Below are 54,133 nucleotides of genomic sequence, written 5' to 3'. Positions count from 1 at the left end.
AGTAGAAAAATGAATACATAGATAACAAATTTGTTGGGCGTATTAAAATAGGAGAGTAGGAATAAAGTCGTAAAAAAATATAATCAGATTTTTAATTATATCCTAATAAGTGAAGTCCTATGAAGATTGTTAAGGAAGAGTTCCTCAACTTCACGATTTCGCAAGAACTATAGTTTGGGGGAAGGTGCGGACTAGAAGGAGAGAGAAGCTAGAGTATTGAGAGGACGTAAGCTTTATTTCTTGAGATAATAAGAACAATCCCCTATTTCTAACCCTCTAACGTCTCTATAATTAGGATGGAAATCCTATTACTACTAGGAATTGGATAACTAACTAATTAACATAAATAAAAGACTCTACTAAATAAGGAATAAAAGACTCTAATAAGGAACGTCCCTTAACGAGAGACAAAGTCTAGCCTTCGTATCGGGCCGGCCTTCGTGCCACACGTCGCGAGGATCTAGCTCGTTGGACCGGTTCAGCGTGCTGCCTTGTCGCCGGCAACCTAGTGTCGGCGTTGAGCTCATCTTCTTGAGGCAATTGTCGTTCCTTAAGCCGTGCCGACGGAGGTCCCGTATCAACTCCCCCCTCCTTAGAATGCTCCTTGTCCCCAAGGAGAGCGGGAAATTTTCGCTGCACCACAACTAATGGTTCCCACGTCGGATTCTCACCCGAATCATCGGCCCAAGCTAGCTGTACTTCCTCCACTGCTGCCCCATTTCGCAAAACCGTACGTCGACCAAGGACGCCGGTTGGGCGAGCCACAGGTTTCCCCCGTGCAAACAATGCCGGAAGCTCCCTGTGCGCCCACGCAATGTCTTCCACAAATGGTTTCAAAAGACTCACATGGAACACATTATGGACACGACTCCCCTCGGGCAGCTGCAAACGATACGCCACTTGACCAATTCTTTCCAACACCTCGAAAGGGCCATAGAAGCGGCGTGATAACTTTGAGGACAAAGGTCTTGCTACGGAATATTGCCTATACTGCTGGAGTTTAAGTAACACCTTGTCACCTACATTGAATTCCACGTCCCGGCGATGCTTATTTGCTGCTTTCCGCATTCGTTGTTGCGCTCGCTCCAAGTTTTGGCGGAGCCACATAATCGTTTCTCCACGTTGATGAATCAAAGAAGCCACATCTGGTGGCGTTGTTGTCGAAGGTGGCGACGCGATCAAGGGGGGCGGTTCCCTGCCGTAAAGGGCCTCGAATGGCGAAATCCCTAACCCCTCATGGTGAAAACAGTTCAAAGCTAACTCTGCCCAAGGCAAAAAATTTGACCATTTAGCAGGTCTATCCGCGGTAAAGGCGCGCAGGTACTGCTCCAGGCCGCGATTCCTGACCTCCGTCTGTCCGTCTGTTTGGGGGTGATAGGCCGTCGAGAAATGAAGTGTCGTCCCGCTAAGCCGGAGCATATCCTCCCACACCTCGTTTAAGAACACTGGATCACGATCCGACACCAAAGTCTTGGGGAATCCATGGTGTTTGACTACCGTCTCGATAAACAAGTTTGCAATCTTCAAGGCGTTGTAACGGACTGGTAACAACGCAAAATGGGCATATTTTGATAAGCGATCTACGACCACCATGACACCCGTGTAACCTCGCGACGGCGGCAGGCAGGTGATAAAGTCCATCGAAACATCTTCCCACACCTGTGAAGGAATAGGTAGAGGTTGTAATAGGCCCGCCGGCTTTTGAGTAGAGTATTTGGTCGTTTGGCACTCAAAACAGGAATCAACGAAGTTTTTGACATCCTTCCGCATCCCTTTCCAATAGAACGAGGCCGCCAACCTCTTAAACGTTCTATCTACTCCTGGGTGGCCTGCTGCAGGCGACGAATGATGCTCATGTAGGAGTACCGCTTTAGCCATGGAATCTTTGCTCACATAAACATGACGGTTAAAGTACAATAAACCGTCAACTAGGGACACCGCCGGATCTGCCTTTCCGTGTTGTAAGGATGACTGTAACTCAATCAAATCGGGGGTGGACATCACCTCATTCCGCAGAACCTCCCAAACATCAGGAATCGGGTGTGCGGAAGCCATCAGTGCCCGCCCAATCTCCACTTCCGAGATCGAGGACTCGTCTGGTACCAGCACCGTCGACTTTGGGTCCCCATCTGCCGCGCTCGCGGACTCTCTGTCTGGACCCTCCACATCTCGCCTGGATAAGGCGTCTGCCACTTTGTTTGAAGCCCCGGTCTTGTACTCAATGCGGAATTTGTAGCCCATCAGTTGCCGGGCATAAAATTGCTGGTCAGGAGTTTGAATTATCTGTTGCAACAACTCCTTAAGACTCTTCTGGTCACTGCGAATGACAAACTCCCGTCCCAGCAAGTACTGACGCCACTTCTGCACTGCTTCGACAATGGCATACAGCTCCTTGTGGTAAGTCGACGAGACCCGGCGCTTCGGCCCTAACTTTTTACTAAAGAACGCCAGCGGATGCCCGTCCTGGAGTAAAACAGCCCCGATTCCGAAATCCGACGCGTCCGTTTCTAGGTAAAAGGTGCGGTCAAAATTCGGAAGGCGAAGGACCGGGGCGGATGACATCGCCTGTTTTAATGCTTGGAAACTGTCCGTCGCTGCTGCAGTCCATACAAAACTGTCCTTTTTCAGTAACTCCGTGAGCGGGCTAGCGATGGAGGCATAATGTTCTATAAACCGTCGGTAGTACCCCGTGAGCCCCAGAAAGCCTCGTAGCTGCTTCACCATTTTTGGAACCGGCCATACCGTCATTGCCTCAATTTTAGCCGGGTCAGCTTTCAGGTTCCCGTCCGCGATTAGGTGACCCAAGTACTCCACTGTAGAGCACGCAAATGTGCATTTAGATAACTTAACAAAGAAGTGATGAGCCTTGAGGATAGACAATGCTTCATGGATATGGCGTGCATGCGCTGGCATGGATGGGCTGTAGATGAGGATATCATCGAAAAATACTATCACCGACTGACGCAAAAGGGGTCTGAAAATTGCGTTCATCGCCGCCTGAAACGTTGAGGGAGCATTTGTCAATCCAAACGGCATCACTAGGAACTCAAAGTGGCCGTCATGTGTGCGAAATGCCGTTTTAAAAATATCTTCATCGCTCATGCGGATTTGATGATAGCCCAATCGTAAATCCAATTTTGTAAAGAATCTGGCCGCACCCAGCTCATCGAACAACTCATCCGTCGTCGGTATCGGAAAATGATCAGGAATGGTTGCTGCGTTTAATGCCCGGTAATCGATGCAAAAACGGAAGGACCCGTCCTTTTTTCTGATCAGTAGAACCGGCGAGGAGAAGGGGCTCTGACTTGGGCGAATCAACCCTGATTCTAACATCTCTTTCACCTGCTTCTCTATCTCATTCTTCTGAAAGTATGGATAACGGTAAGGTTTCACATTTATTGGTTTGGCGTCGGGCAAGAGGTGAATCTTGTGGTCAAACCGCCGTCTAGGGGGCATTCCCGAAGGCAAGCCGAAGACGTCTCCGTGTGAAACCAAGACGCTCCGAATTTCTTCCGGTAGTTCCCGTGGCAATGCCAGCGTCCCATCCTCCGTCGCTGGGTTACTCTCTGTTGGCGGGAGTTGAATTAACTCGAACAACTCTTCCCCGCCCTGTAGTTGTAACAAGGACGAGAACGTCTTCAAGGATACCTCCCTCGCTGATGGGGGCACGAGTTTAAGACACACACGTTTCCCATTCCGAGAAAACTCCAACGTTCCGTCGACATAATCGCTTGTGACCCTGCGCATCTGTTTGAGCCAGATCCTCCCCAGAATCACATCAGGACCATGTACTGGTAAAATGTGTAAATCGACCAAAAACACATGCTTCTGAATGACCAATCTGGTCTGGATGCTCGCAAAGGAACATAACAATGACTCCCCATTGCCGACATACACTCGGAAAGGACGAATCTGCTGCAGTGGGAGAGCTAACTTTTCCGCCACGTCGGGGTGTAGGAAGTTATGTGAGCTTCCCGTGTCTACCAAGACCCTGACAGGTATGTCCCCGATTACCCCCCTCAATTCAATGTCATCCTCTCGTTGCCGTCCGTCCAGCGCGTAAATATGGGACAAGTCCGCCGATATTACTGGCGGATCCCTATTTTCCTCCTAGCCGTGCTCCGAGTCCTCATCTGACTCCAAATCCTCTCCCATGTAAACCAAAAATCTGCCCCTACAGGAATGCCCTGCAACCCACTTCTCTGGGCAATACCAGCATAGGCCGAGCTTAGAACGCTCCGCCCTCTCCGCAGCTGTTAACCGTACAACTAGCAACCTAGGATACTCCGAGCCTTTCGCCTTATTGGAACGATTCGGCTGATTGGTTGATGGGGGCAACGTCGATTGTTGCAGCGGGTGTGTCATAACACGCTGATCACGGTTTTGCCACGGCCGACGGGGCGCCCCTGACGTCGCTGGAGGACGTTCAATGCAACTGTCATACTCTATAGCCAGTGCCATAGCTGCTGCCACTGACGACGGGTTCTGATGCTTAACCTGGTTCTTAACTGGTTGCTGAAGACCTTCCACATAAATTGGGAGCAAAATGTACTCCGGGACCCCGCGCACACGATTAAGCATTGTTTCGAACGTCGTGTGGTACTCTGCCAAGGACCCAGACTGACTCAATTTGGCGATCAATCCAATAAAATTCTGAAAGTATTGGGGGTCGAAACGTCGCCTCACATCCTCCAAGAAATCCGTCCATCTTGCCTGCGGATTGTTCTCACGATAGTTGAACACCCATTCCGAGGCCGGCGGATCAAACAACATAATCACATAATGCAATCTGTGCTCCTCCGGCATTAGCAAGTGCTCGAAATAATATTGCACCCTCGAGATCCAAGTCGCCGCCTCCGAACCGTCAAATCGCGGCTGATGCATCTTAAATTGTCTTGGCTGATCGAACTGCCCCCCGGGCTGCCTAGCCGCTGGATTATCCCAGGCCGTTGGCTGCCTGGCACTCGCGGATTCTGCTCTAGACCCCGGTGGATCCCATGCGGTAGATCGTGGTGCGTTGGGGTTCACCCAAGAATTCAAACCCATACTAGGGTTAGGGTTCGGCAAGATCCCAGCGTAGCTGCTCCCCGACGGATCGCCTATTCCCAGTCGTGGCGTTCCAGCTTGCGCCCCTCTGGATGCCTGTGCATACACCGGATATTGGCCGCACTGGATCGCTTTTGATAAGAGAAAAAAATGCATGTATTTTAACATAAAGTTAGTAAAATAAGATTATTAAAATATTGTTAACAGTATAAAATAATAAATGTCGATAATTACAATATAACTTGTAATTTAAATATTACTCCTACAAGTCTACAAATACTCATTTGTGACGCATGATAACGGTGAACAAGTTTGAGTATGTGCCTGTGTCCCAGAGAAGAAAGTTTGAGTATGTGCCTGTGTCCCAGAGAAGACGATATAATGGCCCGGATTTTATGCACTTTTATTTTAAAGAGAAGTGAAGAGAGAAAATATTCTTAGATATTTTAAAGTAGGAAAAATGAATAAAATAAGATAAAAAATTTGTTGGGCGTATTAAAATAGGAGAGTGGAATAAAGTAAGATAGAAAAAATATAATCAGATATTTTAATTATATCCTAAATAAGTTAGAAGTCATATGAAGATATGTTAAGGAAGAAGTTCCTCAACTTCACGATTTCGCAAGAACTAGAGTTTGGGGGAAGGTGCGGACGAGAGAGAGAGAGAAGAATAGAGAGATTGAGAGGAAGTAGTTTATTTCTTGATGAATAAAGTGAATAACAAATCCCCTATTTATAACCCTTCTAAACGTCCTCTACTAATTACGATGGAAATCCTATTACTACTAGGAATTGGATAACTAACTAATTAACATAAATAAAAGACTCTACTAAATAAGGAATAAAAGACTCTAATAAGGAACGTCCCTTAACGAGAGACAAAGTCTAGCCTTCGTATCGGGCCGGCCTTCGTGCCACACGTCGCGAGGACCTAGCTCGTTGGACCGGTTCAGCGTGCTGCCTTGTCGCCGGCAACCTAGTGTCGGCGTTGAGCTCATCTTCTTGAGGCAATTGTCATTCCTTAAGCCGTGCCGACGGAGGTCCCGTATCAAGATATCACTTTTTACTTTCTCCCTCCCTTTTCTTTATCGTTGTGGCTTGCTCAAGTTGAATTGTCAAACTGATTCGGCTGGCCAATTGTACGCCTTCTACCTTTGAACACATGTGAGTGGATCCGGTGGAGATTCAGACTGATCAACTTTACTTAATCTGTCTTGAGTGAGATGAACAGAAGAGTTCAAAAGCGTGTTTTCAAAACCTTAACCCACAATACTATTAACTAGTATATGGAAGTAAGGATCGATCCACATAGATGATGTGTTTTACATTTGTTTGCGGACACGAAATGGGAATGGCTGCAGCCATGCTTTCCAGGGGTGAGTTAAGTTAAACTACTTGACTTGAGCAACTTAGCTAATTAAACGGATCCACTTACTAAACAGAACTAAAATCTACTAGATCAACTTATCATGCAATTTCCAGAAATGAGCAAACAGAATTAGACATGCCCACCGGTTCCGATTCCGGCGGTTAACCGCCGAACCGGAACCGTGGCCTTTTTCCCGAACCGGAACCGTCGGAATTCGCGTCACGGCCCGGTTCCGGTTCAAGATATTTCGAACCGGAACCGTCACCGAACCGGCGGTTCCGGACGGTTCGGAACCGGCGGTTAACCGGCCGAACCCCCGGTTCGGGCACGTTTTTCAAGGCATGTAGATGGGGCAGACCGGCGGCAGCTTTTCAGCTGAAAAAACCGGCCGGTTCAGGCGGTTTTTGGGTCGTGAACCGCCGGTTAACCGGCGGTTAACCTTGAAAACCGGCGGTTAACCGCCGGTTCAGGGGGTTCCGGATGCGGCGCGAGAAACGAGGCGACATGACGCAGCTTTTGCAGACAGTTTCGTTGACCGAACCGGCGGTTTCGTCCCAGAAACCGGCGGTTTTGCCCGAAACCGGCGGTTCCGGCGGTTTTCCGCCAAAAGTTTAAGTTGAGCTCAAGCCCTTTTCAATTATTTTTTCCCCCCCATTTCATGTTTTTTTATCTGTAATTATAATGTATCGTTGTTGCGGCTAATTTGTACTTGAAGATCATTACAATATATTCCCCATTTGATAAGTATCTTATTGGTGAAAAAGTGGATATCTTTGGGGCAAATGGTACTGGAACACAAATTTATATATGGTCTTGAAGTATCATCCAGATTCCATATATAAATTTGTGTTCCAGTACCATCTGCCTCAAAGATACCCACTTTTTCACCAATAAGATATTTATCAAATGGGGAATATATTTTAATGATCTTCAAGTACAATTCTTCTCGGAATCAACCATTTTTTCTTGCAAAATGTTGCCCATTTTCTAAGCAAACACGTATCAGCACGCCATATACACATTGCTGCATTGGAAGATCAAATTGCCCCTATTAGAAATGCAGCAATGTGTATATGGCGTGCTGATATATGTTTGCTTAGAAAATGGGCAACATTTTGCAAGAAAAAATGGTTGATCATAAGGTAAGAGAACTACGTGGGCTTTGATTCCTCAATAAAATTGTGGATACGTAGGCAACTCAACTTAAATTTGAAAAGTTTAACTTTGAAAGTTTAAGTTGATCCCAAGCCCTTTTCAATTTTTCCTTTTTCCCCTCATTTCATGTTTTTTTTATTTACCTTCCGAGTCCCACGAGGCGACGACACTTGTAAATTATATTATATTGTTGTATGTTGTTGTATTGTATACTTATGTATTGTAAATTGTAATGTATCGTTGACTTGTTGTCCGTTACAACTCAAAATCAATAAAATTTATTTCATTTTCTCCATATTCGTCTTATTTGTGCTTGAATTATGCATTGTCTTGTTCCGATTTATTGTATAAAGCCAAATTTCAAATTAAAAAAAAAAATAAAAATAATTGAACCGGCGAAACCGCCGGTTCGAAAACCGGAACCGCCAAAACCGCCGGAAAACCGGCGGTTCCGAACCGGAACCGGAACCGCCGGTTTTCGAACCGGAACCGGAACCGTGAAATAGCCTCACGGTTCGGTTCCGGTTCCGCCAACCGCCGAACCGGAACCGCCGGTTCGTGAACCGTGGGCATGTCTAAACAGAATAAAACTCAGCTTTTAAACTTTTCTAACAACTTCACAAAATTTCTGACTTATCATGCAACTTTTCTAACAACTCCATCTTCTTCACAAAATTAACATGAAAAACATAGTAAAAGCAGATCTGAACAATTACGAACAACGAAATATCATAACAACTTGTAAACTTAAATCTACTCCTAAAACTAAAGAGCACCTATGTAAACAAGAAACTAAACCAAGATCATACAAAAATGACAAATCAGCTTCTAGATCTAAACATCCTAAATAGCTCATCCATAATTTTCCTTGCAACTAAACAAAACATACGTTTAAAACTCAGATCGGACCAATCACAACGAAACAGAACACTTGAGCTAAGATATGTATCGTAAATCAGAAATTGAAAGTAGATCAGAAATATCATGCATGGTAAACAGAACGGATGAACGAGATTCGAAATCATAACTCTAAATTAACTAAATCAAAAGCATCAAGGTTGGTAACATCAAGCATAAACAGAAAATAGACAAAAACAAAACAGAGATTGTTTCATCGCCTCTTCTCGAAGCGGAATAACAAAACTAAGGATTGAAATGACAAAAAACCAACACCAAACACCTTCTAAACTAAACTAAAAATAGGAACCAAGCGTGTATGCAACGGAATTTAGGAGTGTGGAGTGTTGGGAGCTCCCATTTCAGTTCTGGAAGAGAGCTGAAAACTAAAGATTTGAACGTCACTGGCTGGAAGCTCCTCCTTCCTCCTTCTCTATTTCCATTTATAGGAAGGCGTGAGGTCTTGATCCTTAGGGCATTTTTTCTCTGAAAAGTCTGCTTTACCCTTTACCCTTGGGGATCATTCTTGTGTGACGCATCAGTCTTCTAATTGGGTGCTCCTGGTGCATGTCATTTGTTTCCACTTGATCCGTTTGCGTAGCAAATTTGACTCCTTCCCCTGATCCATTTGTCCGCCCAGTTGATCAACTCGTTTTCTGAAAATGGCAGACTTTCATGCACGCCTGGCTCAAAATTGAACGTCAGTTCACAGAATTTGGTGTAGTTTTATGACAGAACACATGCGTAAAACGAGCCTTAGAGCATCTCCAATAGCACTGGACGTCAAATAGCCATCAAATAGCCTTCACACTGCCACATCATCAGCACTACAATTCTCCTGCCACATCAGCTTGCCACATCAACTGGACATCAAATAGCCCTCACATAGCCTTCACACTACCTTTCCACATCACTAATAACAATTATATAATTTAATTTACACTTGTATCAACATACAGAATTTAATTTACGAGACAAATACGGAAAATTCGAATAATAATATTAAAATTTAAAAAGTACATTAATTATAAAAAAAGTACAATAATATAAAAAAGGTACAAAAATTTAAAAGTACATTAATTTAAAAAAGTAAAACAAAATCACTCATCGCCGCCGTCCTCGTCTCCGTCGTCGCCCAGCGCTTCTTCACCGTCGTCGTCGCCGCCGCCGCCGTCACCACCTACGCCGCGGCTATTCCCGCCGGTGTCCCTCCTCATCGCCTCCAATTCTTCACGCTGGCTCTGGAGCAATACACGAAGAAAATCCTTCACCTCGGGGTCCACCGCCGCTTGGAAGTCGGCTAAGGTCTTCACCATTTGAGCGCGCGTTTGTTGGCGCGCGAAGAATTTGAGCTCCTCGGTAGACCTGCCGAGGGGGATGCCGAATGGACGTCCTGGGAACTCGGGGTGCCCCCCCTCGCAACCTGCTGCGCCCGCCTTTGCCCAACCGGGCGAGGTCGGCGACCGAACGACCGAGGAGTCGGGACCTCCTGGGCCGTCTCAGGGAGGTCTGACGAACCACCGCTGCTGCCGCTATAATCTCCGGTATAGTTCAGTCTCTGCCTCTTCGGCCAGCCAGCGTCGACGCCTGCCCGGAATTTCTCCGACTCGTTGAGCACAACGTAGCAGTTCCAGTAGGTGAACTCATAGTACTTCTTATCCGGATCGGGGTAGGCTCTCTCCGCAATCCTCCTGCAGTCTTCCTCTGTTTGGCCACTGGTCTGCATGCGGAGGGCGTTGGCGTACAAACCCGAAAATCGAGAGACGCCAGCCCTGATTCGGTCCCAGCACTTCCGGACCTCCTCCCCGGTGCACGGTCGCCCTTCAGGGCAAAATGCCCTGTAGGCTGCGGCTATCTTGGCCCACAAGTTGACGATCCTCTGGTTGTTCGAAACCAGAGGATCGTCGCAGACACTCACCCACGCCTTGGCAACCGCAACGTTCTCCGCGTCTGTCCACTTCCTCCGGCCCCGGATTTCGGCTTGGGGCTGCGACGACTCGCCGACCTTCTTCGCCTTGCCCTTCTTCTTACCCCGCCCTACTCCCTGGCTTTGAATGAGAGTTTCCGAAACCTCGTTAATATCAAAACCCAAGTCCGCTAAGGAGAAGGTCTCCGTATACTGTGCATCCGTTGGGGTCGATGTGTGCGAAGAACCGGTGGAAAAATCAAAAGTCGGCCGATAGGCGTTGTCCCCCCCGTGCGTCCCCTGCGCCGGGGGAATAATCTGTTGCGCCGGTGGCATCATCTGCTGCGCCGGTGGCTGCATGCCGGGTGCCCACCCCGGCATCATCTGCATAGGGTGTTGCATGCCGGGTGCCCACCCCGGAATCATATGCTGCCACGGGTACATGTTGTAGTACCCGCTCATTGGAGGCCAACCACCTCCCCCAGGAGCCGGGGAATTATGGGACCCTGCCCCGGGAGTCGGGGGCGTCTGAGACCCTACACCGGGAGGCGGGGGAGTCTGAGACCATCCCCCGGGATTAACTGGAGTACCTTCATAGTTGTTCTCCATTGCTCGTTATTGATCTTGTACAGAAAGTAAGGTAGAGAGAGAGTACTCGTTAAAAAAAGTAGTGCGAATGAAAATGAGGGTCAACGCGCGTATATATAGTGTGTTCGAAAAACAAAAAAAAAAATTTAAATCCGACGCCGGTTTGGCGCCGATCCGGGACGCACAATGGCGCCCGTGAGGATCGGCGTCGGAACCGGCGTCAGCGCGGGAATCGGCATGGCGACGCCGATTTTGACGCCGATTTCGCCCACGCCGGTTCCAATGCTTCGGCGTCAAACCGGCGTGGGCGAAAAATCGGCGTGGCGGTGGTGACGCCGGTTATTGTGGATGCTCTTATCATCATCTTTGTTGGAAAGAATTGAATAAAAAGTGGATCATCTTCGGTGAGACGGAAAGAATATTTTTCTTTTTTACTTTATATTTTATATTTAAACATTTTTTTTAAATTAATCTTTGTGGAATCATTTTCTTCATTTCTTTCTCTAATTTGAGTCCCTCTTATTACTTCCAAACCAAATTTTTATCGGTAACATATATATTCTCTTCTTATTTTGTTTTAATTTCAATTCCTATTTATTTTAACCTAATTTATAGGTCCTTTAGTTTTTTTCTATAATTTTAATTCCTCCTAATTGTTTAGCCTATAAGAATTTGGTCTTAAATCTGTATCACCGTAGTAAACTTGAAAAGTTATTATTAGAAAAAGAAATAGTTTAAAATACATATAGCGCTGTTATATTTTCCTTTCTCGTACCATCTCCAACCATTTACACCAAACTCAAACCCATTTTTGAGTATATGTCACATTAAAAAGTAGTTTTACTGCAACCATTTAAACCAAATTCAAAATCTACACCATTTTTGAGTTTTTGTCTCACAAAATATTTACAGTAACACCATATTTGGTGTTGTTTCACAAAAAACACCAAAAATGAGTTTGAGTTTGGGGATTTGGTTGGAGAAGATTTCTACTCCAAAACTCATTTTTGGGGTATGGTTGGAGAGTTCTTAGAAAATAACCCTTTATATATTAGCCACTATAGAAAAATGTTCAGACCGATTTTGTGATGACTTGTTATATGGAATTTACAGACGGATCCTATTAATTAATCAAACCTGTTATAATTTCTCTTCAACATAAGCTCTCATTATCATCATGATTTTCTTTAATACCGATTAATCACGCTTATTGCTTATTTTCATTTCAAAGTATTATTTTCGCTTTAATAATTTGTTGATGTTTGAGTGTTAATTTCTTCTTTTTTTGTTTCAGAATTTACTTTTCAGATTCTTGTTCTCATCTTTAATCTCTATTAAATTTTTATTGAGTACAAAGTGTTTATACTTTTTTTAAAATTGCAAAATATTGTTGTGTTCTCTTGCACTCCTGCTAGTCACCTTCTTTGTAAATTTTAAGCCTTTAACATAAAAAAAATTGCAATTCTTTTATTGCATTACTATGTAGATTTCAACTTTCAAGTAATCATTTAATTTTAAATATACAATTATAAAGTAATAGTAGTAGTGCTACCGATAACCATCATTGTCTCCCTCCCTCCAACTTTACATTTATCAAATGTAAATACAAACGAGAAAATACATGATGATTAGTTCACGATAATGCTGGCATGAGTTCTGAATTCACGTTTTAAACACATCCAAATATATCTTTTTGGAAATGATATTATTAATTAAGAAGGAAATAGTATATGAGAATTGGAAATCCACTGTGTCCAATTCACATGATGAGACATAGTTGGGTTTAATAAATGTCAGATTTTGACAAGTATTAATTTCAAAAGTCCTTGTTATTGTCACAGCATACATTACAAGAATATCTTTTGTGTCCATATCATATAAAATGTATTTATGAATTATGCTCCATAGTGGTTTGCCAAATAGTTTAAAGAGAATAATTACAATTTGGAATAACTAAAATGTGGAATAAAAAAGCTAATATAGTTGACATAGTGGTTTGACATTGGTCTTAATTAAGCATGAGATTGGAAATTCAGTCTCTACTTATATGAATGGAATAAATCATTTGGCCAATTTCCTATTGCTAAGAAACCATTCTAAGTTTTACAAATAAATGTTTCACATTGAACTTGATAGAGGTATAAAACATTTATCTTTTGCAATAAGGTGTAACTTTTATCTATAAAAATCTCTTATTATAAGGTGGAGTACTATATTGTGTTTATATAACCTTTTACATATTAGTATATAGGATGATACAGTGACATAATTACTTTATGTTCAATGAATTTTAATTATAATTCTTAGCATCGAGTAGTATATCGGTTATTTTTATTCAAAAAATATGACTGGTTATTTTTTACAAATCAAGCTACGTTTTTCTTGAATTTTGTAAAATTTAAAATGTTAATACATGTATTATAATCAAACTAATTATATAAAACAAAACAAACAACGTTAAACTTGCATCAAAAGAGGATGATGCTTATATAAGGTGATCATATAAGCTATGTAACATATCATTTCTCTATATATATATATGCAAAGATGATGGTACCAAAAATTTATGATATATCTAGAAATTTTGTTAAGAAAATTAACTAGCTAATAATGGTCACTAGATCGAATACTAATTAAGATATCTTGATCATTGACTTAAATTATAAAATGAGTTTATCTTCATTTTAATTGACATAATATTTACATAACATAAGAAACTCATAAATTTCATTATTCTAATTGTAACACTATGACTACTTTTATCATCAATTATATGATTCTGTAATTACAGAAGCCAAATTTATCTCAGATTGACTGTCCTACATATCAATAAAAATGCACATAACTTTACAGTTGAAACTAAGTAGAAGAAAAATAAATTAAGCTCATCATCTATAAGCAGGCAACTTAAGATTACCTCAGAACAAGTCATCTTCACAACTCCGTCGTGATCATCATTCTTGCCGTATATCAATCGCCGGCACCCCCATTCGGACACTGCAACCATCCATCAAGAGGCACAAGAACTTGGTAGCTGAGAACTTCCACTCCCAACGTTATTGAGATTCGACAAGATATCCGTGTTCTAAGAGATCAGACAGAACACTTCTCATTTTATCTACCGACACGGGCTTCAGTATGACTCCATCCATGCCTACCTTTCGACAGTTCTCTTTTATCATTCTGTCAGTATTTCCGGTAAGTGCAACGATAAAAGGTCTACCTGAACGTTTAGCGAACTTCTCCCTGATCCGTACAGCGACTTCAAAACTATCAACAGCTGCCATGCTCACGTCGAGGAAAACAGCCTTGTGTTCGTAACTTACAGCTCTAACACACTCATCTCCGGATGAAACAGCCAACACATCACACCCTAGGTGCACAAGTAGGCCCTTCGTTACCGTACGACCAACACTGTTTATTCAATGTACAACGTTAAAGTCAATAACATGGAGAGGAACATTGCAATTAAATACTTGTAAAGTTAGAAATGCATCAGTTTAGACAAAAATGGTGATATTGTAGAGTGCATCATATCTCATAAGATATTCTCTAGTGAAATATCTTTGACTTGGCAGCGCCTTTAGGCGTAGTCTTATATAGACAAATTGGATAACCAAAGTTTTAGTGGCAACTGGCAAGAAATAAAAGTTAGCATAAGAGACAAAACCGACGCAAGAAAAAAAAACAATGATAAGCAAAAGGAGAAGTATTTAAAGGGTGCATGTATTACTAACCTGTTATCATCCATCAGCACAACTTTAAGCCCAGAAAAAATGAACTTTACTTGATTTCCAGGGCCTTTGTGCAAAAATGGAAGCTTGGACTCATTTAAGCGAGCAGGAATTCCAAGTTTAACAATGAAGATCACAGTAGAACCCCTGCCAAGACCTTCACTCTCAATCCAAATGTGCCCCTCCATGAGATTGACAAATCTGATCGCATAAAACCATATTTGAAGGAGAAAATAAATTCAAAGGCAGAGAATGTGACGAAGTTCCATGGATTGGATTAAAAATAAATAACGTTGTAGAAGAATTATGAAATAAGATCCTACCTCTTACAAATTGCTAGACCAAGGCCAAGGCCACTGCCACCAGAATTTTTGGCAGCAAGTGGTTGGCTCTGCACAAATTTCATGAATACCTTGGGAATCTCTAGTTGGTTAATTCCTGAACCAGTATCTTTTACCTAAAAAATAGGGCAAGAAGTTACTATAAACTCATAAGAATCAACAAAACTAATTTCTTGAGAATTTACTTCCATTGGCAATTGGAAACAAACCTCTACACGCAAATAGAAGTGGTTATCACTGTGTGTAGGAAAAAAGTCAGGGGCTCGAGGATCTCTTAGAGAGTCGGGCTTCGCAACAGAAGCTGATACCGAGATGCCTCCCTCTTTTGTGAACTTAATAGCATTCCCAACAACATTCAGTAGAACTTGCATCAGTCTTTTTTCATCACCAACAGCATGTTCAATCAAATCAGGGGACAAATTCAACATAACATATAACTTCTTCACAGCTGCAATAGGTTTTATCAAATTAAGTACCTACAACAAGAAGTAGATACCTCAGTAACCCTAGAATAAGCAAGAAAAAGAATTATAATTTCTTCACCATCTAGAAATAATAAAAAGATGAGTGCTCCAACCTCCCTGAAAAGTGAATGAAGATTGAAAGTTTCTATCTCAAGTTGAAGGCTACCATCTTCAAGCCTCGAAAGATCCAATACGTCGTTAATAAGGGTAGCCAACAGGTTACTGCTCTTCAGGATTGTTTCAACCATTAGACGTTGCTCAGGCGACAGCTCAGTTTCTTGTAGTAAGGAAGACAAAGCAATTGTTGCATGAATAGGAGTTCCCATCTCATGATTCATGACGGCCAAGAAATCATTACGAGCACGCACAGCCATCTCTGCTTCTCTTCTTGCCAGATCTAGGGCAACATTCTGTTCCATAAGAAGATCTCTTGCCCTCATTGATTCTTCTAAAATTGCAGCATGGGAGAGAGCAACAGCAACCTGATACATGGAGAAGTCAAAACATAGTGAAATCATTCATAAATTATCTCAAGCCGAACTTCTGAACTGATAGGCGCTAACAAGTATAAAACCTAAGTCAAGAAGTGATGAAAGATTTTGGGCACCAAGCAGACTAGCATACCATTGCACCTTTGCTATCTGCTTAACCATGTAGGTATGACTGATTTATACGAATAATATCCTTCATCAATGTTCTGGTGACTTCAACTAAGATTATATATGAGCTCTAGACACTATAAATATAACTGGACCCGCAAGTTAACCTATTTAGGACACTAGCGAGATTATAACCATTATCATCCCTTAACAAGAAAATGAGAACTACATATAAAATCCAAATGACCAGCTACTAGATAAGTGTTTTAAACCCTCTATATAACAACATTAAAACCCACCTGCATTCACCATGATTAGCTTTGCAGATGTCCTAATCAAGAGGCTATGCACAATATATACTTTTAACAGATACAGTTACAATGTCAACAATCAACATGTGAAAAGGAAGAGACTAGGCAAAATCGAACCTGATCTGCTACCACCTCAACAAGCTCCAATTCATGCACATGCCACTGCCTAGCACTGTCTGAAGGGAGCATTAAAACCATCAAAGCATATCTTTTAGTTGACAGTTCAGGCCAATCATGGATCTGAAAATTGGACAGATGCAAGAGAGGGACGCGCACAGCAACCACCTCTCCTGGCATGTACTGTCCAGCAGGTCGAAGCCGGGCAACAGGGGAGATTGGAGAGATTTTTACAGCACGACTAGTATTGAATACTTGATTGATTACAGGTAGTTGTATGGGCACGGTCAAACCAACCGGGTTTTGGTGGCGGAGAGTGTAGGAAAGATTGAGCTCTAGCCCAGTCCGTGTTGGCATCCATAATGCACACTCTTCCAAACCCAATGTTCTTCCAAGCTCAAGAAGAGTAGTCTTCAGTATGGTATGCCTATCAAGAGTGCTTCTGATTTCATGAGTTAGCATCCTTACATGCCTACCAGTTTCTTCCTGTGTACGGATCAACCCCATTTCTCTGTCTAGTTCTGCAGCCTTATTTTTCAAAAATAGTTCCCTTGTTTTGACACTTAATAGATCAGGGATGATATGTACTAGCAAAAGTGCTGTTGCACAAGACACAACAGCTGTCAAAACTTTGGCTGTAGTCATCACAACTGCCACAGTCCTCGTATGCATAGTAAATGTCCACAAATTTATCAGGTGTGTTGCTCCACAAAGAACAATAAAAGCACCAAACTGCACGAGAACCCATCTATAAGGAAATACAGCAGATTTCTTGACAAAATATATTATCTCCAAAGGGATTGAGAAATACGCCAATGCTATGAAGAAATCCGATACATACTGATACTTCATCAGCAATTCATCAGCTGGCCATGGTGACTCAAAGCAGTTACAATACTCCATTTCGCAGGAGCTACTGAAACCTTATAAGACCTCTCTCAATGCAACTGAAGCAACAAAAAGAAAGCACAAATGGATATAAGCAAGATAAAGTCTGCAATCAGCGTTATACTAGGAAAACACAGCTACCTGGAAAGTTGAAGTTTGATTTGGTGATCTATTTAAAACTGATAGAATTTACTACTACTTCCTTTAGGCGAAAGGGTTTATATTTTCAAATACACTTATTTTTTAGCAGCATGAACTATATTTTCAGTAAATTATCAAAAGATTTTGCCTAACTGATGAAAAGTTACAGCAACATTTTTGAATAATCTAATTCATATCAATATAGCACATACGGAAGAATGCCTAAACCCTCAACATGAATATCTTTTTGATTTGGCACAACAATACAGAATAGAAGATATTGAAACAAAAAGTAATAGTACTCCCTCCGTCCCACCCATAGTAGATGTCACTGTGAATTGAAATCGTAAATCATAAGCAATACTGTGATTCAAAGCAGAGCTTGTAATGTTCGAAAGCAGAAGCAATAGAAGATAAAAGTTGGAGGTTGTAGCGTGAACTGAATTATGAAATGAGAAGCAAAATGATCTGAAATGGATGCGTGCAGTGAGAATTGAATTGAGTTCGGAGAGAAAGATGGAAGTTAGATCAGAAATTAGAGCTCACATAAATAGGCGTTTTTGCAAGTTGGAGTTCAGATGTTGCAGAAGAACCGAGCGGAAGCGTTGCGAAGACGAAGTCCGGAGTTGGAGGAGGCAGAAGATGGGAAGAGAGAAGGAGAGATGAAGATGACTTTCTTTATTTAGAAAGATGACTGTACGTACCTGTATATTTCTATATATGTCCCACATTTTATTACAAAATTAATCACTTTCATTACATTTATTTACACCTCCACAGCATCCAATCCTATTGCACCGCACCACATAAATACTATCAACACCACTTCTTATCCAAGATTAAATTAATCATCTTTTAAATTTTCAATTTTTGGCTGCTTACTATTTAGAATAGCCTCTCAAGCTTTTATTCTCACTATTCACGGTGACGGATTCATGAAATAAAACTCGGTGATATTAGACATATTGAAGAGTGTTGTTATCGTGTTCTGATTCTGATAGAAATCTCTCTATCGCTTCCTCTATCGTCATCGTCCCCACCGTTCCACTGATGTGATCAAATTGTGTGTCGTGAATATCATGGTTGTTGTTTGCAAGCCTTGAATCTATGGTTTGTCGCTAACCAAACGCTATGCTGTTGTATTGGGTCATATTCGTCATATTGGGCCTAGCTCGTCTTGTGTGTCTATTTATATAGAAGTAGAGGCACAAAACTCTGTAATCTGTCACCGCAATTATAATATAACATGTTCTCCGTTCTTGTCCGTGAATATAGCTAACACAACATTGGTGAACCACGTAAATATGTCTCTTTTACGTTTCTATTTGTCGGTTACTCAATTACTCGTCACAATACTTATAAACTCTTCTTTCCATGCTCCACTACATCATGGAGATATGTAGCCTATGAATTGAAACTTGCACAAAAGTATCTCTTTTCTTGCTTCACTTACAAAAGTTTGAAATTGATAAATTCAAATCGTAAAGATGAGAAGTCTTTTGGATAAGGAATAATTAGAGAAATAAGTATATCGGAAATTGTAAAATTTGCTTATAAAATCATTTTATAAATTACTCGTCACAATAGTTATAAACTCTTCTTTCCATGCTCCACTACATGGAGATATGTAGCCTATGAATTGAAACTTGCATAAACGTATGTCTCTTTTCTTGCTTCACTTGCAAAAGTTTGAAATTGATAAATTCAAATCGTAAAGATGAGAAGTATTTTGGATAAGGAATAATTAGAGAAATAAGTATATCAAAAATTGTAAAATTTGCTTATAAAATCATTGTATACCATGCGGCCTAATATGATTACTGACTTTATAGAATTAGGTTATAAATTTGAATACTTTGCATAACTAATCAAATTTTTATGAAACTATTAACTATCCTTCCAATCTTTAAAAATATGAATTATTTTCATTCGAGCTCGTCTCTTACGAATTTTCGATTTTATAACATATTTCTTCACTAATAGTAATATTGTACTCCCTCCGTCCCGGATAATTCGTATCACTTTGACCGGGCACACATTTTTAAAATTGTAATGAAAAGTGAATTGAAAAAGTTAGTGGAATGTAGGTCCTACTTTTATATATTAGTTTTATAATAAGATGTGAGTATGAATGAGTTAGTGGAATATGAGGTCCACTACCAAAAATGATAAAAAGTGAAATGAGAAAAATTATATAGGACGGACCGAAATGGAAAAATGGGACAAATTATCCGGGACGGAGGGAGTAATAAATTTTTTTTATCTATGTCTTATTTATCAATTGTGCAATAAAATTTTTATTTTTTCCAAAGTTTATATTTTTAAACGACGGAGGGAGTATTGTTTTTTATATTTTGAAATTTTCTACCATCCATTATCTTTGAAAAATAATAATTAAATATTTATATACTAATTTAATAATAAATGCCGTCAAATTGATAATTAATCGCTTATTAGTGGTCCACGTGCATTACAATTTTCCCATGAATAAAAGCTAAATTGATAAATTGATGCATATTGTTCATATTTTCCTTTGTCGAACCATTTTAAAAGGGTGCAATAAGTTCAAAGTTCTCTTCTCGCAATATATCTCTACTCCCTCTTTTTGACTTATCTTTCAAAATATTATTACAAGGGAATTTGGCGACCCTTAAAGATATCATCGAGAGGCCTTATTACCTGAATTCACAAGTTATTGGCTAATGAAACTTGAATTCTGTTTAATTTCAAAATTTTAATTATATTAATCTGTTGAAATTAAAATAAAATTATTTAATAAAAATATGAATCCAAAGGTTTGTATAGATGAACGTTTGAGGCTAACTAATTAGCAATCCAAAATTAAAGATCAAATCATAACTGATTAGAAGATTTGATATGATGTTAAGTGGATTATATTTTAAATTTAAATAATTATTAAATAAAATTAAAGCGTATTAATGTCAATTCTCTCTTATTAAAATTATCCAAAAACTTTAAATTTACGTAACTCTATCGATTTAAATTATTTTTTTGCAAAACATATATCAAGTAATTTTATAAGGATTCTAATTAGATCTCAATTGCATATGTTCCAACGACGTTTGGATGATTAAATTTTATAATTTTTATTTTTATTTGCAGATTTTTTTTATCAACAAATACATCAAAAAATTTCAATATAATGCATGTAAAATCTTCTATAAAACTGTATTGATATTTTTGTATACTTGTGTTGAAATACACATGTCATTGTGTTAATATTTGTAATACACTATGTTGATATAAAAATAAGCACGAAAATTATGATATGATAACAGAATGACGATCTTACCCTTTTATCGATATTTTGTTTATTATTTATTGAAATTAGTAAGGTTTAATCTTATTCATTCATTTTATAATCTAAGGGTATAGATTTGGTCTTAATCATAAGCAATATAAGAGGACACAGAGGGTGAAATATTAATTCCTTTCCAAAGCTGTTCCAATAAGTGACCGTGGGTGAAATATTAATTCCTTTCCAAAGCTGTTCCAATAAGTGACCGTGGATATAGCGGTTATAACTACCTTTTGAGTTGTGAAGCGGTTATATTCTTGAATTGTATAAAGGCATAGACTAGAGCTGATTCTTGAGTTGGAGAGAATCTCATCTTGTGATTGGTTTGAGAGCTCAACTTAGGGAGAACAATAATACACTTTTGTAAAATAATTTCTGAGAGTGTTTTGTGAGATTGTTTGGTGACCATTTCGTTGGAATAATATCCAAATACATGTAGCCTAACCTAACAATAATTAATTTTTGAGAGTGTTTCCTGATTATTTAATGTAGAAAATATTGAACTAGGTTTCATATGATTCAAAAAGGAATGAAATCAACTTCATAGAATGATTCATTGAGAATTATAAGAGAAAAAACTACACTATTTATACAAGAGAATGAGTTAAAAAAATAAGCAAAATATCTTCTAACTAACTCATCTTCTAACTAACTTCCCAACTAACTCATTCAAAATATCTAATGCTGACACGGCAGTGACGTGGCATGCATGAGGAGGAAGCGAGGAAGCTCCACGATGTCGACTGAAACCACTGGCGGATCCAGGTGGGGTCAGGCGGGGTCGGCCGACCCCACCACCTGCCACGGAGTGCACCGGAAAGCTACTTTCTTCAGCCTCCGATCCTACGGCGTTCACGTCTCTGCCCCCACCTCACGTCCTCACGCTGTGTGAGATGATGAGGAGACTGATCAGAGAGAAAGGAAGGAAGTGAGGCAGCCGGATATGTAGACTGTTGTCGAGAACGAAGGAGTTGGAGGGGAAGAGTCCTTCCGCGGTTTTTGTTTTCGAAGAGAAAGAGGAATGGTATTGACGATGTCATTATTGTTTTCTCATCCCTATATTCACTCGTGAAATAGAATAAACCGGCATCAATAAATTTAACTAAGTTTAAAAGATTAAATATCTTAAATATGTTATCTAATTGTAAAATGGGCTTTGAAATATTTTCTTTATTTGAATTAATTCTTAGAAGTCCATTAAAAATATTTTCTCTATCTTATCAATTAATGTTAAATAGTAGTAGTAGTAATATTTTTTTTACAGTATATCAAAATTAATTTATCTAAATTAACCACCTACTTATATAAAGTAAATATTTCTTAATTTCTTCTACTCTTAGTTTTATAATTTAAATTTCCAACCTTATTATTCATATTTAATTTTTTAAATCTTTAAAAATTTGGTATGTTACAGAAAAATTATGCTATGTGTATGTCATTTTTTTTGTCAAAATACGTAATATAACATAATTGTTCTCTCTTACTTTATTATTTATTTGCATCTTTGTTTTATCTAAGATCATATTTTATTCTTTCTTCAGTTAGCTCCATAAATGTCTTTTTCTTAAATTTTGTATCCAAAAGAAGAGTCTCGCTTATAACAGGACGAAGAAAGTAGAGTATGTTGTTTTAAGAATATCGATACTCGCATGAATTGTTTATATTAAAAAATATATTTATAAAAATAATTAATTTAAACAATTATTTTAAATAAATATTTACTATCTTGTTCGACCCCACGATAATTTGTTCCTGGATCCGCCATTGACTGAAACACATCATGCATGGGAAGAAGTCGACGTCAGTTTCATCATCTTTCACATGCCCCTTCAAGATGGATTGTATAAGCTCTCGAAATTCATCTTGCTCAATATAGAACGAAAAGCCAACGTTCCTAAGGGTTTAGTGAAGATGTCCGCTAGTTGGAGATTATTTCTAATGTGCAATGGCTTTATCACACTTTCTAAAAAAATTTCTCTTACTGTATGGCAATCAATCTCAATGTGCTTGGTTCTTTCGTGGAAAACTGGATTTGAGCAAATGTGGATGGCCGATTGATTATCACAATACAATGGAACATCCTTTTCAATTCTTATCCCAAAATCTTTGAGGAGAGCAACAGCCCACACTACTTCACATGTTGCCTGGGCCATGGCTCTGTATTCAGCCTCTGCTGATGAACGAGAAATGGTATTTTGCTTCTTTGCTTTCCATGAAATCATTGAAGAACCAAGGAACAAACAATAGCCAGTCAAAGATTTCCTTGTATCTGGACATGCTGCCTAATCTGCATCAGAGAAGATGCTCAAACTCACTTTGCTATTACTTGAATAGAATAAGCCATGTCCGGGTGAACTCTTCAAATATCTGAGGACCTTTTCAGCTGCTTCCCAATGCTCATCACTTTGATTTGAAACATGTTGACTTAGCTTATGAACTGCAAAGGTAACATCTGGTCTAGTGATGTAGAGATAGAGTAGTCTTCCAATAAGTCTTTTGTATTTTGATGCATCTTTCAAGGGTGTGCCTGAGTCCAATTTCAACTTCTTTAGAGGATCCATGGGCACAGCAGAGGGCTTACAACCAAACATTCATGTGTCTCTCAATAGATCCATTGTGTATTTCCTCTGAGAGACTAATACTCCTTTCTTATTTCTTGCAATCTCTAGTCCAAGAAAGTATTTGGGAGCTCCAAGATCCTTGAACTTGAAATGCTGTGTAGGAATACTTTGAAATCCCCAGTCATTTCTGGATGAGTAGTGACAACTAGAATATCATCAACATACACCACTATTCTAAAGAAACCACTGCTGTCATTCTTGAAGAAGAAAGAGTGATTAGAGGCAGACTGTTGCAAACCAAAGCCTTTTAGCACTTCAGAGAGTTTTAAGTATCATTGCCTTGATGCTTGTTTTAAACCATAGAGAGGCTTCTTTAATTTGCACACAAGAGTTGATTCTGAGTTTGCCCCTTCAACAGACTGCCAATCAACATCATATCCTGGAGGCAGTGTCATATAAATATCCTCTTCCAAATCACCATAGAGGAAGGCATTATTTATATCTAGGTGAGACAGAGACCAACCCTTTATAGAAGCTAAAGCAAGGAGCATTTTCACAGTAGTGAGATTTGCTACTAGAGAAAAAGTGTCTAGAAAGTCCACTCCTTCAAGTTGAGTGAATCCTTTGGCAACTAGTCTTGCTTTATATCTCTCTACTGTAGCATCTGGATTATACTTCACTTTATAGACCCATTTGCAATCAATGGGCACTTTGCCAGGAGGGAGAACAGTAACAGACCATGTGTCTGTTCTTGAAAAAGCAGCCAGTTCATCTTGCATTGCTTGCTGCCACTCTTCATATTGGGAGGCTTGGTTGTATGTGGCAGGTTCATATATGGCAGACATGAGTATTTCATATTTTAGATACTCATGAGAGAGTTTGGATAGGCTGAAGTAAGAAGAGATTGGATATGTAGTAGCTGATGAAACTGAGTTGCAGATGAAGTTAGTGAGGTGAGATGGTGGTTTTATTGTTCTGCCATGGCTGGAAATGGTTGCTTTATTTGAAGTGGGAGTAATGAGGTCTGTATTTGAGGTAGGAGAAATGTGTGGAGCTGGTTTAGGAATATTTGGAGTTAGAGAAGAAGTGAGAAAATCAGAAGGAGACAGATGTGAGAATGGAAAAACATCCTCATGAAATGTGACATTCCTTGTGATTATTTCTTGCATAGAGTCTAAGTCAATGAGTTTATACCCCTTATAATCAGAGGGATATCCCAACAGAGCACACTTAATGACTCTAGGTGAAAATTTGTCTCTATCCCGCTCTAGAGTTGAAGCATAACAGAGGCATCCAATCACTTTCAAATGTGAATAAGATGGGGGATTTTGAAAAAGGACTTGAAATGGTGTCATATTATCGGGTAAAACAGATGACAGGACTCTATTTATTAGATAAGAAGCTGTAAGAATGCAATCTCCCCAAAAATAGATGGGAATTAAAGATTGAAACAGCGGACTCCTAGCAACATTCAAGAGGTGTTGATGTTTTCTTTCTACCCAGGCATTTTGCTGGGGAGTTTCAACACATGAGTGTTGAATGATGGTTCCAAAAGATGAGAATAAGGAAGGTATGTTTAGTTATGCAGCATTATCACAACGAATGGCTTTTATCTTTTTGGAGAATTGAGTAAGGACTGTATTGAAGAATTGTGGAAGTATGGCTCCAACATCAGACTTGCTGTGCATTAAGAAAGTCCAGACAAATCTGGAGCAATGTATTTGTATCCCTGGGTGGTGGAGGGGTTAAAGGGTCCCCAGACATCACAATGTATGAGATAAAAAACAGTTGGTAGCATTAGAATCAGATTTTGAGAAAGGTAGATGTTTTTGTTTGGCAAGAGGACAAATGTCACACAATGAAGGAGTTTTATTTGGAAAATTGAGAATATCAGAAATGGATTTCAGTTTCCCAAAGGATACATGCCCCAACCTTTTATGCCAAACATCTATGCTAGCAACAGAATTTGCATAAGAAACATCAATAGATGAAGTAAAAGAAGAAGGAATGACATAACCTTCTACATTCTTGGAATCAGAAGAAACATCAAGTGTGTACAAATTTCCCAATCTGCTACCCCTCCCAATCACAATTTCCTGATAAGCTGCCTGAATTTCAATAGAATTATGAGTGAAAATGACAGTACATGGTAAGGATGAAGTTAAGGAACTCACAGAAATAAGATTGAAAGAAAAAGGTAGGCACATATAGGACAAAGTAAAGAGTGATTGAGGAAGTTAGGTGCACAGTTCCAATATGTGTAACAGGAGCTGTGGCACCATTAGGTAAGGTTATAGAGGCATTTTGAATAGGAGAAGGGGAATTAAACATGGATAGGTCACAACAAACATGATGTGTGGCTCCAGTGTTTAATAGCCAAACTGATGGAGATTTAGAAATGGAATTGATGAAGGATCTGGTGAAAAGAGTAGTACCTGTGAAAGGAACATTATGAGCAGATGAAAGCATATTTGGTGCGGCAGAGGTGGAGGGGGTTGGAGTGGATGGAGTGATGGTGGCAGCAGCAGCAAGTTGAGACTGAAGCAAGTTTATGAGCTGCTGACATTGCTTCTGAGAAGTCATGCTCATTGATGGAGAGAAGGCAGATTTATCACATGAATCTTCAATGCAATCCTCCACAAAATTAACATACTTGATCTCCTTGCCACCAGCACCAAATTTACTTTTTCCTTTACCAAAACCTGGAGGAAAACCATGGAGAACTAAGCATTTATCCACTGTGTGGTTATTCTTACCACAATGTGAACAGATTCTCCCCTTATTGTATGATTGAGATGTTGCAGCATTGGCTAAATAAGGTTGCTCACTCATAGAAGGAGATATAACTAAAGAATAGCCATCAATAGTTCGTTGCATTTCCTCATTCAAAATAAGTGAGAAAACTTTTGATAGAGGAGGAATTGAAACCATAGAGAGGATACTAGATCGGATCTGAGAGAAAATAGGATTTAATCCTATCAGAAACTGCATTATGCACTCTTGTTCATGATACTCCTGCCATTTTAAGGCATTATTGCATCTGCAGGTTGCACAAATGCACCAAGCAACCGGTTGAGAGTGCTTGTATTCATCCCAAATGATTCGAAGATTGGTGAAGTAGGCATTGACATCATCTTTTCCTTGATTCAGAGACATGATGCGTTGTTTCAATTGAAAGGCTCGAGCAGAGTCAAGCTGAGAGAAGCGAATGCGTAAATCTGACCAGATCTCATGAGCATCATCAAGGTACATTATGCTGGAGCAGATCTGAGGAGAAATTGAGTTTCTGAGCCATGATACAACCATGCTATTGCACCGCAACCAGGCTGGAAATAGCAGATCATCATCATATGGCCGACGAAGAGCTCCATTGACAAAGGTGATCTTATTCTTCGCCAAACGTGCAGTGTTAACCGATCGACTCCAGTGAGCACGTGAGGAACTAGCTGCAAGCTCGGATTGTCGCTGGGATGAAAATAGTAGGGACTGGAATTGTCCTTCATAGGAGAATATTGAATCACATTTGCGTTGTTATTCGAACTATTACCACGCGCCATGATGAGAAGAAGAAATGAAGAAGAGATAGTGATTGAACAGCGGAAGAAATTCAAATCACATCTGATACCATGTAGAAAATATTGAACTAGGATTCATATGATCCAAAGAGGAATGAAATCAACTTCATAGAATGATTCATTGAGAATTACAAGAGAGAAAACTACACTATTTATACAAGAGAATGAGCTAAGTAAGTAAATATCTTCTAACTAACTCTATAACTAACTCATCTTCTAACTAACTTCCTAACTAACTCATCCAAAATATCTAATGCTGACACGGCAGTGACGTGGCATGCATGAGGAGGAAGTGAAGAAGCTCCATGATGTCGACTGAAACACAGCATGCATGGGAAGAAGTCGACGTCAGTTTCATCATCTTTCACATTTAGTGTGATCTAGATGCGTATCTTGTAGTTCATTAGTTTCCTAGTTAGCTATCGCTTTTTCTCATTATGTTCTGTTTTTGCTTGATTTTTTAAAACATGTATCTCTGGATGTGGAGTGGACCGGGGAAAGCATATGGAATTGAAAGAGGCACGGCACGGAAGGCCGGTGGAGTGGAATGACTATGATGCAGCATATCCTTGCATTTACAATCAGGTCCGGGATGAAGCCAGAAACAAATATTCCATCTCCGTCCACAAAAAATAGACAAAGTTGTAAACGACACGAGTTTTAATTCGCAATTGATAAAGTAAGATAGAAAGAGAAAATTTGTGGTGGAAGTAGTGTTAGTGGATTGTAAGATCCACATTTAGAATGATGTGTAGGGTTTGTATTGATTCAAAATAATTTTCCATTTTTAAAATTAGTCTAATTTTAGTGGATGACCCAAAATGGCAAAACTATTCTATTTTTTGTGGAAGAAGAGAGTATTTAAAAGAGCATCAGCGTAAGAAATTGGAGAAAATTGATAAGCAACATAAGAAATTACTTGCAAGAGATGTGATCAATTGTTAACTCATCCCTTTATTGCTAACTACAACTAATTTAAGACCATAGAATTTTAGAGATCTAATGGTCTATAAATTGTCATGTGTGATTTCATTTTTTATTTTTTAAATATCAATATAATGTATTAAATATATTAACATGAAGACATGATGTTAACACAATTTCATATTGACATTATACGAGCATTGTATTGACATATTATGTAAGATGTATTGATATAAAGCTATTTTACGAAATTTATAAATTTTTACAAAAAATTTATTAATTTTTACATTGAAACATATGCATGTAGGATCTCGTTGAAATCTTTATAAAATTATCTTTAATTTGATATATGTTGTGCGGAAAAATAATTTAAATCGAGATAATTATATGCATTTAAAGTTTGAGATATTTTTCAAAAGTTAGTTATAACTAATTTATTGTTAATTGATATTAATACTCTAATTAATATTTTTTATGCATGATATTGATACTCATAGCTAAATGATATTGACCCTTAATTTGAAGATCTAATACCTATCGTTTAATTATAATTAACAATTTAAGAGTGTGTTAGCAATATAACACACTCCTTACTTGCAAAATATTTAAAATTGATCATCTTCTGCTTTTTAATCAAAATACTTGATCTCAAGTAGGAGAACTATGTTTTACACAGTGCCTAACAATTAGCACTGAAATTATTCACTTTTTTTAATTTTATGGCAATAAGTTTCTTATCAGTTGTTTAGAGTAAAAAAACTAGTGTGAAATGAAGAGAAAAACTGAAAAAATAGAAAACCAATAGACATTCGACGAAAATATAAAACAAAATGAGTATATTTCTTAAATTCTAAAGTAAAAAATACAACTACTGATATATTAAAACAGTGAAGTACAGACAAAATTAGAAAGAATGCAATAAAATAATCACCTCAATTCTTGAATTAAACAACGTTGTTGTGGAAATGGAATTTGAATAGTCATTTTCAAATAAACATATTTAAGCCTATTCATTACTCCCTCTGTCCCAGATAATTTATCTCATTTTTCCATTTCAATCCGTCCCACATAATTTATCTCATTTCACTTTTTTACCATTTTTTGTAGTGGATCTCATATTCCACCAACTCATTCATACTCACATTTTATTATAAAACTAATATATAAAAGTACGTATGACCCACATTCCACTAACTTTTTCAACTCACTTTTCATTACATTTCTTAAAACCCGTGTCCGATCAAAGTGAGACGAATTATCCGGAACGGAGAGGGAGTAGATGATAATGCAACGTGAAATTCTAATTAAGCAGAGCAAAAAACAAATACTCTTGTACTCTACTTGAAAGGGCATGGGATGGAATAAGAGCATCCGTAATGGCGCCCGTCGACGCGGAATTCCCACGGACGTCCCGGAATTCTGTGGCGGACGTTCGCCATTGTGTATGCCCGCCACGGATACGGAATTCACCCGAGGACGTCGCAGGTCCGCGGCGTTAAGCGAAATTCCGCGGGGACGTCCGCCATTGCGTCGACTCCCGCGGAATTCCACTTTATTTCATTTTTTTTTGTCGAAATTTTTTCCCTATTTTTTTCCCTCTTTTCGTCGAAATTTTAATGGAATTTTTATTCCGCTTAATGGAATATTTTCCCTATTTTCGTCGAAATTTTAATTACGTAAATTCCGAAAATTGTTTGATTTGTGAATTAGTGAATTTTTTTTATTATGGGAATTCCGTCGGGAATTCCGCCACTGTGCAGTGGGAATTCCGTATGACGTGGCAGTGCAGTAGGAAGTCCTTATGACATGGCAGGATGTGTTTTTGAGAATTTCGCAGGGAATTCTGTCGTGACATCCGCACCAATGCAGATGCCCTAATGTGAGACATTGATGGCCAAGTGTTATGCAGCATGCAAATGCATTCGAAAAGAAAAACATAAACATGCAATTCACCACGTCACAAAAAATGAACTAGCAATGTGTCTCCAACTGCAAACATGCAAAATCCAGACGCCCTTATAAAAATCCAACCCACATTCCTCCCAAAACTCATCTCTCTCTAGTCTCTCCCAACCAACAATGGCGTCCAAGTTTCTCCTCGCTCTCTCCCTCTCCCTCCTTGTTTCCGCTGCATTCGGAAATCGATATGTGCCTCTGGAAAGGATGAGAGGGCAGCGCATTCAGCTCACCCGTCCCCAGCAATGCCGCATCCAGCGTGATGGATCCACGAATTTCTGATGTTAGTAAATGCTGGTAGAGAATGAAAATTACGACACAAAGAATTTACGTGGTTCGATTTACTGAGGTAAATCTACGTCCACGGGAAGAAGGGAGGGCAAGATTGTATTGCTTGATCTGGGATTACAGCTTACAACACAGACTCGCTATATGGTATTTTATCTCTAGAGAGCTTAACCCTTTTCTATCTGATCTAAGTTCTATTTATACATTGAACTAAGGTCGTGGTTTGCAGCCCCACTAACAAGATCGTGGGTGAGCAATAACTGCTCAATAACTGCTTCGTACCACTAAATAGATCGTGGGTATAGCGGAGGTCGTGGAGGCCTTTCATGAGTCCACTAACTCCTAGTTCGGTCGAATGCTGAGACCGAACTGCTGGACTTTACCGATCAGCTCTTGCCGATCTGAGAGGAGAGCTTGACTGGTCGGCTTTTACCGAGCTGTAGGCTGAGTCCGAACTCTTTGGTCGTGCCGAACTCTTTGGTGCCGAACAGATACTCTTTCTTGGGCTCTGGGCTGATGGGCCGTCACTATTATTGGGCTTGCCATTAGGGTTTAGTTCGTACCCCATCACTACCCCCCCCGAAAAGCGAAGTGAATCACTTCGGCGAGGTGAGTCACTTCGGCATTCTGGATAATGGTAAGGGGGAGGCTGACGTCAGGGGACGTGCCTTGCGCGTGCCTGCATTAAATGCGACAGTAAAATCCGGCCGTTGAATCCTGAAAAGGTGGGATTCGAAACGGCGCAACGATCTCGAAATCTTTCCCGAATCTGATAAATATGCTCCTTTTTCCTCATTTGAACACCTTTGCTGTTGCGTCTTCTATACTCTCTCTTTCTCGAGAAATTTTCTTCCGCTTTCAAGAGCTTCTTCAGACTTTCTTCACCTTCAAAAAGTAAGAAAAATGTCTTCTTCTTCTTCGGAGTCGGGTAGCGGTAGGAAAGGGGATAAGGGGTCTTCTGGCCGGAAAGAGTCCGGGGAGAAGACCGTAGAGTATTTCCATAGTATTTTGAGTAAGGATACTGTGATATCCCTACCCGAAAAATACTTTTTTCCTGGGGGGAAGGCGGTGGTACCTGACGGTGATCATAGGGCTGACTCCCCGCCGGAGGGGTACGCCACCGTGTACGAGGCCTGCTTAGAATGCGGGCTTCGTTTCCCCCTCCCTTCTGCCTTTATAGATTTACTAGATTTTTTTCAGCTTCCTTTAGGCCAAGTGACTCCGAACTCTTGGAGGCACTTGTCGGCCTTCGCTGCCGAACTCCGTAGGTTAGGAAGGGATTTGTCTTTGAAGGCGATCCTTAAATTCTTTCAATTTAAGAGGAAGGGGTCTTGGTTTTACTTGATCCCTTTACAGCCCTTTAGGGCCTTTTGTAAAACGAAGTGGCCGAAGTGGCAAAATCGCTTCTTCTACTATGATAGGACCGCGGCTCCTAGTTTTCCCTGGAGAGGGCCGGAGTCCGTTATCCGTCACCCTCGGCCTGAACCGTTGGACGAGCTCGATGGCGAGCTCAACAAGATTCCCATAGTTAGGAAACAATACACGGAGTCTGAGCTCGTCAAGGGCGACGTCGTGTTCGACATCTCGTCTTCGGACGAAGAGGCCGAGGGTGAGGATTTCTCTTTATCTTTATGCTCTACTGCTTTAACGAAGAAAATCTGACTTTGCTTTCTTGCTTTTTGGCAGTGTACATGCTGAGTAAGGCTAGCCGCAAATCTTCGGAGTCCAAGGAGCCGGAGAGGCCGAAAACCACCAGCTCGGCGTCTGATGCCGAGAGGACTCCGAAAAGGCAAAAAACCTCTTCGGATCCGAAGAAGCCGGAGTCGTCTTCGGCAAAGGGGAGGGGGAAGGCCCAGAAGCCCCCGAGAGCGCCAGAGAAAGACGTGGTCTTGGCGCCTCCTTCGGAACATATCTGTGAGCCGTTTTTATGGCCCACGGACTTCGCCGAGGTGAATTCTCTTCTTGATTTTCTGGCCTTGCTTTTTTCCTGTATTTTTTGTGGCCCCTTTGTTGACTTTTTTCTATTCATTTTCAGAGGAACGATATGCTCTCCAAGCTCGTAGCCGTCGAACTCTCCAAAGCGTCCAATGACTATGCTGAGATGCAGAGGAAGTTGGCGGCTGCTTGTCATCGGGCCGAACAGGCTGAGGCTAACTTTGAGAAAGCCAGAGCTGCTAGGATTTCGGCCCAGGATGAAGCTCAGTTTGCCAAAAACCAGCTCGTCATCCAGCGAGAGCAGACGAAACGGAGGGATGCTGCCGCCGTGGCTGCCCAGGGGGAGGCTCTCCGTGTTTACACGGAGAAACTCTTTTTGAGCAGCCAGTTCTCGGCCTTTGTCGGTAGTCTGGTAAGGCTAATTGCCGATAAGGGCGAGCAGGGGGCCGACGTCGTGCTGCCTCTGTACAGCCGAGAGATAGCAGCGCGGCTTCAGAATCTGCCGCTCCTTGAGGAGCTCGCTTCATCCTCGGTCCTGCTTTCTGCAGACCGAGTCCGGAGTTGTCGAGCTGATCGGGACGAGAACCTGGAGGCTATCTTTGCCTCCGTGGGACCCGTTTCACCCGCTTCGACTTACAACGGAGAGGGTGAGGCCGAGCCGCTGGAGCTGGAGGCCGAAGTCGAGCGGGCCGGGCATCCGGAGAAGGAAGCCGATCAGGAGGCGGAGGCGAGGCCGGCAGGAGGCGAGGCCGAGGCTGAGGTAGCTCAGGAGAAAGAAGCTGAACCAGGCCAAGGAGCCGGAGACGAAGCTGGTGGAGTATGATTTCGTCTCCCTTCTCTTAGTCTAGTTTCTTCCTTGTAAAATGGCCTTGAAGCCCTCCTAGTGTAAAAATTTTCCTTGTGAATGAAAAATTCTCTACACTTGTCTTCGTATAGCTTTTCGTACTCGCCTTTATTCCTGTTGTATTTTACTATCTGCTCGGTACAGCTGCCGAACTAATATAGCTGCTTTGTACTCAAGGAGATGGAGATACTTCACTGGAAACGGCTGTACTCTTCAGCTTTAGACGAAGCTGAGAAAAGAGCTATAGCCGATCAGACGAAGAATGACGAGCTTCTGGCTCGTTTAGTGAAGCTGGAGGCCGATAATAAGGACTTAGAGTCCGATAAGAAGGATCTGGAGGCCGAACTGAATACGACCGTTGCTGAGAGGACTGCGTACGAGGATTACATCCGTGTGCGCGGGGGATTGACCATATCAGATGTTCAGAGTCGAGTTGACGAACTGTGGGAGGAATATCATGTACTCCGGAGGAACAATGCGCTGGAGAGCTCGGCTTGCCAACAAGTTGTGAAATCATTACGGCGCTGGGCTTCTCGGTACGACATTGTTCTTTCTCGGCGCCCCTCCATAGAAAGATTCCTTCGGCATGTCGTGCCAACAGATGCTCGCACTCCAGATCAAGCCTCTGGTTCCCTTGTTCAAAATCCTACTTCCAGTCAACAACGAACTCCGGAACAGCCGGAAACGTCAAGACGAGAACGGGCTCAGGAGCAACCGGAATCGTCAAGACAGGGACGAACTGAAATTCGCCGAGGAGTTGTGACTATGAGCGAGCAAGATCAGCAGATGATTATTGCAGAGACTCTTCATCGCCGAGGTGTTAGGACTTCTCGGGCTCGGGGAAGAGGCGTTGGGTCGAGGATAGCATCTCGTCGACCTGCTTATTCTTCATCTGCTCGGAACAACCGAACTCGGCTTCCAGAGGATTTTGCAGATAGGTGGCTTAACTTCAGCAACCCTGGACAGTAGAATAGTCCTTTGTAATAGCGTAACGCCATTTTGTAGGGTAGCTGAGTTGTATGCCGAACAAGATTTGAAAAATGAAATTTTGTTTTCGCTTCTAACACTGTATTTACAGCTTAGCGAAAAAATTTCATCGTACTTGTCCTCGGTCTTATGAAGTAAACTTCTTTGACCGGACTTGGTCCTTGGTCTTATGAAGTAAACTTCTTTGACCGGACTCGTCTTTGGTCTGATGAAATAAACATCTTTGACCGGACTCGTCTTTGGTCTGATGAAATAAACATCTTTGACCGGACTCGTCTTTGGTCTGATGAAATAAACATCTTTGACCGGACTCGTCTTTGGTCTGATGAAATAAACATCTTTGACCGGACTCGTCTTTGGTCTGATGAAATAAACATCTTTGACCAGACTTGGTTTGTGTTCTAATTTGGCGATTTTTGTCGCCGGGATCGAACTTTCCCTTGTCCTAATTCGGCGAGTTTTATCGCGTGGATCGGACTTTCCCAGTTAACCGAAGTGGTCTTATGCAGTAAACCTCTTTGACCAGACATGGTCGTCCCCGGTCTTATGAGGTAAACTTCTTTGACCGAACTTGGTCGTCCTAATTCGGCGAGGTTTATCGCGTGGATCGGACTTTCCCTTATTGCAGTTCGTTTCAGACGAAGTGCTTGTTAAGCTGAATTGCGGTCTTGTATCCTCCTTGGAAGCTTGGACTCACAATCGTTGGCTTATTGCAGTTCGTTTCAGACGGACTGCTTGTTAAGCTGACTTGTGGTCTTATATCCTCCTTAGAAGCTTGGACTCACAATAGTCTTTAATAATCGATCTAAAAAGGGGATCAGTCTTTAAAGAACGATATACCTTGGTACCATTTGTAAGAGACGACAAGCACATAGAGACAAAACACATAGAGAAAAAATGAAAAAGACGAAAGAAAAAACTTTAAACTTTTTATAAAACGACAAGTAAAAGGTACAAGTAAAAAACAAACAAATAAAAACATGTACCCCTATGACCGAACTAGACACAAGACAGACTGACCGGACCTTGTCTCTTACAAGTGGAACTTCTTGAGGTTGGAGACGTGCCATGTTCGGGGTACTTGTTCTCCTGACATGTGAGTCAATTTATAAGACCCTTTGCCGAGGACTTCTGACACCCGATATGGACCCTCCCATGTGGGTTCGAGTTTGCCCAGCTTTTCTGCTCGGCTTACTTCGTTGTTTCTCAAGACGAGATCTCCCACATGAAATTGAAGCTTTTTCACCCTTTGGTTATAATACCGGGCTACTTGCTCCTTATACTTGGCTGCTTTTATGCACGCCAATTCTCTTCTTTCTTCGGCGAGATCTAGTTCTGCTCTCAGTCCGTCGTCATTCATTTCTGAGGAGAAATTTAGAGTTCGGGGACTAGGTACGCCGATCTCCACCGGAATTACGGCTTCAGTGCCGTACACCAGACTATACGGAGTTTCACCGTTGGAGGTTTTGGGTGTAGTTCGGTAGGACCATAGGACTTGAGGGAGATTTTCTACCCATTGTCCTTTGGCTTGTTCTAACCGGGCTTTTAACCCTTTCACCAGAATCCGGTTCGTTACTTCCGTTTGTCCGTTTGCTTGGGGATGGGAGACCGAAGTGAACCGCTGTTGAATGTTCAGCTCTTGGCACCAATTCTTGAACGTCTTGTCGGTGAACTGGGTCCCATTATCCGAGATGAGGATGTGGGGTATGCCAAATCGGCACACTATGTTCTTCCAGACGAAGTCCAATGCCTTTGAGCTCGTTATCGTAGCTAATGGTTCCGCCTCCACCCACTTCGTGAAGTAGTCCACGGCAACGATAAGGAATTTCATTTGCCGAGGAGCTTGAGGAAGTGGTCCCACTATGTCTATGCCCCATTGCATGAAAGGCCAAGGGCTTTGCATAGTGTATAGATCGGTCTGCGGCATCCTTGGGACATTTGCATGAATTTGGCACTTCGTACACTTCTTGACGAGCTGCACTGCCTCTTGTACCATGGTTGGCCAATAATATCCCCATCTCAGAACTTTTTTAGCTAAAGCTCTGGCTCCGATGTGGCTACCGCACGATCCTTCATGAACTTCTCTGAGGATGTAGTCCGTCTCTTCTGGTCCTACGCACCGCAATAACGGCTGGAGGTAAGACTTTCTAAAGAGGACTCCTTCATGAAGTTCGTACCGAAGTGCTCGGCACGTGATCTTCCGAGCTTCTCTCTTATCCTCGGGCAATTGTCCTTGATCCAGATACTGCAAGATCGGCGTCATCCAGTTCGGCGAGCTAGATACTGAATGTACCTCGGCTTCATCAATGCTTCGATGCATTAATTCTTCCGCCTTTGAGCTCGGATCTGAGGCCAACTTACTTAAGGTATCTGCTCGGCTATTTTCCGCTCTGGGAATGCGGATTATCCGAAAATAGGAGAAACTTCGGCTGATGCTTTGCGCTTTGTCCAAATACTTCTTCATTCTCTCGTCACGAGCTTCACTTGTACCCAACATGTGATTTACTATGACTTGTGAATCACAATGGACTTTGAGAGATTTGACGAGCAGACTTTGCGCTAACTGGAGTCCGGCCAGGAGGGCTTCGTACTCGGCTTCATTATTAGTAGTGGGGAATAGGAACCGAAGTGAGTAGGTTACCTCGTGTCCGTCGGGAGCGACAAGTAGAATACCAGCTCCACTTCCCATCTTGTTTGAAGCTCCATCTACGAATCCGCTCCAGCAGTCCGGCGGCTCTACTTCGGATTCCAAGGGCTGTGCTAGTTCGGCATTGGCGGAATTCTTCTGTTCGGCAATAACAGGAATTGCTTGATCGAACTTTGCTTCTGCAAGAAAATCTGCCAAGGCTTGTCCCTTGATGGCTTTCCGAGGTAGATATTCAATTGTGTGCTCTCCCAACTCTATAGCCCACTTGGCGATTCTGCCTGATGCTTCTGGTTTGGTCAACACTTGCCGAAGTGGCAGATCAGTTAAGACGCATACCTTGTGAGCATAGAAGTATGGCCGCAGTCTCCTTGCTGCATTTACTAATGCCAGAGCAATTTTTTCCAGAGGTTGATACCTTGTTTCTGGACCTCTTAATGCTCGGCTTGTAAAGTAGATGGGAAGCTGCTTTAGGCCTTCTTCTCGTACAAGCACCGCGCTGATGGTTTGATCCGATGCCGCTAAGTATAAGAATATTACTTCGGCTTCGGTTGGAGCAGAGAGAATAGGAAGCTCGGCTAGATAACTTTTGAGTTCGTCAAAGGCCTTTTTCTGCTCGGCTCCCCACTCGAACTTTGGTGCCTTTTTCAACACCTTGAAGAACGGCAGTTGCTTTTCGGCTGCTTGGGAAAGGAATCGATTCAGTGCGGCTAGACATCCGGTTAGCCTTTGCACGTCATGTATGGACTTCGGCATTGCCATGTTCTGAACGACTTGAACTTTTGAGGGGTTTGCCTTGAGTCCGTCCTTTGAAACCCAACAACCCAGAAACTTTCCCGAATCTACCAAAAAGGTACACTTTTGAGGATTAAGTTTGAGGTTGGCTTTCTTGAGCACGTCGAGAGTGGACTTGAGGTTGTGCTCGTACTCCGAAGTGCTTTTGCTTTTGACGACTATATCGTCAACATACACTTCGACCTCCTTTCCAATCAGGTGCCGAAAAAGCTTGTCTACCATCCTTTGATAAGTGGCTCCGGCATTCTTTAAACCGAATGGCATCTTTTTATAAGCGAAAATGCCGAAATCAGTAATGAAGGCCGTTTTTGAAGCGTCAATCTCATCCATTAAAACTTGATGGTATCCTTTGTACAGATCAAGAAAACAAAAAATTTCAAAGCCTATCAAAGCTTCTACTTTTTTATCTATGTTCGGAAGGGGATAGCAATCTTTGGGACAGTGCTTATTTAGATCGGTGAAATCTATGCACATCCGCCATCCTCCTTCCTTTTTCTTGATCATGACAGGATTGGCCACCCACGAAGGATACTTCACTTCGAATAACACATCCGCCTTCAATAATTGACGGACTTCGTCATGGATGACTTGACTTCGTTCTGCCGCAAAGAGTCTTTGCTTCTGTTTTATCGGCCGGACTGAAGGATCAATATTTAACCGATGAGTGATTACCTCGGGGGGCACTCCGGTCATGTCCAACGGAGACCATGCAAAGACGTCTTTATACTCCTTGAGGAGCTGGATGGTTTTTTTCCCGAAGTAGGGGCGTTCCCGCGAAGCCGATCTTAACCGTTCTGGATGGATCGTCTTCGTACAGCTGAACTGTCATCGAGTTCGGCTCCGGTATGACTTCCGTCATAGCCTCTGACTCCGGCTGCTGTGATTGCTATGCTTGGTGGTGCCGATCTGACTGCTCGGCACTTCTAAGCGCAATTTGCAGACATTCCTTTGCTCTCTTTTGGTCACCTCGGATGACCGCTATCCCTCCTTTAGTAGGGATCTTGATGGTGAGGTGATAGGTGGAGCAAACGGCCCGAACGGTGTTGAGCCAGTCTCTTCCCAGGATGACGTTGTACGGGGACCGAGCTTTCACCACGAAAAACTCAATCATCGTACTGGAGCTAGTAGGCGCTTTCCCCACCGTGATCGGAAGGCTGATAATACCTTCAGGGCGGGTGTCCTCCTGAGTGAAGCTCTTCAGGGGAAGCGGAGCCGGACTGAGCCGAGCTGGGTCCACTTCTAGTTTGTCGAAGCACTCTTTAAAAAGAATGCTAACCGACGCTCCTGTATCCACAAACACCCTGTGGATCAGTTTGTTTGCCACTCCGGCTTGGATGACAATGGCGTCTTGGTGAGGAGAGATGGCCGGGACGGGATCAGCAGCCGAGAACGTAATCACTTCGTCCTGCTTCAGCCTTTTATGCGTTGGCTCCTCTCGATTGGAGCCTCTGCGTTCTGACTTTAGGGACGACTTGGTCTTCCCGGCAGGGAGCGCGTCAATAGTCTGGATTACTCCATCATATTGCGGCTCGTCATCGTCTTCGGGATCCGGCTGCCTTTTCGGATCCTGAGGAGCGCAGTTCGCACCACTCTGCTTTTTATTCTTCTTTGGCTGCTTACTTCGGTATTTTTTCAATGTCCCTGCCTTCACAAGAACATCGATACCTGCAGCCAAGTTTCTGCACTCCTCAGTATCGTGACCGTGGTCTTGATGGTAGGAGCAGTAGTTATCCTGTGGTCGGCGCGCGGCTGATTTCGTCATCCGCTTTGGCTTTTCGAATAGGTCAGAGTGCAGTTCGAAAATTTCCGCTCTCGGCTTGTTCAGCGGTACGAACTGAGCGGGCGGCTTCTCGGGATTGAGACGAGGTCCCAATCTGTCTTGCACCGGAGCCCTTTGAATTCTTTCAAATGGAGTCCGGCGAGGATGCCCCTGATCGCTATGATCGGGCTTCCTTCTGTCTCCTCGGGACGATGAGCTGTCTAACGACCGTTTGCGACGGTCTGCCTCATCGGCCCGGGAGTACTGGTCCGCAATGTCCCACATTTCCTGAGCTGTCTGCGGACCGCACTCAACGAGCTTCCTGTAGAGAGCTCCGGGCAGGATTCCATTTTGGAATGCCGAGATGACAAGCAGATCGTTGAGATCGTCTACTTGCAGGCATTCCTTGTGGAATCTTGTCATAAAGTCGCTAATTTTTTCGTCGCGACCTTGACGAATGGAAAGCAGCTGAGCCGAAGTGATTCGGGCTTCCGCTTTCTGAAAGAACCTCCTGTGGAAGGCATCCATTAGATCTCGGTAAGATCTGATGCTGCCCTGGGGGAGGCTATCGAACCACCTTCTCGCGTTCCCGATGAGCAGCTCGGGAAACAGCTTGCACATGTGGACCTCGTTGAGACCCTGGTTCGCCATGTTATATTGATAGCGCCCCAAGAAATCGTGAGGGTCCACGAGCCCGTCGTAAGTCATCGACGGAGTTCGGTAGTTCTGTGGTAGGGGAGTTCGGGTGATGTCGTCCGAGAACGGAGTCTTCAGTGCTCCGTACACGGCGAATCCGATATCTCATCGGTATGGAGGAGATTGAGTTCTCCTGTGATTCCGGTACCGAGGAGGAGCTGGAATATGTGGGGGACGGGGATTCTTTCTCCTGGGAGATGCGACACTACTGCGGTAGTGACTTTCTTGTGCGGAGGGGGAAGGAGAATCCGTCGTTTTCGTCTCCGGCTGCTTTTGGCTTCTTCGCAGGAAGGTTAAGAATTCCTCCTGCTTCGCCTCCAAAAACTGCTTGACAGCCTCATTCAAATCGGGCTGCTGGGAAGACTCGGTGTGACGGCTTTTGGAGCGGCTTGTTCCTCCACCATGAGAACTGGTGGTGGATTTATCCCTAGGCTGCTTTCCAGACCTGTGGGATGGATTGGCTTCCTCCTGGTTCTCACGGGCAGGAATACGGGTACTCTGCGATCTGGTATGCATTTTTTGGGCGGAAAAAATGGATCAAAAATTCGCTTTATCACAAATTTTGTTCTCTGCTTCCCACAGACGGCGCCAGTGATGGATCCACGAATTTCTGATGTTAGTAAATGCTGGTAGAGAATGAAAATTACGACACAAAGAATTTACGTGGTTCGATTTACTGAGGTAAATCTACGTCCACGGGAAGAAGGGAGGGCAAGATTGTATTGCTTGATCTGGGATTACAGCTTACAACACAGACTCGCTATATGGTATTTTATCTCTAGAGAGCTTCTAACCCTTTTCTACCTGATCTAAGTTCTATTTATACATTGAACTAAGGTCGTGGTTTGCAGCCCCACTAACAAGATCGTGGGTGAGCAATAACTGCTCAATAACTGCTTCGTACCACTAAATAGATCGTGGGTATAGCGGAGGTCGTGGAGGCCTTTCATGAGTCCACTAACTCCTAGTTCGGTCGAATGCTGAGACCGAACTGCTGGACTTTACCGATCAGCTCTTGCCGATCTGAGAGGAGAGCTTGACTGGTCGGCTTTTACCGAGCTGTAGGCTGAGTCCGAACTCTTTGGTCGTGCCGAACTCTTTGGTGCCGAACAGATACTCTTTCTTGGGCTCTGGGCTGATGGGCCGTCACTATTATTGGGCTTGCCATTAGGGTTTAGTTCGTACCCCATCCAGCGCATCTCCGCCGTGCAGCCCCACAACCAGATCCAGTCCGAGGGCGGCCTCACCGAGATGTGGGACGAGATGGACTCCCAGTTCCAATGCGCCGGCGTCGCCACCATGAGGAACACTCTCCGCCCCAACGCCCTCTCCCTGCCCAACTACCACCCTAACCCCCGCCTCATTTACATCGAGCAGGGTACCTTTCAGTTCTCTTTTTACGTGATACTGTCATACTTATTTTTGTAACACTAATTTATGCCATGCAGGTGAGGGATACATCGGCGTCATCTTCCCCGGCTGCGCTGAGACATACCAATCCCACGGTGGCGAACAGTTATCATCGGAAAGCGAGCAGCAAGGCCAAAAGAGAGACTTGCACCAGAAGGTGCACCGCATCCGCCGTGGAGACGTCATCGCTCTCCCACCCGGTGCAGTCCACTGGTGCCACAACGACGGGAGCGAAGACTTGATCGCCATCTCTGTCAACGATCTCAATCACCAAAGCAACCAGCTCGACCAGAAATTCAGAGTAATTAATTAATTCATAAAAAAACAACTTGTCTCTCTATCCTGTCCTATTAAAAATGAAATATTTTCTAAAATGAAAATATCATCATCTCTACTACTTTTCTACTATCTTCATTCTACTATCTTCATTAATAACAGTACTACATAAAGCAAAAGTGTCATATTTAATGGGATAGAGGGAGTATGTTTTTCAATTCAAGTTTGATTTCTCTAACATGATTATATAAAATATGGCAGTCGTTCTACTTGGCCGGGTCAGCCCCACAAGGAAGCAAGGGAGAGGAGACATTCCACAACATATTCCAATCGTTCGACGCGGAGCTCATGGCAGAGGCGTTCAACGTCTCCCCCGACCTTATCAGGCGGATGCAGTCAACAGAGGAGGAGAGAGGGCTGAGCGTGATGGCCCGGGAGAGCATGCGGTACATCCGCCCCGACGAAGACACATCCTTCCGCCGCAGAGAATCCCCCCACAACGACAACGGATTCGAGGAGACCTTCTGCACGATGAAGATCCGCACCAACATCGAAAACCAAAGAGACGCCGACATCTACTCAAGGGAAGCTGGTAAACTCAAAGTCGTAGACATGCACAAGCTCCCAATCCTCAGCTACATCGACATGAGCGCCGAGAAAGGCACTCTCTTCCCGAACTCAATGCTGAGCCCCCACTGGGCCAAGGACGGGCACACGATCGTGTACGTGACAAAGGGGGAGGCCAAGGTTGAGATCGTGGACCACAGCGGACAGACGATGATTGATGGATCCGCGAATTTCTGATGTTAGTAAACGCTGGTAGAGAATAAAGACTACGACACAAAGAATCGTGGTTCGATTTACTGAAGTAAATCTACGTCCACGGGAAGAAGGGAGGGCAAGATTGTATTGCTTGATCTGGGATTACAGCTTACAACACAGACTTGCTATATGATATTGTATCTCTAGAGAGCTTAACCCTGTCTATCTGATCTAAGTCCTATTTATACATTGAACTAGGATCGTGGTTTGCAGCCCCACTAACAAGATCGTGGGTGAGCAATAACTGCTCAATAACTGCTTCGTACCACTAAATAGATCGTGGGTATAGTGAAGGTCGTGGAGGCCTTTCATGAGTCCACTAACTCCTAGTTCGGTCGAATGCTGAGACCGAACTGCTGGACTTTACCGATCAGCTCTTGCCGATCTGAGAGGAGAGCTTGACTGGTCGGCTTTTACCGAGCTGTAGGCTGAGTCCGAACTCTTTGGTCGTGCCGAACTCTTTGGTGCCGAACAGATACTCTTTCTTGGGCTCTGGGCTGATGGGCCGTCACTGTTATTGGGCTTGCCATTAGGGTTTAGTTCGTACCCCATCACTACCCCCCCCCGAAAAGCGAAGTGAATCACTTCGGCGAGGTGAGTCACTTCGGCATTCTGGATAACGGTAAGGGGGAGGCTGACGTCAGGGGACGTGCCTTGCGCGTGCCTGCATTAAATGCGACAGTAAAATCCGGCCGTTGAATCCTGAAAAGGTGGGATTCGAAACAGCGCAACGATCTCGAAATCTTTCCCGAATCTGATAAATATGCTCTTTCTTCCTCATTTGAACACCTTTGCTGTTGCGTCTTCTATACTCTCTCTTTCTCGAGAAATTTTCTTCCGCTTTCAAGAGCTTCTTCAGACTTTCTTCACCTTCAAAAAGTAAGAAAAATGTCTTCTTCTTCTTCTTCGGAGTCGGGTAGCGGTAGGAGAGGCGGTAAGGGGTCTTCTGGCCGGAAAGAGTCCGGGGAGAAGACCGTAGAGTATTTCCATAGTATTTTGAGTAAGGATACTGTGGTATCCCTACCCGAAAAATACTTTTTCCCTGGGGGGAGGGCGGTGGTACCTGACGGTGATCATAGGGCTGACTCCCCGCCGGAGGGTTACGCCACCGTGTACGAGGCCTGCTTAGAATGCGGGCTTCGTTTCCCCCTCCCTTCTGCCTTTATAGATTTACTAGATTTTTTTCAGCTTCCTTTGGGCCAGGTGACTCCGAACTCTTGGAGGCACTTGTCGGCCTTCGCTGCCGAACTCCGTAGGTTAGGAAGGGATTTGTCTTTGAAGGCGATCCTTAAATTCTTTCAATTTAAGAGGAAGGGGTCTTGGTTTTACTTGATCCCTGTACAGCCCTTTAGGGCCTTTTGTAAAACGAAGTGGCCGAAGTGGCAAAACCGCTTCTTCTATTATGATAGGACCGCGGCTCCTAGTTTTCCTTGGAGAGGGCCGAAGTCCGTTATCCGTCATCCTCGGCCTGAACCGTTGGACGAGCTCGATGGCGAGCTCAACAAGATTCCCATAGTTAGGAAACAATACACGGAGTCTGAGCTCGTCAAGGGCGACGTCGTGTTCGACATCTCGTCTTCGGACGAAGAGGCCGAGGGTGAGGATTTCTCTTTATCTTTATGCTCTACTGCTTTAACGAAGAAAATCTGACTTTGCTTTCTTGCTTTTTGGCAGTGTACATGCTGAATAAGGCTATCCGAAAGTCCCCCGAGCTTGTGGAGCCGGAGAGGCAGTGGGCCCCTAGCTCGGCGTCTGAAGCCGAAAAGAATCCGAAGAGGCAAAAAACCTCTTCTTCGGATCCGAAAGAGCCGGAGTCGTGTTCGGCTAAAGGGAAGGGGAAATTTCATGAGTCCCCAAGAGTGCCGGGGAAAGACCTGGTCATCTCCGAGGTGGTTGCCGACATCCCGGAACACGTCCCTGAGCCTTTTCAATGGCCGACGAATTTTGTGGAGGTAAGCTTTCTGACTTGGCTTCTTTTCTACATTTTTGATGGCCATCCTGTTGAGTTTTTTCCTTGTTCATCTTCAGAGAGCCAAGCTCGTCTCCGTGGAGCTCTCCAAAGCATCCCACGACTACGAGGAGATGCAGAAGAAGATGCATCTTGCTCGTAGTCTGGCCGAACAGGCTGAGGCCAAATTTGAGAGGGCCCGAGCTGCTAGGATCTCGGCTCAGGATGAAGCCCGGTCAGCCAAAAACCAGCTCATCATCCTGCAAGAGCAGACGAAGCACCGGGAGGCCCAGAAGGAGGCTGCCGCCGTGGCTGCCCAGGGGGAGGCTCTCCGTGTTTACACGGAGAAACTCTTTTTGAGCAGCCAGTTCTCGGCCTTTGTCGGTAGTCTGGTAAGGCTAATTACCGATAAGGGCGAGCAGGGGGCCGACGTCGTGCTGCCTCTGTACAGCCGAGAGATAGCAGCTCGGCTTCAGAATCTGCCGCTCCTTGAGGAGCTCGCTTCATCCTCGGTCCTGCTTTCTGCAGACCGAGTCCGGAGTTGTCGAGCTGATCGGGACGAGAACCTGGAGGCTATCTTTGCCTCCGTGGGACCCCGTTTCACCCGCTTCGACTTACAACGGAGAGGGTGAGGCCGAGCCGCTGGAGCTGGAGGCCGAAGTCGAGCGGGCCGGGCATCCGGAGAAGGAAGCCGATCAGGAGGCGGAGGCGAGGCCGGCAGGATGCGAGGCCGAGGCTGAGGTAGCTCAGGAGAAAGAAGCTGAACCAGACCAAGGAGCCGGAGACGAAGCTGGTGGAGTATGATTTCGTCTCCCTTCTCTTAGTCTAGTTTCTTCCTTGTAAAATGGCCTTGAAGCCCTAGTGTAAAAAATTTTCCTTGTGAATGAAAAATTCTCTACACTTGTCTTCGTATAGCTTTTCGTACTCGCCTTTATTCCTGTTGTATTTTACTATCTGCTCGGTACAGCTGCCGAACTAATATAGCTGCTTTGTACTCAAGGAGATGGAGATACTTCACTGGAAACGGCTGTACTCTTCGGCTTTAGACGAAGCTGAGAAAAGAGCTATAGCCGATCAGACGAAGAATGACGAGCTTCTGGCTCGTTTAGTGAAGCTGGAGGCCGATAATAAGGACTTAGAGTCCGATAAGAAGGATCTGGAGGCCGAGCTGAATACGACCATTGCTGAGAGGACTGCGTACGAGGATTACATCCGTGTGCGCGGGGGAATGACCATATCAGATGTTCAGAGTCGAGTTGACGAACTGTGGGAGGAATATCATGTACTCCGGAGGAACAATGCGCTGGAGAGCTCGGCTTGCCAACAAGTTGTGAAATCATTGCGGCGCTGGGCTTCTCGGTACGACATCATTCTTTCCCGGCGTCCCTCAATCGGGAGATTCCTTGGGCATTTCCCGCCAACAGATGCTCGCACTCCAGATCAAGCCTCTGGTTCCCTTGTTCAAAATCCTACTACCAGTCAACAACGAACTCCGGAACAGCCGGAAACGTCAAGACGAGAACGGGCTCAGGAGCAACCGGAATCGTCAAGACAGGGACGGACTGAAATTCGCCGAGGAGTTGTGACTATGAGCGAGCAAGATCAGCAGATGCTTATTACAGAGACTCTTCATCGCCGAGGTGTTAGGACTTCTCGGGCTCGGGGAAGAGGCGTTGGGTCGAGGATAGCATCTCGTCGACCTGCTTATTCTTCATCTGCTCGGAACAACCGAACTCGGCTTCCAGAGGATTTTGCAGATAGGTGGCTTAACTTCAGCAACCCTGGACAGTAGAATAGTCCTTTGTAATAGCGTAACGCCATTTTGTAGGGTAGCGGAGTTGTATGCCGAACAAGATTTGAAAAATGAAATTTTGTTTTCGCTTCTAACACTGTATTTACAGCTTAGCGAAAAAATTTCATCGTACTTGTCCTCGGTCTTATGAAGTAAACTTCTTTGACCGGACTTGGTCCTTGGTCTTATGAAGTAAACTTCTTTGACCGGACTTGGTCCTTGGTCTGATGAAATAAACATCTTTGACCGGACTCGTCTTTGGTCTGATGAAATAAACATCTTTGACCGGACTCGTCTTTGGCCTGATGAAATAAACATCTTTGACCGGACTCGTCTTTGGTCTGATGAAATAAACATCTTTGACCGGACTCGTCTTTGGTCTGATGAAATAAACATCTTTGACCGGACTTGGTTTGTGTTCTAATTTGGCGATTTTTGTCGCCGGGATCGAACTTTCCCTTGTCCTAATTCGGCGAGTTTTATCGCGTGGATCGGACTTTCCCAGTTAACCGAAGTGGTCTTATGCAGTAAACCTCTTTGACTAGACATGGTCGTCCCCGGTCTTATGAGGTAAACTTCTTTGACCGAACTTGGTCGTCCTAATTCGGCGAGGTTTATCGCGTGGATCGGACTTTCCCTTATTGCAGTTCGTTTCAGACGAAGTGCTTATTTCTTAAGCCGAATTGTGGTCTTGTATCTTCCTGAGAAGCTTGGACTCACAATCGTTGGCTTATTGCAGTTCGTTTCAGACGAAGTGCTTGTTAAGCTGAATTGCGGTCTTGTATCCTCCTTGGAAGCTTGGACTCACAATCGTTGGCTTATTGCAGTTCGTTTCAGACGAAGTGCTTATTTCTTAAGCCGAATTGTGGTCTTGTATCTTCCTGAGAAGCTTGGACTCACAATCGTTGGCTTATTGCAGTTCGTTTCAGACGAAGTGCTTGTTAAGCTGAATTGCGGTCTTGTATCCTCCTTGGAAGCTTGGACTCACAATCGTTGGCTTATTGCAGTTCGTTTCAGACGGACTGCTTGTTAAGCTGAATTGTGGTCTTGTATCCTCCTTGGAAGCTTGGACTCACAATCGTTGGCTTATTGCAGTTCGTTTCAGACGGACTGCTTGTTAAGCTGAATTGTGGTCTTATATCCTCCTTGGAAGCTTGGACTCACAATCGTTGGCTTATTGCAGTTCGTTTCAGACGGACTGCTTGTTAAGCTGAATTGTGGTCTTATATCCTCCTTAGAAGCTTGGACTCACAATAGTCTTTAATAATCGATCTAAAAAGGGGATCAGTCTTTAAAGAACGATATACCTTGGTACCATTTGTAAGAGACGACAAGCACATAGAGACAAAACACATAGAGAAAAAATGAAAAAGATGAAAGAAAAAAAACTTTAAACTTTTTATAAAACGACAAGTAAAAGGTACAAGTAAAAAACAAACAAATAAAAACATATACCCCTATGACCGAACTAGACACGAGACGGACTGACCGGACCTTTGTCTCTTACAAGTGGAACTTCTTGAGGTTGGAGACGTGCCATGTTCGGGGTACTTGTTCTCCTGACATGTGAGTCAATTTATAAGACCCTTTGCCGAGGACTTCTGACACCCGATATGGACCCTCCCATGTGGGTTCGAGTTTGCCCAGCTTTTCTGCTCGGCTTACTTCGTTGTTTCTCAAGACGAGATCTCCCACTTGAAATTGAAGCTTTTTCACCCTTTGGTTATAATACCGGGCTACTTGCTCCTTATACTTGGCTGCTTTTATGCACGCCAATTCTCTTCTTTCTTCGGCGAGATCTAGTTCTGCTCTCAGTCCGTCGTCATTCATTTCTGAGGAGAAATTTAGAGTTCGGGGACTGGGTACGCCGATCTCCACCAGAATTACGGCTTCAGTGCCATACACCAGACTATACGGAGTTTCACCGTTGGAGGTTTTGGGTGTAGTTCGGTAGGACCATAGGACTTGAGGGAGATTTTCTACCCATTGTCCTTTGGCTTGTTCTAACCGAGCTTTTAACCCTTTCACCAGAATCCGGTTCGTTACTTCCGTTTGTCCGTTTGCTTGGGGATGGGAGACCGAAGTGAACCGCTGTTGAATGTTCAGCTCTTGGCACCAATTCTTGAACGTCTTGTCGGTGAACTGAGTCCCATTATCCGAGATGAGGATGTGGGGTATGCCAAATCGGCACACTATGTTCTTCCAGACGAAGTCCAATGCCTTTGAGCTCGTTATCGTAGCTAATGGTTCCGCCTCCACCCACTTCGTGAAGTAGTCCACGGCAACGATAAGGAATTTCATTTGCCGAGGAGCTTGAGGAAGTGGTCCCACTATGTCTATGCCCCATTGCATGAAAGGCCAAGGGCTTTGCATAGTGTATAGATCGGTCTGCGGCATCCTTGGGACATTTGCATGAATTTGGCACTTCGTACACTTCTTGACGAGCTGCACTGCCTCTTGTACCATGGTTGGCCAATAATATCCCCATCTCAGAACTTTTTTAGCTAAAGCTCTGGCTCCGATGTGGCTACCGCACGACCCTTCATGAACTTCTCTGAGGATGTAGTCCGTCTCTTCTGGTCCTACGCACCGCAATAACGGCTGGAGGTAAGACTTTCTAAAGAGGACTCCTTCATGAAGTTCGTACCGAAGTGCTCGGCACGTGATCTTCCGAGCCTCTCTCTTATCCTCGGGCAATTGTCCTTGATCCAGATACTGCAAGATCGGCGTCATCCAGTTCGGCGAGCTGGATACTGAATGTACCTCGGCTTCATCAATGCTTCGATGCATTAATTCTTCCGCCTTTGAGCTCGGATCTGAGGCCAACTTACTTAAGGTATCTGCTCGGCTATTTTCCGCTCTAGGAATGCGGATTATCCGAAAATAGGAGAAACTTCGGCTGATGCTTCGCGCTTTGTCCAAATACTTCTTCATTCTCTCGTCACGAGCTTCACTTGTACCCAACATGTGATTTACTATGACTTGTGAATCACAATGGACTTTGAGAGATTTGACGAGCAGACTTTGCGCTAACTGGAGTCCGGCCAGGAGGGCTTCGTACTCGGCTTCATTATTAGTAGTGGGGAATAGGAACCGAAGTGAGTAGGTTACCTCGTGTCCGTCGGGAGCGACAAGTAGAATACCAGCTCCACTTCCCATCTTGTTTGAAGCTCCATCTACGAATCCGCTCCAGCAGTCCGGCGGCTCTACTTCGGATTCCAAGGGCTGTGCTAGTTCGGCATTGGCAGAATTCTTCTGTTCGGCAATAACAGGAATTGCTTGATCGAACTTTGCTTCCGCAAGAAAATCTGCCAAGGCTTGTCCCTTGATGGCTTTCCGAGGTAGATATTCAATTGTGTGCTCTCCCAACTCTATAGCCCACTTGGCGATTCTGCCTGATGCTTCTGGTTTGGTCAACACTTGCCGAAGTGGCAGATCAGTTAAGACGCATACCTTGTGAGCATAGAAGTATGGCCGCAGTCTCCTTGCTGCATTTACTAATGCCAGAGCAATCTTTTCCAGTGGTTGATACCTGGTTTCTGGACCTCTTAATGCTCGGCTTGTAAAATAGATGGGAAGCTGCTTTAGGCCTTCTTCTCGTACAAGCACCGCGCTGATGGTTTGATCCGATGCCGCTAAGTATAAGAATATTACTTCGGCTTCGGTTGGAGCAGAGAGAATAGGAAGCTCGGCTAGATAACTTTTGAGCTCGTCAAAGGCCTTTTTCTGCTCGGCTCCCCACTCGAACTTTGGTGCCTTTTTCAACACCTTGAAGAACGGCAGTTGCTTTTCGGCTGCTTGGGAAAGGAATCGATTCAGTGCGGCTAGACATCCGGTTAGCCTTTGCACGTCATGTATGGACTTCGGCATTGCCATGTTCTGAACGATTTGAACTTTTGAGGGGTTTGCCTTGAGTCCGTCCTTTGAAACCCAACAACCCAGAAACTTTCCCGAATCTACCAAAAAGGTACACTTTTGGGGATTAAGTTTGAGGTTGGCTTTCTTGAGCACGTTGAGAGTGGACTTGAGGTTGTGCTCGTACTCCGAAGTGCTTTTGCTTTTGACGACTATATCGTCAACATACACTTCGACCTCCTTTCCAATCAGGTGCCGAAAAAGCTTGTCTACCATCCTTTGATAAGTGGCTCCGGCATTCTTTAAACCGAATGGCATCTTTTTATAAGCGAAAATGCTGAAATCAGTAATGAAGGCCGTTTTTGAAGCGTCAATCTCATCCATTAAAACTTGATGGTATCCTTTGTACAGATCAAGAAAACAAAAAATTTCAAAGCCTATCAAAGCTTCTACTTTTTTATCTATGTTCGGAAGGGGATAGCAATCTTTGGGACAGTGCTTATTTAGATCGGTGAAATCTATGCACATCCGCCATCCTCCTTCCTTTTTCTTGATCATGACAGGATTGGCCACCCACGAAGGATACTTCACTTCGAATAACACATCCGCCTTCAATAATTGACGGACTTCGTCATGGATGACTTGACTTCGTTCTGCCGCAAAGAGTCTTTGCTTCTGTTTTATCGGCCGGACTGAAGGATCAATATTTAACCGATGAGTGATTACCTCGGGGGGCACTCCGGTCATGTCCAACGGAGACCATGCAAAGACGTCTTTATACTCCTTGAGGAGCTGGATGGTTTTTTCCCGAAGTAGGGGCGTTCCCGCGAAGCCGATCTTAACCGTTCTGGATGGATCGTCTTCGTACAGCTGAACTGTCATCGAGTTCGGCTCCGGTATGACTTCGGTCATCGCCTCTGACTCCGGCTGCTGTGATTGCTATGCTTGGTGGTGCCGATCTGACTGCTCGGCACTTCTAAGCGCAATTTGCAGACATTCCTTTGCTCTCTTTTGGTCACCTCGGATGACCGCTATCCCTCCTTTAGTAGGGATCTTGATGGTGAGGTGATAGGTGGAGCAAACGGCCCGAACTGTGTTGAGCCAGTCTCTTCCCAGGATGACGTTGTACGGGGACCGAGCTTTCACCACGAAAAACTCAATCATCGTACTGGAGCTAGTAGGCGCTTTCCCCACCGTGATCGGAAGGCTGATAATACCTTCAGGGCGGGTGTCCTCCTGGGTGAAGCTCTTCAGGGGAAGCGGAGCCGGACTGAGCCGAGCTGGGTCCACTTCTAGTTTGTCGAAGCACTCTTTAAAAAGAATGCTAACCGACGCTCCTGTATCCACAAACACCCTGTGGATCAGTTTGTTTGCCACTCCAGCTTGGATGACAATGGCGTCTTGGTGAGGAGAGATGGCCGGGACGGGATCAGCAGCCGAGAACGTAATCACTTCGTCCTGCTTCAGCCTTTTATGCGTTGGCTCCTCTCGATTGGAGCCTCTGCGTTCTGACTTTAGGGACGACTTGGTCTTCCCGGCAGGGAGCGCGTCAATAGTCTGGATTACTCCATCATATTGCGGCTCGTCATCGTCTTCGGGATCCGGCTGCCTTTTCGGATCCTGAGGAGCGCAGTTCGCACCACTCTGCTTTTTATTCTTCTTTGACTGCTTGCTTCGGTATTTTTTCAATGTCCCTGCCTTCACAAGAACATCGATACCTGCAGCCAAGTTTCTGCACTCCTCAGTATCGTGACCGTGGTCTTGATGGTAGGAGCAGTAGCTATCCTGTGGTCGGCGCGCGGCTGATTTCGTCATCCGCTTTGGCTTTTCAAATAGGTCAGAGTGCAGTTCGAAAATTTCCGCTCTCGGCTTGTTCAGCGGTACGAACTGAGCGGGCGGCTTCTCGGGATTGAGACGGGGTCCCAATCTGTCTTGCACCGGAGCCCTTTGAATTCTTTCAAATGGAGTCCGGCGAGGATGCCCCTGATCGCTATGACCGGGCTTCCTTCTGTCTCCTCGGGTCGATGAGCTGTCTAACGACCGTTTGCGACGGTCTGCCTCATCGGCCCGGGAGTACTGGTCCGCAATGTCCCACATTTCCTGAGCTGTCTGCGGACCGCACTCAACGAGCTTCCTGTAGAGAGCTCCGGGCAGGATTCCATTTTGGAATGCCGAGATGACAAGCAGATCGTTGAGATCGTCTACTTGCAGGCATTCCTTGTGGAATCTTGTCATAAAGTCGCTGATTTTTTCGTCGCGACCCTGACGGATGGAAAGCAGCTGAGCCGAAGTGATTCGGGCTTCCGCTTTCTGAAAGAACCTCCTGTGGAAGGCATCCATTAGATCTCGGTAAGATCTGATGCTGCCCTGGGGGAGGCTATTGAACCACCTTCTCGCGTTCCCGATGAGCAGCTCGGGAAACAGCTTGCACATGTGGACCTCGTTGAGACCCTGGTTCGCCATGTTATATTGATAGCGCCCCAAGAAATCGTGAGGGTCCACGAGCCCGTCGTAAGTCATCGACGGAGTTCGGTAGTTCTGTGGTAGGGGAGTTCGGGTGATGTCGTCCGAGAACGGAGTCTTCAGTGCTCCGTACACGGCGAATCCGATATCTCGTCGGTATGGAGGAGATTGAGTTCTCCTGTGATTCCGGTACCGAGGAGGAACTGGAACATGTTGGGGACGGGGATTCTTTCTCCTGGGAGATGCGACACTACTGCGGTAGTGACTTTCTTGTGCGGAGGGAGAAGGAGAATCCGTCGTTTTCGTCTCCGGCTGCTTTTGGCTTTTTCGCAGGAAGGTTAAGAATTCCTCCTGCTTCGCCGCCAAAAACTGCTTGACAGCCTCATTCAAATCGGGCTGCTGGGAAGACTCAGTGGGACGATTTTTGGAGCGGCTTGTTCCTTCGCCATGAGAACTGGTGGTGGATTTATCCCTAGGCTGTTTTCCAGATCTATGGGATGGATTGGCTTCCTCCTGGTTCTCACGGGCAGGAATACGGGTACTCTGCGATCTGGTATGCATTTTTTGGGTGGAAAAAATGGATCAAAAATTCGCTTTATCACAAATTTTGTTCTCTGTTTCCCACAGACGGCGCCAGTGATGGATCCGCGAATTTCTGATGTTAGTAAACGCTGGTAGAGAATAAAGACTACGACACAAAGAATTTACGTGGTTCGATTTACTGAAGTAAATCTACGTCCACGGGAAGAAGGGAGGGCAAGATTGTATTGCTTGATCTGGGATTACAGCTTACAACACAGACTTGCTATATGATATTGTATCTCTAGAGAGCTTAACCCTGTCTATCTGATCTAAGTCCTATTTATACATTGAACTAGGATCGTGGTTTGCAGCCCCACTAACAAGATCGTGGGTGAGCAATAACTGCTCAATAACTGCTTCGTACCACTAAATAGATCGTGGGTATAGTGAAGGTCGTGGAGGCCTTTCATGAGTCCACTAACTCCTAGTTCGGTCGAATGCTGAGACCGAACTGCTGGACTTTACCGATCAGCTCTTGCCGATCTGAGAGGAGAGCTTGACTGGTCGGCTTTTACCGAGCTGTAGGCTGAGTCCGAACTCTTTGGTCGTGCCGAACTCTTTGGTGCCGAACAGATACTCTTTCTTGGGCTCTGGGCTGATGGGCCGTCACTGTTATTGGGCTTGCCATTAGGGTTTAGTTCGTACCCCATCAATGATGAACGACAGGGTGAGCCAGGGAGACATGTTCGTGGTGCCACAGTTCTACACGACGACAGCGCAGGCCGGGAACATGGGATTCGAGTGGGTAGCGTTCAAGACCAGCGGGTACCCCATGCGCAACGACTTGGCCGGATACACCTCCGCGCTGAGGGGAATGCCGCTGCAGGTGCTCACCAACGCTTACCAGATGTCGCCCGCTGAGGCTCAGTCCATCAAGACCAACCGCGGCAGCCAGACTTTCTTGCTCTCTCCTGCTCACCGCTCCGGCAAGCATTTCTAGATGCTTTGTTTTATTTGTGGAAGAAGAAAAACCCTAGTTTTTCAGGACCGAATGTAATAATGTTGTACGGCTCACTTCAATAAAATTTTCTTATCTTTGTCCTCCATTTGCTTTAATTAACTTTATACAAATAAAATCAGCAACTAATAACGATGTAATAATGAATCAAATGAGAATTTTAAAATCAATATTTGGATCCCCAATAA

General features: G+C 43.7%; 2 protein-coding genes across 4 annotated transcripts; one reads left to right on the top strand and one right to left on the bottom strand.

Annotated features, from left to right (window-relative positions):
- Positions 1-13,697: 13,697 nt before the first annotated feature.
- Positions 13,698-18,259, bottom strand: LOC121762087 (ethylene receptor 1-like). 3 transcript variants are annotated; one of them, XM_042157857.1, is made up of 8 exons: positions 18,103-18,259; positions 16,528-17,474; positions 15,614-15,982; positions 15,246-15,512; positions 15,019-15,152; positions 14,699-14,896; positions 14,185-14,375; positions 13,698-14,115 (listed from the first exon to the last, which is right to left on the bottom strand). In XM_042157857.1, the coding sequence occupies exons 2-8, from the start codon at positions 17,428-17,430 to the stop codon at positions 14,018-14,020; spliced, it is 2,160 nt and encodes a 719-aa protein (XP_042013791.1). In that variant the 5' UTR covers positions 17,431-17,474; positions 18,103-18,259; the 3' UTR covers positions 13,698-14,017. The 3 variants fall into 3 exon arrangements, with proteins under 3 accessions (XP_042013791.1, XP_042013792.1, XP_042013790.1); XM_042157858.1 differs by having other exon boundaries at positions 13,698-14,375; positions 16,528-17,259; positions 17,369-17,474; positions 18,103-18,247; XM_042157856.1 differs by having other exon boundaries at positions 13,698-14,375.
- An 11,755-nt stretch (positions 18,260-30,014) lies between these two features.
- LOC121760440 (11S globulin seed storage protein 2-like) lies at positions 30,015-53,927 on the top strand. The gene is made up of 5 exons (XM_042156107.1): positions 30,015-30,150; positions 41,011-41,217; positions 41,288-41,550; positions 41,787-42,298; positions 53,636-53,927. Exons 1-5 carry the CDS (start codon positions 30,015-30,017, stop codon positions 53,925-53,927), a joined length of 1,410 nt encoding a protein of 469 aa, XP_042012041.1.
- Positions 53,928-54,133: the final 206 nt, after the last annotated feature.

This window comes from Salvia splendens, chromosome 13 (genome assembly GCF_004379255.2).
Source record: "Salvia splendens isolate huo1 chromosome 13, SspV2, whole genome shotgun sequence".
NCBI classification, from domain to species: domain Eukaryota; kingdom Viridiplantae; phylum Streptophyta; class Magnoliopsida; order Lamiales; family Lamiaceae; genus Salvia; species Salvia splendens.
The sequence above is the reverse complement of the archived record's forward strand: the minus strand, read 5'-3'. Positions and strand labels throughout refer to the sequence as shown.

What these genes read in the sequence shown, in the direction of transcription:
- LOC121762087 (XM_042157856.1), bottom strand. Translation starts at nt 17,430, where the DNA reads ATGGAGTATTGTAACTGCTTTGAGTCACCATGGCCAGCTGATGAATTG. An exon ending in ACTTCTATTTGCGTGTAGAG is followed by an intron (nt 15,153 to 15,245) that starts GTTTGTTTCCAA and finishes CCTATTTTTTAG; the next exon opens with GTAAAAGATACTGGTTCAGG. An exon ending in GGTCTAGCAATTTGTAAGAG is followed by an intron (nt 14,897 to 15,018) that starts GTAGGATCTTAT and finishes TTATGCGATCAG; the next exon opens with ATTTGTCAATCTCATGGAGG.
- LOC121760440 (XM_042156107.1), top strand. Translation starts at nt 30,015, where the DNA reads ATGGCGTCCAAGTTTCTCCTCGCTCTCTCCCTCTCCCTCCTTGTTTCC. An exon ending in CCTCATTTACATCGAGCAGG is followed by an intron (nt 41,218 to 41,287) that starts GTACCTTTCAGT and finishes TATGCCATGCAG; the next exon opens with GTGAGGGATACATCGGCGTC. An exon ending in ATCGTGGACCACAGCGGACA is followed by an intron (nt 42,299 to 53,635) that starts GACGATGATTGA and finishes AGTTCGTACCCC; the next exon opens with ATCAATGATGAACGACAGGG.